Raw genomic sequence first — 67,128 nt, 5'->3', positions numbered from 1 at the left:
GTCAAATGGCGAGAAGATGAATGGCATTGTTCGTTTTGCTGCCTTTAAGCCGAACATTTGTCATATAATACGCCTTGATGTGAGTTGTTCTCTTTTCGTTCCAGTCTTTTTACAAAATGATTTCAAATTTGTTTTGCGATATTTTCTGACTCAATTTCTATGTCTGGATCAGGACGGTTCTGGTATAGCTTCCACCATGTATGAGGTCAGTATTACTATTCTGAAACATATATGCTTGCTATCTCACTGTCTCCTTAGGTTGGTTTGTGATGGTTCACACTTGTTTTTGCAGAACTTGTGGGACCTGACACCTGATACTGATCTGCTTAAAGAACTACCTGAAAATTATAGCTTTGAGACAGCTCTCGCGGATCTGATAGTAAGTGTTTTAGTAAAATTACCTAAATGGAAAAGTGGATATTGTGCGTTATTGTAAACCGATGCACATTACTTTATCCTTATTGTGTAGACTGGCACACATTGTTTGACTTCGATTTTAGTTCTTTTGGATGTGGTCTAGCTCTTTGGATAGTGCCCAAAGAAACAAAAAATATAATTATTTCCTCCTCTTCCTGTTTGCAACCAAAATTTATGGTTTCTAGGGATTCACATTGTGTTTCCAAATAGATTAACTTATTCTCAATTACTCACATGATTTTGACATTAATTCTCTGGATCTGTTGATGAGATTGGGGTTTGTATCTGTTAAGTTTCTCCTTTATTTCAGATATGGAATCCTAATTTTTCTGTTGCTAAATTAACAGGACAACTCCTTGCAAGCTGTGTGGCCTTATCGTGAAGGAGCTCGGAAACTGATTAGGTATGTTCTTATATTAGGAAGTTTGATGACAACCATTGAGTGTAATCCTTCAACTCATGTGATTATTTTCCAGTGTGGATATTTCTGCTGACCGGATTACAGTCTTTGATACCGGGAAAGGAATGGACAGTAGTGAGGAAAATTCTATTGACAAATGGTGAGATTGTTTCTTCAATTATATTCAAATGCTCACAGAACGTGGATTATGATTATGAACTGAGAAAATTGTTCTATAGAACAGACAACTTAACATATTTTACGTATTAAGCTTGATATTGCAGTCAAATGTTCTTTACTCAAATTTGTTTCAAATTGTGCAGGGGTAAGATTGGGGCGTCATTACATAGATCTCAAAAAACCGATGCTATTGGAGGCGACCCACCATACCTTAAGGTAATTCATTAGTCGCATAGATTCATTTTTTCCTCTTTTATGTTTCTCTTTGGACTGTTCATTCTGTATCAACACCTGTCTGTTATTTTACTGTTTTTGAAGAGAGATTCATTCTTTTTCTATGTAGCCATACTTTGGGATGTTCGGATATGGAGGTCCTTATGCTTCTATGTTCTTGGGAAGGTGCGATTTCAGCTTCTATTTACCCAAAACTGTTAAGGTCAACCTATGGTTGTCTGCAATCTCTTGTTGTGTCTAACTCTCTTCTCTGTCAGGCGTACTTTGGTGTCTTCTAAGACAAAAGAGTCCAAGAAAGTATTCACTTTTCAGTTTAAGAAAGAAGCCTTGATTGACAATCGGTCTATTTTGGGAAAAAACTGGAAGGTAATATAATTCATCATCTTTCTGTTTAGCTCATAATTCTTTTTCTTGTTGTCATCAATGTTTCATAAACAATGAATTCTGAATTTCTTGTATAGACTGATGGTGGCATGAGGGACCCATCGGAGGAGGAAATTAAGTTATCGCCTCATGGAAGCTTTACAAAGGTACCCCCTTGTTCAACAATTTCTTCCTTTGTTCCCCCATATGACGTGAAAAATAATCTCCTATGTACTGTCAGAGATGCAGAACAAAGTATAGTTGAACATATTTTCTATTGTCAGAAATGCTGTGAAAATTGAGTATCTTTTGTTTTCCTGTGAGGAGTTAACTTTCTGTGGGAAAACTTTCTTGTTTCTGAACGAGTTTGATATCTTGAGTTTTATCGCTTTAAATTGAGGTGGTGTTGTTAATTTGTTTACTCATCTAGTTCAATGGTAGTCATTTATCAAATTATAATGTTCATCGTGGATTATAGTGGAAGACTGGAAGTATTATGTGTGTTCTAGAATCTAGAGATTGTGCGGAAACCGCATGGTGTTGTTCTCAACTCCAATGACAGTTTGAACTTCATAATTTCAAATTTCTTCTCATAAACCTTAGCTATGATATGTTATCAACTGTTTATCTGAGACTGCTGGTCTTTGTTCTTTCTAGGTTGAGATATTTGAATCAGAATTTGACATCTCCAAAATATATCAACTCCAGTGCAGGCTTAAGGATATCTACTTTCCTTACATCCAGGTATTCTTTGTCTATTGATTATACAATAGGTCATAATCCATGTTTATTGCTCGGAGTTTTGTTGATGGCTTTAATAGTTCTTAAAGCATGCTAACCTTCACCAGAGTACGTTATTGTCTACTAGGGTCAAGTGATGCCTGAAAATGGGATATAAATATGGAAAAATGCATGAGTTTCTGATTGCTAATATATGTTTTCTGTTAGTTCTGCCTATTGACTGTTTTTTTGTTGAGTCTTTTTTTAGCTCTGATAAAATGTGACTGTTTTAATTTTCTTTATCAACCTGTAGTGTGATGAACTCTCCAAAACTGGGAGAACTGAAAGGCCTGTAGAGTTTCAGGTTTGTTATTATCATCATTAGCTAATCAGTTTTTGAATCTCGTTTAATGTTTACTAAGATTATCATTTGTAGCTGAACTATGTTTCAGGTTTGTTATTACTATTCCAATTTCCAAGATATATTACTGAAAGTGTTCTTGGCTATACTCTTTTCCGGGTCCTCTATGATTTTTTCAGGTCAATGGGGAAGATTTAGCTGAGATAACAGGTGGAGAGGTTGCCATTACCAACCTACACTCCACGGGTCAAGTATATTCATTTGAGATTCGATTCACTCTCTCCGGTGGGAAAAGAAAAGGTAAAAAACCCCTCTTCTGATCACGATGTTTCCTATGAGTTAAGCTCCTGGCTGCTTTTGCCTCAGTATCTGGTAGCAAGTTATTTGAAAGTAATGTCATGAAAATGAAGATGTATTTTTGTTTTGGGTGAATTTGAGAAATTGCTCAAGCTCCCTATATTAAAAATGCAGTGATGGTTGTTTTGTGGTTAGCCAACACATATTTAATCTTCTTAAACTGGAATTCTTAGAGAGTCCAAATCATTTTTGTATGGAGAACGTTGAAATAGCAATAGCAATCCCAAGAATTATCTCTTTATTTGGCTTCTGACTGTATATTTGTTTTTCCAGGGACAACCCAAAAGGCAAACGCTCGCCTGAAGTTTGTTTATTTTCCAATCGTCCAGGTATAACATTCCTTCCTAAAGAAGCAAACATTACCTTTGGTTACCGTCCAGAACTGAACACTTTAGAAGTTTTGCAGGGAAAAGAAAGCTTTGAGAAAATTTTGGAGAGTTTAGAAGAGGAAGGATGCAAAGTTTCTGAAAGCTTCCAAACTTTTGGTCGTGTTTCAGTAAGAAGGCTTGGTCGTCTACTTCCAGAAGTCCGTTGGGTTAGTCTTATCTTGTCACCATTATCATACAAATTATGGTGTGCAGTACTTTGAAAGTTCGCTGAATATGCTTGTAAACAAGAATTTAACTTTTTGTTTTATCAATAAATACGTGTAGGATTCAATACCGTTTATGGTGAGAGGAAATAGAGCGTCTACTTTGCAGAAAGGCTCCCGAAGAGTAAAATGCTTTGTTGGTATAAAGTGCTTACATTTTCAGTTGTGTTATTTTTCTTTTAATTTATTTATTTATTTATGAATGTGCACTCTTTGTGGTTGCAGATTTGGATGCTGGTTTTAGCCCTACGCCGTCCAAAGTGAGTAAACACTAATTTATAGTATTATTTTAACATATCTATTATCATCTGATCACTGAATAAGCTTTGTACAGACCGACCTTGCGAGCCAAAATCCTTTCTCAGTAGCTCTAAGAAACTTTGGTAATAAACCGACGGAGAAAGAGAAGGATGATGGTCAGTTTAAAATCCTTTTGCAATCATGGATTTCCCCTCATATTTTGTGGTTATATCATAACGAATTCTTGTTTTTACAGATGTCAGCTTTGAGATTTTTAAAGAAGGAAAGAATGTCAGCTACGCGCAAGTTGACGATAATTTTAGAGATTGGGTTCTGAAGATGCATGATACCCATGATGAAGAAGCTGCATCGGGTGAAGATGAAGCTGTCCTCATTGTTGGATCACTGGATAAAAAGGCCCTTGTCATTTCGCGTGATGGTATGTATTAGCTTTTCATGGAAGTTAAATGAACTTTGTTTGAAAAGCTATTGCCTTACAATGCATGTTTTCTATTTTTTCCATATATCCAAATATTTTTACTAACGTTGATGTTGTAGTAGAAAGACACTAGAGGATTTCGCTAGATGCATTTTTCCATATATTTCATCTTTATCTCCTTCTATGAATTGGGTGCTCATACCTCCAATGCTTTTGAGCTGTAGCTGTGAGGGTGCACAAGGTAGTTACGAGAAAAGGAATGTCATGGAAACGTGGTCAGAATATAAAGATTCTGAGAGGAGCTTGTGCTGGGGTTCACAATAACAATGTGTATGCCACCATTGACTATTTTCTAATAGAAGGGTTTGAGGACGAAGCAGGCGGTTAGTACCCATCTACACCATCTTTTAAACTACAAACTGAATAGTCTTCTGTAGTCGCTGCAGCTGAGCTGTCGTTTTTATGTGTCTTCTGCGCAGGGGATACTCGGATTTTATGCAGGTGATTTGTTTTTATCATTTGACTAGTTCTGTATATTCAAGGCTAGTTCTGTATCATATAGCGTTAATGTTAGGCTTATCGATCGCCCTGAGAGTGAGGGATGCAAGCTGTCAATCATCGATGGAATTTCGAAACTGGAAATTGGGAGGTCTTTATCTTTACCAGTCACTATAATCGACTCTGGAAAGGTAAAATCACTAAACTATTACCCATGTTCTTAACTTTTTAATGTGTATATTTTTATTCTCCTCTTCTGCATACAGCAAATAATTTTCAATCTGAATGTTTTTGTACAGTGCCTACCTGTAGATGCAAACGAATGGAATAGAAAACTTGAGAAGCAACAGGAAAAGGCACCGTCAAAAATTGATTTGCTGGATGAGAGAGATTGCAGAGAATTGGGCATTGATGGGGTATGAACGTTTCATTATTTAGTATAAACTAAAGTCAGTTCTAGTAATAGAGTTTGATGCCAACTGCCTTAGCGTGCAAAAATGTATAAATGAGAAATAAGCACTTTTGTCTCCATTTTTTTTTCCCACAAAACTAAGCACCTTTTCCTTTCGTACAAGCTTATCACGTAGAGTAACATTTTATGTATCAATATGTTACAGGAATTACCAGTTGGTGATTCCGTGCGTGCTGGGCGAGCTCCCCCAAAACAGATTGTAGCAGTTGTCCGACCTGCATGCTTCACGTCTTCAACACCGTCCAAGAAGTTGGACCAGTTGAAGTTGGAACAGAAACATATTGTTAAGATGGATGAAGAAATGGTCATGGTAGTAAAATTGCTAGACACAAATATGAAACCGAGTGATAAGAATGTCAAACCTGTGTATTCGCAGCGCTTGTGTCCTACATCTCGTAAAGGGATTAGTGGTCTCTACATTTTTTCACTTGGGTCCAAGTTACCGAACCTTTTCAAGAAAGCTGGCACTTACAAATTTTCTTTCTCCATTGTAAGTAACTTTTGACACTCTTCTTTTTGTATCTGAAATTATATATAAAAGGATTGTTTGATAAATTTAAACTGATAGACTTCTACCTTGCAGTTTTATCTGCCAGTTTATTTTCAAGTAATCATATAATGTAATTGCCCAAACGCTTTACCTTCAGGGAAATTCGATTAAGTGCAACAAAACGGTGGTTGTTAGGCCTTCTTCAAAGGTAGCAAGGTGGGAACTTGACGATAATTTGGAATCCCTTCCATGCAATGTTCAGTAAGACTCCTAATCATTTAAAAAAAAGGCATATATATATATATATATATATATATATATATATATCTCAAACCGTTCTCATTTTCCCTCACTTTAAATCTTGGATTGTCAAATTTCATCAATATAATGGTGTTTCTACAGGGTGGGTTCTTCTCTTCCACCATTCCGTATCACTTGCTTTGATGAGTACAAAAACCGGATCCCGTTCACTACTGTTCCAAGCCTGGAAGTTGAACTGGAAGCTAACCCTAGATTCCTACTCAAGATTGATCAAATTGAGGCCGACCTGATAGATAGTGGATCAATTCTTAAAATTGAGGTATCTTGCTTCTTCCATGCTTTAAGCACTGATGGTATGATCATAGTTTGGTTAATGTTAACTGAGGACACAGATAATAATGAAATACAGTCCATAGTGTAGGCAGTTTAGCGTTTCACAGTGGTTATCTTTGTGGGTAGTCTAGATCATTTCGTGATTTTCTGAGTCTAATGCAGAATATGCTCGTTGAGACTGGTGAGTTAGACCAGATCAGGCCAACTTACGAAGCAACCTTAGAGATACGCGCAATGGACAAGCCTTTTTCTGTCTCGGTTGCTTGTAAAGGTAAGCTTTAGTATTGGTCTATCTATATGTGTCTATTTGCAGAAGCTCATATCTAAAATTACAAAAGGCTCGTCGAAGTTGTACTTGCGCACCCAAAACAAACTCAGAGCCGGAGCCTGAGTGTATCGTTCAGTTGTTACTTTAAGTTAGGGAGCTTTCTGTAATTTCTTCACTCTTTATAGAACTCCAAAAAATTGAAGATCTCTGATGGTTATGTAATTAGGGAGTATACTCGATGATTTGTATCTATTTATCAAACTGACATTATAAGGACATGCAAAATGAACCAATAGTATTTCTAATATGTATAAATTGTTTTCCTTAACGAAACTTTCTTATTTCAGTTAATCCCGGGCCTCCGGAACGAGTTGCTGTGAATAATTCCAAGGCTTTGGATAATTTGCTTCCCGGTTCTACTGTTGAAGATTTTATCCTTGAGGTATATAATATAGGCCTATGCACGTTGTTCTGCAGTAATTAGTTTTTCCTTCTAATCAAGTTGACCATAATTTTCATGCAGATGTTCGATGGATATAATAACCATGTTGCAGAGGGGACCGATGTTCTGATACATATTGATGGGTACCGTATCGAAGACTGGATGGGCGTCAACCGTAAGGTGTGAGAAGTTTATTCTAGTAAAGCAAAGGAGTCTTTGTATGACTTGTTGAGTGAATTTTTGTAGTATACCATGCTCTCACCATTGTAACACTATATGGATGACGCAGTTTGGTTTGCGTTTTGGTTTTAATTTACTCTTCTTTGATCATCTGATAGGTTGATGGCCGTGGCTGCATTGATCTCTCTGGCCTTCTTAAAGTCACAGAAGGCTATGGGAAATCTGGTTACGTGGTCTCTTCAAGTTAATATTTTTCTGGTGTCATTCTTTTCTTTTGATGATTTGCTGATTGTCAAGTGTCTTTGTTTCTCTACAGTATCACTGTCCGTAATATATGGTAATGAAGTTATCTTCAGGAAAGAGTCTCAAATTGAGGAACGAGAGCTAAGACTTGTAAAAGAGGTAAATATTCTTTTGGCACAATTTGGTTTTGTTCCTTGCCAACAAGCTTTTGTCTCTTTACTAACTCTATTCCTGAAATTGTTTGTTTTGATCAGCTGCCCGAATGCTGTGCTGCTGGTTCAAATCTCGTGAACCTCATCTTCCAAGTGACGGATTCAGAGGGTTCTTTGGATGCTAGCATCCATCATGACGAAAAATCTGGGTGGTTCCATACAATGAGCATTGAATCTGATTCAAGTAGCGTTGAGAGCGAAATCAGATATGCCTTTGTCCATGGATCCTGCAGAGTTCCTTCTCTTTCCCTCCCAGAGAACGAGGGTGTCTTTGCTTTCAGGGTGTTCCATTCGCGATACCCTGAGCTGCATTTGAGCTTAAAGGTACTAACTAGTAACTGGTGAATTTTGTATATATTGCAATATGTTTCTACTATGGGTATAATTTTCAGTTCATGTTTATGTTAAATCGCTTTTTCATATTGATTTTCCTGTATTTGATTTTCAGACTCAGGTAACATCTGCTTCCTCATATGAAAGAGAAGGGACTGGGTATTCAACACCTTATCCAAGGACGACTACACCACCTGAATCAGGAATCCCTTTAATCACAAATCCAGGGCTGACTCCATGTTCACAGATTGGAGTGTTGGCCATTAGGTCATCTTCATTGGCTCTCAGTAGCCAAACTAGCCTGATGGATATGGCACAGTACGCTGAGGTATGGTCATCACTATTTAAGTGGGAAAATATTGATATTTCTCTTTCATTTATGCCTTAGTGAAAGACAAACAATATCTAGAATGATCTAGCTTTTGTATTCCTAGTTTATCTCAGCCACATTGAAAATATTCCTTTCTTCCTGTAGAGCTTAAAAGAAAAAATCAATACATACGAAGAATACCGATTTGAAGTAGATAAGCACCTAGAAAGTTTGCAGGCTGAACATGAACATGCTGAGCAAGAGTTGAGTGCGCTGCAAGGTAACTAGTATCTTGATTTGCCGATGTTTTGATAACTCTGACGGGGTTTAAAGCTGCATTGCTGCTATTTTATTTTATTTTGCATTCTTTTTATGAACTATCCATGTTCATGTGAATTTCTTCTCAGCTTCTCTGGAACCTCTTGGTGCATCGTTCCCAGAATGCCTATCCACAAAAGAATCTATGATGAAACAAATCGAAGAGAAGCATCATGACACTGCAGCATCGGTTTTCTGCTGTCTGTACAGAGAGGCTCCACCTCCACAGTCTTTTTTTCTGTCAAACAAAGGAATGTTTGGCGTTGTAGCGCTTCTCGGTTCAGTTGCCTCCACCTCCCTTAGCAGGTACAGATTTTTTCTGATCATATTCATAGTGTCTACGCTTGGGGAAAATCTTCAATTTCGTAACTTATTTGGTATGACTGACAGGGTTTTGTCTGAATATTTGGGGAAAGACACAATGCTTTCATTGGTGTGCAAATCATCACAATTTGGACAGAAAAGCGATGAGTATCGCAAGCTTCAATCTGAAGCAGCTAGCCACGGACGAACTATCACCAATCGGTTTCTTGTTATTTGTCTTGATGCAACCAGGTACATATTTTTGTACTCTCCGTTTGAATTTTGGATTTCTTGTTAATCTATAGCTTAGTCAAATGTTTTCCGGCTCAAAACATGCAGACCTTGGAGGAATGGAGTTGTGAAGAATGATCCTCAGAAGAGATTAGCCATGGATAGCCCTTACCTGCCGAATGGAGATCCTATTCCCGGTTTCAAAGGCTACGGTGTGAACATGATACACTTAAATTCAGAGGAGCTGGATATACAATCAAACTCGGGTCATGGGCTTAGGGAGACGCTATTCTATGGGATTTTTGGAGAGTTGCAGGTATATGAGACCGCAGAGGATCTTGAAGCAGCTCTTCCTCACATCAATGGAGACGCTGTGTCTCTAGATGGTGTGATCGCCAGAGAAAACGGTTTCATATACTCTGGTTGCTGGTACATGCACTTTCTTTTTTATCCTTTAAACCTTGCAGATCTTTGCTTTCTTTTGTTATTTGTCTTTGGTTATTGGGAGTGTTGGTGATCTTTGGTTTATTTTGTGTCTTGTGCTGTGTCAGTACACCGGAAGTTCATTTTCCAATAACCGTAACGGAGAAGCAAGAGAAGGCATTGGTGCGAATGGAAATAGCAAGAGGCAAAAAGAGAAAGGCTGAGAAGGAGATCGCCGAGGAGAATAGTAAGAAGCGTAGGTTGGTGAAAAAGTTGAAGAAGGCAACGGAGAAGTACGAATGTTTAACAGCTACGGCAGACTCTTAGGGTTTTTTTTACTTTTAAAAAGTTTTCTTAATGTCGTACTTTTGTAAATACTAGCAAATGACTGGAACAATTCGGTAGTTTACTTAAACGTTCTTGATATTTTGGTAATATAAAAAAGGTTTGATGTTTTTTGCCGAAAATATCAAAAGCTATGCGTACTTCTGTGAGTAGAGAAAAGTATAAATCCCCTAATGATGATGATAAAGTACCTAAACACGTATATAATTCATCTTCCGTCTTGGGTAATGGAGCCCCAAATAAAATAACCAATAGTATTTTATTGTAAACATATTCATTATAAAATTTGCCGACTCTTCATTTCTCATCTCACTCCTTGACTCTTCCCCTTCCCAACACTCTTCTTCTTCTTCTTCGTCTTCTCATCTGTCTCTCTCTAGCGTTTGGAGGGTTACTCAAAGCTAATTCAGTCTGCAAAATCTAAGGTATCTGAAGTTGATTTCACTGCCAAAACTTAAGAGTTGTTCATCTCAAGGTTGTAATAAAGTCTATAAACAGTTGTCTCTCCGGTTTTGGCTTGTTATATGCAAATCGATCTACATAGATTTTTTTACTAAGTGTGGTGTTTACATGCACTTGTATTAGTAGATGTATATGTTGTAGCTTTAGGTACTTGCTTTCTAAAGTTACCAAACCACAAAACTTTTTTAAAAAATTTACAATAAAATGTAAAAAAAACCTCGAATCCATGCATGCTTCGTATCCATGTTTTTTTTTTTTTAATGGGTATCTTCTCTTCTGAATCATGTGCTTTGAATTTCAGATGAGTAAGAAGAGACCGACCGAGAGAAGATTGTTTCCAGATGATGATGATGGTGGAGGAGATAAGTTTTACAGGCTCAAGGTTCTTTTGCCAAACAGCACTAGTGTGACACTCACACTTACTAACCCTGAGCCTAAAAAGAATTTTGTTAACCTGGTGAAAGATGAATATGACAAAACCCGGAAAAACTGTGTTTTGTCCGGTAAGAAGAGGAAGCGGGTTGATTGGAATATGGCTGCTAAATCTTATCTCGAGTTTAACGGTGAAAAGATTAAAGAGACCGTTCGATTTTCAAAGTTTAAGCCCGATTTGTGCAATATCATACGTCTAGATGTGGGTTACTTTTTAATATTTTCATTATGCTACTTTCTCTGTTTTTTTAGTGTGTTGATTTTGCTAATTATGATATAACTATGTGCCTTGATTGATCTCTGGATCAGGATGGGTCTGGAGAGGGGTCTAATATGTATGAGGTTAGTTTTTACTACATAGTTTTTGCTATGTATAATTGTCTCCTTAAGCTTTGTTTAGTGATGTTCCTGTTCTTTGTTTTTTTGCAGAACATGTGGGATTTAACACCTGATACTGATTTGCTTAAAGAACTACCACAAACTTATAGCTTTGAGACAGCTCTTGCGGATCTAATTGTAAGTTTCTCAGTCAAATTGCATGTAATATATTGTTACAATTTTATGTGTTCTGTGAAAAAATTTGCTCTTATTGACTTAATACAAAGTTCTTTAAAGACTTTTTTAAGTGAGTCTTTTATAGGTCTAGTGCAGGATCACTGTAGTTAGGGTAAAGGGTTTTGTAGTAGATTGTAGCTAGTTTGACAACTCAGCAACAATCTGGTAAGTTCGTTAGATGAGAGCTGACGGTTTAATAGGAAATTACCGTAATTTGGTATTCTAGACGTGGTTTAGCGTTATTCTTTCGTTAACCGGCTTGGGGTCTTTCTAAAATCGGTCTTGGAGTTCGTCTTTCTCCGTCAAGGATCTCGGAGGAGTTGGTGCGTACTGATTCGGAGTTTCAAAAGAAGATTTCGAATCTCAGCACGAGAAATGGAGCAGTCTTTGAAACTCGTGTGGGAAGATAGTGCCTGAGAAGGTTGAAAACTTGAAGACATGTGTCAAGATGAAAGACACCCTCCAGGTGCTCGATGAAATGACTCTCAAAATAGCCTTTTTGAGTTACTATGTGTTCGAGAATGGATGAGAATAAGCCAAGAGGTGAAGACTTATTCCGTTGTCATTAGCGGCAGCTTTTAATGCACTTAGGAGGTACTGATTACTAATTGGCAGGGGAGGGTTTGTTACAAGTATAAATTTGTATACTGTGGCTGCTCCAAAGACGAATCTCAAGAAGCCACCTCATTCTCAGCATGAGGACAATCTCATATTCAGGCTGGCAGTATTGTATGAGTCTTTCTTGTGTTAGTCTGGTGCAGGATCACTCCTATGGAGTTTGTAGTAGTCTGAAGTTGTGTTAACAGCTTGGGTTTAGATCTGAGATTCTCTCGTTAATCAAATTCTCTTTATGGTGTAGTTGTTTGGTGAACTGAATAAAAGTAGTTTGCTGGTTTAGTTATTTCATTGTTGTGATCTTTGCTTGGCTTCTTTGTGAAATGTAACTCCACGTCGTCTGGATCATCCTGTGATATAAGAGTTTGATTGACATTTTTAGGATCATATGATTGGGTTTGACTGTGTTAGTTTTCTTGTTTATGAACTCCAATTTTCATGTTGCTGGCTTATATCACAGGATAATTCTCTGCAAGCTGTGTGGTCTTGTTCGCCCGGAGATCGAAGACTGATTAGGTTTGTTCTTGTCGTAAAAGGTCATATACTTCAAATGAACTTTATCTTTTGATTTCATGTAATTGCTTTTGCAGTGTCGATGTTCTCGGTGATCGAATTTCAATCTTTGATTCTGGTCCTGGAATGGACAGTAGCGACGCAAATTCTATTGATAAATGGTGAGAACATCGAGTTCAATATAAGTAACTTCACAGTTCAATCAAATTTTCCTTACTCAAGTTCATACCGCGAGTTTGATCTTTAAGTAGTCTTCATTTTCTTAACACTGCGCAGGGGGAAAATAGGGGCTTCATTACATAGGTCACAAAAATCCAAAGCTGTTGGAGGCAAACCACCATACCTTATGGTACTTAACACCGCCTCAAGAATCTTAGAAGAGTTTTTGCTCGCAGTTTATAAATTATCATGAGTCTTTCTATTTTGCTATGTAGCCATTCTTTGGGATGTTTGGATATGGAGGTCCTTATGCTTGTATGCATTTAGGAAGGTGAGTATTTTACTAATCTGAGGAATGATTGTCTGCCTTCCTTGGGTGCATTTAACTCTCTTCTATGGTTAGGCGTACTTTGGTGTCTTCAAAGACGAAACAGTCTAAGAAAGTATTCACCTTGCAACTCAATCGAGAAGCTTTGATTGACAATCGTTCTATCTTGGGAAAAAACTGGAAGGTGATAATACATTCATAATATATCATCATTTACTGCTTGTCATAGTCTATGTCATTAAATGGTGGATTTTAAAAATGTGAAAGGTTGATGGTGGAATGAGGGATCCTCTAGAGGAGGAATTCAAGTTATCACCTCATGGAAGCTTCACAAAGGTACACGACTTATGTTATGTTGCTACTTGGATTTCTTGAGTTTATCTCTGTTCACAAATATATTCTCCATGTTTGTTTATTCATATCCTGCAGTGATACCTTTTTATTAAAGAATTATGCTGTAATGACAAGATTGTGCATAAGTTAAAGTTTTTTGTGCTGTTCTAGAATCCTATAACAATCTGTCCACTTTGTGACCTTAATCTATGCTCCTCTGGTTTCATGAATCAGCAAGTTGTATTATGTATCTGTTTATCTAAAACTGCTATTCTGTTTTATTTACAGGTTGAGATATTTGAATCCGAATGTAAAATGCCAGAAATAGATCAACTTCAGTGCAGACTTAAGGATATATACTTTCCTTACATTCAGGTTTTCGTTGGCTAATATTAATACAAGATGTGGTGATCCTTTTATGGTGTTTCTTTGTCGGAAGTTTCATTTTTTTTTGTCAACCTGTAGTGTGATGAAATCTCTAAAACTGGGAGGACTGAAAGGCCTGTAGAGTTTCAGGTGTGTCATTATTTCTAAAGATGTTTGGGGTTAGGCAGTATTAGTGCTCTTAGTTTCAACCTTTTTCTAATTTCCTTGGTCGTTGTCCAGGTCAATGGATATGATTTAGCTGAGACAGTAGGTGGAGAGGTTGCCACTACCAACCTAAACTCCAAGGGTCGAGAATTTTGGTTTCAGATTCGATTCGTTCACGGTGAAAAAACAAAAGGTATCAACCCTTTAACAGTTCAAGATGCTTCATTTCAGTTAAGGGTCTGGCTGCTTTTGCTCCAGTATTTGGTAGCAAACAGCCAGAGCTATCTATCTGAAAATATGATTAGATATTTTCAAAAGAACAGATATGATTGGATTTACAAAAGTTTATGCCCTCGTAAACAAAATTGCAGTTGTGAGTCTAACTTACATAGAGATATAGAAACAGATGAGTAACATACTTTATATCGGAATTCTCAAAGCTAATGTAACTTACATGGAGATATTGAAACTAGGGTTCAATATACTTTTCTGTAGAACGCTGAATTAGAATCCAGAATATTGATCATATCGTTTGGAGTCTTGACAATATTTTTTTTCATACAGGGTCATTCCAGGAGGCAAACGCTCGCCTCAAGTTTGCTTATCTTCCAATCATACGGGTATGACGATCCTTTCCTAAGAAGCGAACTTGACCATCGGTTTACCTTTCTTGAAACTGAACACTTCAAGTTCTGAACTATGTATGTGACAGGAAAAAGAGAGTATTTACAAAGAGAGCAGTACTATTATTCTGGAAAGCTTCAAAACTTTAAGTCGTCTTTATGTACGAAGACTTGGTCGTCTACTCCCAGAAGTATCTTGGGTTGGTCTTCTTTGTTCACCATTAGTTTTTCTTCCTGGAGTATTCACAGTTCTGTTACCAGAGAATGTTTTGAATGATGTTTGACTATTTTTAGTGCGTCAAGGATTTAAAAAGGTTATGACTGTGGGTGAATCCTTGCTTCTGTTTCCAATAACTATGTAGGCATCAATTCCGTTTATGGAAAAGGGGGACAGAGCCACTACTTTGCAGAAATCGTGTCAAAGAGTGATATGCTTCGTCGGTATGATGCCTCGCACTAGTCAATTGTATATTTATCTGTTTGAAATTGTTCTATCCGAGCATGTTTCATGTGCACTCTTTGGTGGTTACAGATTTGGATGCTGCTTTTAGCCCAACGCCTTCAAAAGTGAGCTAACATTAACCTTGATTCGTTAATCTTATTAGTACAATTTTACATGATTATTAAACATGTTTTTGCAGACCGATCTTGCAAGTCAAAGCCCCTTCACTTTGGCTCTGAAAAACTTTGGTAGTAAATCAAAGGAGAAGGATAACGGTTAGTTTAAACCCATTTGAAATCTTAGTTTGCTCTTTTTCTTGTATCTCAAATACATTTAATTCTATGTTTTTACAGATGTCAGTTTTGTGCTACATAGAGAAGGAAAATCTTTAGTACTTGGGCAAGTGGACCAGGATTATAAGACTTGGGTTCTTGAGATGCATAAGACTTATGATGAAGAAGAGGCGTCAGGGGAAGACGACGCAGTCGTTATTTTTGATTCCTTGAATAACAAAGCTCTTCGCATTTCGCCTGATTGTGAAGGTATGCAGCTGCAAACGACCATGCATGCCTAATGCCTTCATTAAGATAAAAAATAATTGTTTGGTATAACCATTTTCAAATATTTCCAATGAATAGCCAGAAATCTGCTGTAAAAGCTTCATGATATCTGTAGTGATAATATTGTCATCTTTTCTTTATTCCTTATATAAAATTATTTGTAACTGCAATGCTTTTGAATTCTAGCTGTGAGGGTGCACAGTATTATGAAGAGAAAAGGGATGTCATGGAAGCGTGGACAGAAGATCAGGATTCTGAAAGGTGCATGTGGAGGGGTTCACAAGAATGATGTCTATGCGACAATTGACTATTTTCTCGTTGAAGGTTTCGACGACGAAGCAGGCGGTAAGTACCTTCTCAACTATAATTTTAACTACATACTAGAACAATGTTGAATTGATCTGTCTCTATGTGGTTTATGAGCAGGTGATGCCCGGATTATATGCAGGTGATTTTTTTTTTTTTCAATTTAACTAGTTCTGAATACTAGAAGAGTTCACTATCTCCAATTCTTGTATTCTGAATCTGAATATTTGATCTAGGCAAATCAATTACTCTGAAGATGAGGGATGCATTCTTTCAATGACTAAAGAAGTTTCAAGATTGGAACTACGAAGTTCTTCATCTTTTCCAATCAGTATTATTGACTCTGGAATGGTCAAACTGCTGAACCCTTAAATCATATTCTTTTTCTTTGCATACTCTCTTAACTTCACTCTAAAGGATGTTTTTGAACAGTGTCTACCTTTAGATGAAATTGAGTGGAATAGGAAAATTGGGAAGCAACGGGAAAAGGATCCATCGAGAATTGATTTGCTGGATGAGAAAGATTGCAGAGCATTGAACATTGATGGGGTAGGAACGTTTCTTTTCTTACTAAAAATGAGTCTGATATAGTAATAGGGTTTGCTGTTATAGTATCATTAACTTCCAGATAACGTTTTATTTATGAACATGCCATAGGAATCATCATTTGGTGATTCAGTGCGTGCTGGAGAAACTCCCCCGAAACAGATTGTTGCAGTTGTTCGACCTGCTAGCTTCACATCTTCAAAAGTGTCGAAAAGGTTGGATCAGAAACATATTGTGAAGATGGATGGAGACATGCTCATGGAAGTAGAATTTCAAGATACGAATATAAAATCAAGGGATATGAATACCAAAATTTTGTATTCAGATCACTGTTTTCCTACATCCTTTAAGGGGTTTCAAGGTCTCTACATCTTTCCACTTGAGTCAAAGCACCCCGACATGTTCAATAAAGCTGGCATTTACAACTTTTGTTTCTCTATTGTAAGTGATGCTATAATCTTTATCTGCCATTTAAGTTTCTCGAACCAAATTTTCGAACACTTTCCTTTCAGGGAAAATCGATTACTGCTAAGAAAAAGGTGGTTGTTGAACCGTCTTCGAAGGTGGGAAGTTGGAAACTTGCTTCTAATCTTGAGTTCACGGAGCAGTATAATGTTCAGTAAGACTTTTATATTCTTCAGAACGGAACACACATGTGACCTTTCTCTTATTCCTGCACTTACGATCTCAAATTTAATCAATATAATGGTGTGTCTACAGGGTGGGTTCTTCACTTCCTCCTTGCTCTATCGCTTGCTTTGATGAATATGAAAATCAGATACCATTCACTTCTGTTCCAACTCTGGAAGTTGAACTGAAAGCCAGCCCCGGATTCGAAAGAAAGATTGAAATGATTGAGGCCAACCTGGTAGATGATGGAATTCTCAAAGTCGAGGTATTTAACATCTTCAAGCACTAATGTTATGACTATTTTTGTTATCGAGAGAGGGTTAGATACCAAATTAGGCTCCTAGTGGCTGCTGAAGAAGACCTTTGATGGCTGTTGAATTTCTGGCAAAGTCTAATTTTCTGAAACTAATGCAGAATATGCTCGTTGAGACTAATGGGTTAGATCAGATCAGGCCAGATTATGATGCAACCTTAATGATATGCTCAAAGGACGAACCATTTTCCGTCTCAGTTGCTTGTAAAAGTAAGCCTAATGCTCTAATTTTGTATTGTAGCAGTCTTTATATGTCTGTGCTACAAAATCTTGTAGTAAGATACGGGAAGGAGTATCAATATACACTTAAACGTGGAACAAAATGAGATCTGGGAGTGTATCGATCAGTAATGTTACTCCAACTAAATGACCTTTTTGTAAATTTGACTTTGTTTATGGAACTGAGAAAATTGACAACAGTAGGAAGTGTTTTGAGATACAAACTAACCTGATTTAGTAAGAGTACTTTTGTGTAGAATGATTATTTAGTTCACAATCTTTTCATATTCCAGTTAAACCTGGGCCTATGAAGCGTGTTGTTGAGATGTATCCAGAGGCTTTGGAAAATTTGCTTCCAGATTCTACTGTTCAAAATTATATCTTGGAGGTATATGTAATAAAAGTTCTATACATTTTAAGTGTTACGTAGTGAATCATTCCACTGAGTACAATTATTTTTCATGCAGGTGTTTGATGGATACAATAACCATGTTGCAGAAGGGACTAATGTTCAGATTTGTACTGAGGGCTATTGCATCAAAGACTCGATGGGCTTAAACCAAAAGGTGCGAGTAGCTTATTTTCTTAGAATAACCAACACTCTAGGATACCATATTATAAGCGTAGTTTCTAGTTCATTGGTCTGTTTGGTGACTGTGTATTGACAAATGTTCTATTCACTCTTTAAGCTCATTGATCATGTCATAGGTTGATAGTTTTGGCTGCGTTGATCTGTCAGGAATTCTCCAAGTAACGGCCGGCTATGGGAAATCTAGTAACATCTGCCCACCATTCTTTTGTAAGATGTAACAAAAAATATCTTCTAATTGTCTAATGTATTTTTTTTGCTTTTTCTGTGTAGTATCACTCTCGGTTATGTCTGGTATTGATGAGATCTTCAAGAAAGAGTCTATAATTGAGAAACGAGAGCTCAGGCTCTTAACAAAGGTAAGTATCCGTAAAATAGGTTGATTGTTTCAATGCGTTTCTCCTGTTCTGAGTTCTGTCTTTCATCTTCAGTCCCTACACATTTCTCATGTTTTTTAATCCTTTCTCATTCTGAAATTGATTGTTTTGATCAGCTGCCCGACTGCTGTACTGCTGGTACAAATCTTACAAACCTCAAGTTCAAAGTGACGGATTCAGATGGTGTTATTGATACTAGTATCCATCATGATGAAAATTCTGGATATTTTCATACCATGAGCACTGAATCTGATTCAAGCAGTGTTGAGAGTGAAGTCAAATATGCATTTGTTCACGGGTTCTGCAAAGTTCCTACACTTCCCCTACCTGAGAGCGAGGGTGACTTTTCTCTTAGGGTTTTCCATTCTCGATTTCGCGAGATTCATATGAGCTTAAAGGTAGAAATTTGTGGACTGGGTTATCTTACAATATGTTTTTACCATGAGTAGAAAATGCAGGTTGTTGAGAACATGTCCTCTTAATTTACAGATTCAGCTAACGCCTGCTCAAACATTTGAAAGAGATGAGATTGGGTGTTCTACACCTTATCCAAGGATGAGTTTCACACCTCAATCAAAGATGGCTTCAACCACAAATTCATCGGTGGCTCCAACTGCACAAACTCCATGTTCACAGTTTAGAGTTTTGAACATTAAGGCATCGTCATCGACTCTCGGTAGCCAAACTGGCCTGATGGATATGGCACAGTTCACTGAGGTATGGCCATCACCATTTGAGCCACAAATATTGATCTTTACGTTTCATTTATGCCTTAGTAAAAGCAAAAAAAAATCTAGAATGATCTAACTTTTGTATTCCGAGTTAACATCTCAATTTGAAAATACTCCCCTTTTCCTGCAGAGCTTAAAAGAAAAACTCATTAGATACAGTGAACACAGAGTGGAAGTAGATGAGCGTCTAAAATGTTTGGAAGCTGAAGTAAACCAGGCTAAGGAAGAGTTTAATACCTTGCAAGGTAACTATTATCTTGGTTTAGATCAGACTGAAGTTGCAAAAGTTTGATAACTATGATCGGGGGATTCAAGTTGCATTGATGTTTACTGAACTGCCCTCATCTTTTTATTCTGAAAACACTTAAAGCTTAATTTAAGAGTTTCACAAAATCGTTATTAGAATTTCAATAATTTTCTGAGACAAAAGAATGGCAAATGGTAGCACAAACCGACAATTCTTACCTGTTCATGTTGCCTTTATCACAGCTTCTCTGGAACATCTCGGTGCTACGTTCCCAGAATGCCTATCCACAAAAGAATCAATGATGAAACAAATCGAAGAGAAGCATCCTGACACTGCAGCATCGGTTTTCTGTTATTTGTACAGAAAGGGTGCCCCTCCGCAGTCACTGCTTCTGTCAAAGAAAGGATTGTTTGGCCTTGTAGCTATTCTTGGTTCAGTTGCCTCCACCTCCCTTAGCAGGTGAAATCAATTTATCGCCATAGTTTACTGATCATAGTGTCTACACTCTACACTTGGGTCAAAACTTTTGTATCTGAAGTTATATGGTATGACAGGGTGTTGTCTGAATATTTGGGAGAAGACTTGATGCTCTCTTTGGTATGCAAATCGGCACAATGTGGCTCGAGTAGTGCTGAGTATCGCAGGCTTCAATCTGAAGCTGTTAGACTTGGAAGATCTATAACCAATCATCGGTTTCATGTTCTATGTCTTGATGCAATTAGGTATTCTTTCAACTTTTGGATAGCTGCTTAAAATCGTTTCTGAATGAATCATAAAAGTTTTTTGGTGATCTTTTCAACTTTTGGATACCAACCATGCAGACCTTGGAAGGATGGGCTTTTGGAAAACGATCCTCAGAAGAAATTAGCCATGGATGACCCGAAGCTGTCCGATGGAGATCCCATACCGGGTTTCAAAGGCTATGCCGTGAACATGATTGATTTGGATCCAGTGGAGCTCTGTATACAAACATACTCAGGATACGGGCTTAGAGAGACGTTGTTCTACCATCTCTTTGGGAATTTACAGGTATATGAGACTCAAAAGCAAGTTGAAGCAGCTCTTCCACACATCAATGGTGGTGGTGCAGTTTCTTTAGATGGTTTTATCGCAAAAGGAAACGGATTCATATATTCCGGGTGCAGGTACATGACTTTCTCTTGATCCTTATATCCATTTCAGTTTTTGCATTTAAACTGTAATGCTCAAAACTTGACAGGGAGCTTATAAATTTCCAAATTTATCTTCGTTTCTTCTTTTTGTCTAGCTTTTGAGTTTTATTCTAAGCCTTGATATGTAACTGCTGTTGATATGATCTTTGGTTTTTGGATCAGCAAACCGGAAATTCATTTCCCGATCACAGTAACAGAGAATGAAGAAGAGAAGCTGAGAAAATTGGAAGCAGCAAGAGACAGAGTGAGAATGGCAGCGAAGAAGATAGAGGAGGAGAAGTGCTCATTGAGTAAGTTAGACAAAAAAATGAAGAAAACAAATGAAGCTTATCACAATGCAACGAACTCTTTAGAGCTAATCCAGACTCTGCCCCATGAGTTATGAGTTAAACTGAACCTAAAACGATTCAAACAGTGATGTTACCTGTTGGTTAATCGGTTTTTTTTTTGGTGATTATAATAAGTAGTCACTTTTGTTCTGAAGATTTATTTATGTTCACCAATTCTTTTTCAAAATTATTTTCTGATTTTGTTTTATAATATTTTGCTGCTATGATCTTTTTAATATACAGATATTCAGAACCGAAACAAACGTATGTATAAGAAAATAGCCACATAGATAGAATATTTCTTTTATAACCATGATGATAGCAAAACCATGTTAAAAAAAGAAACGATCATTATAGCAAACCCAACTTTGTATTGCTCGGTTTTACATCATAACAAACCCATCAATCCAACCGACAAGAAAAGAAAGATTGATGGTAAATAAAAAAGGGAAGAGACGTATATATGAAATAGGGGACGATTTATCAATTTTACAACGTGATTTTTTCTTTTTTTGATTAGTGAAAAGATGGGTCGACTTTAAATGATATATATAGGATGAATGGTGATATTGGTTAGGACGGACAAATCTGTATGTAGATTAGACTATTTTTTATTTACCACATCAAGTACAATTTGCAATGGTACAGTCCAAAGAAAATAAAAAAAAACTACCGTGAATCAACTGCTAATCGTTTTATGTATAAATAAAGTTATTCTGCACGATTTATTGTTCGCCTTATTTTTAAGGTAGATAGATTAAACCTCTGACGGATTTTGTTCGTTCTGACCGGCACCATTCAAACAATATTCTCTACTTAAACTGAGACAAAAAATAAAACTATATGGTTAAGAAAAACAAAGAAAAGTCGACCATGAAAAAAGCTATAAAGGTTAGGCACATGTAGTTTAATCAGAAATGTTAGGCAAGAGTAGGGATGTGAATTCGAGCCAAAGCTCTCATTGTAGGACGGGTATGAGTTGACAAGTTTATAAAAGCTGTGTCTATTGTAGAATGTGGTTACTATAAGTCTATAATAGTAGACTCATAGCAAATTCAAAATCCTCTAAATTATTTTATTGATGTTTTGATTGTTATGAAACGATTTAAGTCGAAGAATGTAAGACATCTGAATTTACATATTATAGTTCACAAAGTTATTTTAATTTTCCTACCATTGGTTACATAAACATATTAGTTATTTTCTATAATTCAAAAACATAATAACTATTACAAAAAGACATGTATAAAGTAATTATCAATCATTTGTAAAGCTTTTTGATATTATATATATATATATATATCTTATTATATAAAGTTGGGTTTTGAAAATTAGTCATTAAAAGGATTTTGACATGTGTCAAGTTATCCATCTCAGATTTTGACATGTGTAAAAGTTAATATTTAATAAGAAGAATTTAATTATCATAAAAATAAAATATTTTGTTTAAAAAATATTAATAATGTAAAAAGATAATTATCTTACAGAATTTATAAAAAAATACAAAGTTTTATTAAATAATTATAAGAAGATTATATAAATATATATTATAATATTATTTAATTATTTTTAGTTTTAAGTTATTCAAAAACACTGCTTTCAACTTTGTTTAGTTGAGATTTTTTTTAATGAGAAGGTAAATTTTTGTTATATTTTTAAACCAAAATTTTCTCTTACTTTCTCCTTTTTCAGTTGGAAATAAGTAAGATTAATATGCTGACCCAAAAAATAGGCTAATCAAACACAAGCTTACAACAAATAGATAAATAGATTGAAAAAACATAAATCATTGTTGATAGATCCATAGGAGCTCAAAGACTGTGACACCCTGATTTGTGGAAAGGTTTATAAGAAATTGATTTTGGCTACATATGTCACCAAAATGCACTTATTTTTTTGGTCAAGGGTCCTGAGAAAATTTCATGATAGGTGACCTTCCTGGAAATGATTGTCGGAACTGTGCAAGTGAGGACAAACCACATGAATAAATGGATGACCTCCCAGACGTAACAAACCGGCCATCAAATATGGGTGGGTCCACGAGCCAGAAATAGGTGTAGGGCTCACTTAGGAAGGTGAGCCCATAGACTAAGAGTGGACATGGGCTCACTAAGCAAGGTGGCGGTTGAGGCGTTACAGAGACAGAGACTACATCATAGTGTGTTAAAGACACTTCCACGAATACATTGGGAAATTTAACATTAGTTACTATCAAAAAAATTTTGTCACGTTAGAAAAAGATTTTTACTTTCATTGGTTGTCGGAGCAAGCCATTTTGAGATAACAAAAAGACGTGAACATGTTCTCTTCACACAGGAGGAGGGCAGAGCCGAGGTTCTATCTATGGTGTAGAAGGTTGAAAACAAGGTTATCTCCCCAATGGAGGAAGGTGGAGGAGGTTTGACGCAAGGTTATCTCCCCAGGTGAGGAAGGCAGAGCCAAGGTTCTCTCCATGGTGGAGGAGGTTGGATGTAAGGTTCTCTACATAAAAGATAGGGGCAGAGTCGAAGTTTTCTCTGTAGTGGTCATATACTATTGTGATAATACATAATTGATTAGTATATTATGTAATATATTTTTTTTTCAAAACATTTTTTGAGCTAACAATTTTAGTAATTAAAAAACTATGCAGAAGTGAAAATAAAATAGTTGGCTTAATGTGTTCATACAGACATTTTATAGGTATGTGAATATATTTGAAACATAGAGTATATTTAGCTGTAAAAAAAATATACTTTTAATGGTAACATATAAAAAAAATTTGTAAATGGATATAAATCAGTTTATTGTAACAAAAATAAAATTTATAAATAACGTACAACAAATTTTAATATAATTTATTAAATTTTAAGCCCGCACATCGGGCGGCTCCTCATCTAGTATATTATAATAACAATATATAATAACAATATAATAACAATATGGTGCTTCAGAAAATTATTAAAACTTCAGATGACATATTTTAAAATAACAACATTTCTGTTTATGTTATAAAAAAAATTGTTTCTGTAAAATAAGAAAATTGTTTCTGTCATCTGATTATCTGTCAATAAGAAAATAAAAAGTGTGGTAAGGAGGACTCGTGGGGCTTCAAAAATAGTTAAATTTTTTGTCATAAACGGAAAGGTTGAGGAAACAATAATTTATAATTCACAACAACAATAATTTATATTCGTACTACAACAATAACAACATTATACTATACTAGTTATAGAAAAAAAAATTACTAAAAAAACAAAATATAGAGAAACCGACATAACATCGCGATCCATCTGCGTATCAGCGCATGGATGGACACAAAACCAAACCGATGTTGGGAAGCTCGTCTTCTCTATTTAATAAGCTCTCATTTTGCCCCTTTTCAATTTCATCATCCTTCCTACCCCCACACACATAACTATTATTATTATTATTCAAGATTTGAGAGAAGTGAAGAGGCGTATACAATCAAGAACAGAGACAGAGACCGAGAGATTCACACATTTCTCAGGTTAGTCCTGCTTTTTTTTTATTTATTCTATTTTTATCTTTGTTTCTTCGATCCCCACCCTCTGCCCAAATGCAGCTTTCTTGCTATATCTTGCCAAATTGCTGGGACAATCTTTCTTATCTTTCCAATGGCTTTTTGTTTGGTGACATAATAAAAGATTATCCCCTCTTGAGTTTTTCTTCAATAAAAGGTTCAAAATATGTCCTGTTCTTAAGGAATCTAGTTACAACAACTTACAAGATTTAGCGTAATTCGGTTAAATGTTTTTTTTATTTAAAAAACAACCAAACCAAACCGGCTATATTGAGTGTCTAGTTTCCATTTATATTCCAAATGGAAGTGGTTTTATTTTGGTTTCAGTTCGTTTCAGATTACCAAATTGGGATCATATTCGGTTTAGTTAGTACAATCATTTTAAAGAGGGTAGAACTATGCGGTCAAGCTTTTGTACCACAGGATATCTTCTTATTAGCTTTGGTGGGTGGGTGTATAAAACTAGTCGGAAGATTTTTGCCATTTTAACATGCTTTGAGTTTTGCGTTTGGGATTTGATAAACACTTTTGTGTTTTACGGTCAAAGGAGTTAAGGAGATGACAAAATTGGTTTTCAAGTCAATACTTGCAAGTTGCAAGTTGTTTATCATTGACTATTTAAAATACTTGAGAATCCTATAATTAATTAATCCCCAAATGTCATTTTTTTTGTTGCATGGCCGGTTTGGTTTAAGCAATAAAATCTTGAACCTTTTTGTAAACAACGAGATGAAAACCGGTCATGATCATTTGGTGGCTCCACAGCAAGGAAAACAAAATTTGGCCCACAAAATTGTCCGAATTTTTTCTTTTTAATTAATTATTTACATTAAAAAAATTGTGATAGAAAATCTCTTACACAGTCTACAGTCTACACCACCACCTCCATTTAGGCATATATAGTTATATACTGTATGTTACTAATGGATGGTTCTTTTGTTATTTTAGCCTTGAAAATAATTACTAGATTTGAGGTTCCAGGTCCAAGCTTTGCTTGCATATGGATCGCGGACCGGCTTTTGTGTATATGGTTATATATAAAAAAAACGACTTCACTTGGATAAATCATAAATCTACTCTAAAAAGAAAAAAAAATCATAAATATACTTTAAAAAGAAAAAAAAATCATAAATATACTCTAAACCTCTGTTTTAGTCGGGTGGTTGAGGTAGGCCTAGCGCATAGCAAGAAAATCGAAGATTAAATAGGGATTAATCGGGAACCAGTTTTAAGATTATTTTATATAATTAATTAAATATATATATAAGACTAAATATATATATAATTCTATTTACGTTAAAAGAAAAAATCAAATAAAATATAAAACTATAGTATTATCTTTAATATTACGGTAAACACATAAAAACATAATTTTAAAATAAAATTTTATGATTTTTATTAAAAATTTGTGCATTGGTTATTGTAAAACATCACAAATTCTTAATTTAAATGTCTCAATAACAGAAAAAAGGTTGATCTATATTTGGCTCCAAAACTAATTAGTATATTCATCAAGTGGGAAGTATTCGGAGTAGACGGATTATAATCAAATTACATAAGTATAATTAGATAATCAATGATAGGTGTGAATTAGTCATTAATCGAAACGGTAAGGATGACCTAGCGATTTTTAAAACAAGGCTCTAAGCCACTTTCGTTTTAACATTTTGATGAAACGCATACAATTTCCTACAATTATTGAATAAAGCAACAAAAAGTTGTCTCATACTCGTGATTTTCAATAAAGTATCACTTTGTATTATTGCATAAACGGGGTCCGCTCAGATTGGAACTCTTCTCTATTCATATTCGTCAAAAATCCATTTTGCTACCTCTAGAGATCTTTAAACGCTTTTGGTCGCTTGAATGTGTTCTTGTGATCGTGTTGGACAAATATAGGTGCAGATTTATTTAAAAAATAGCTATTTACTAGAACAACATTGACTGATTCATGCACACGTATACGTGGAGCAACATCGATTAAGATTTGATCCGGTATTTGGATTTATGCGTTATCTATACATATACATATATCATAGTAGACTTTGATAAGTTATCTCTGTTATTAGGAATATAATAAGTAGGACTAAACAAATCTCTCTCTTATCTGTACACCTTAGACATACGTCATTGATTATCTTGGCTATTACGGCGAGTTGCCTAGCATCTTCTACGACTTATATAGTTATATGACTTTTGGTTATCATTTTGTTTATTTGAATCATTACTAAATTATAGATTAAACAAGGCAAAGGCTGTTTTCGTTCTAGTTTTTGGCTATTTCGGTGAATGAATAATGTATGGGGAGAGCCTAATGTAGCTGTTGTGAAAGCTACAGTACAACTATCTTTATTATAATGGGTAACTTGGCCAACTACATCTTGTGCATTTTATTACTTTTTAAACTATAAACCAATGACATAATCGTCCGTATATAGCCGTCGACTTCTTTTGTATATTACTAAAATAAATTTGCACAAACGTCTTTATCAAACCTTTAAATATCAGTTTTTTTTGTCAGACTCTAAAAAGTTTTCAGATTTGATAAATTCTGCTAGAGATTATCACGAATTCACGATGGTTTTAATGATATTCTAATAATACATATACACAGACATACATAAACTTGGGCATACGCTAGTGTTTACTATGGCGTGTACATGTAAACCCCGTGATATATTCTTTATTTCGTTTTCGACGTAAATTCTGAATTTCGTTACGAACGGTAACCTCGTGTTGAGTTTGTCAAAAAAAAAAAAAAAAAAAAAAAAAAAGAACCAATTCGTGTAGAGTCTGCCAAGAAAAGTCAATAACGTGGCAAAATAAGCCATTTACACTATAGTTAATTGCACTCAGTTTTAATTGGTTTGTTCTTGGACTTTTTGTTTTTGTTTTTTTTTTTTTTGGTAGAAGAACCAGCGAAAATGAAAGTATAACTATATCGATTATTTATGTGTGGCTGTAGAGTGAGAAAAGCAAAGACTACTATACTAACAGTTGAGAGAAGGAAGGTGTGGTTGTATGGGCTGCTCTGTCTCGAAGAAGAAGAAGAAGAATGCAATGCGCCCGCCGGGATATGAGGATCCCGACCTTCTTGCCTCCGTTACACCATGTCAGTTTTTTTAATCTTTAAAGCTTCTTAGTATCATAATTTCAAAAATGTTATAAAAAGTGTTCTAGAATTTGGAAAAACAAAACTCTAATTGTATTTTACTTTTAATATTGGGAGGGACAATAGTTACGGTAGCAGAAGTGGAAGCTTTGTATGAACTGTTCAAGAAGCTAAGCAGCTCAATTATCGATGACGGTCTTATTCATAAGGTTTAATTATTCTTTCGTTCTAAAAGTGATCATACATAAACTGCAATTAGGCAATCTATATGGCTTAATTAAAGTTTAAAAGTGTGATGTTGCAGGAAGAGTTTCAGCTGGCTTTGTTCAGAAATAGGAACCGGAGGAATCTCTTCGCTGATCGGGTATGTTGTACATTACGTTATTTATCTACCTAGACTATAGAAAACATATGTGTATATTTTATATAAAGTTCTGTTTTACAATATGTTATATATACGCAGATATTTGATGTATTTGATGTGAAGCGAAATGGAGTGATCGAGTTCGGGGAATTTGTCCGGTCTTTAGGTGTTTTTCATCCAAGCGCACCGGTCCATGAAAAAATCAAATGTAATTCTTCTAACCCCAAGAATAGTTCTTCACATTCATTCTATGTTTTAAGTACTCTATTATTTTCTTATTAAGTTATCTGAAACTGAATTTTATCATGAATTTTCAGTTGCTTTTAAATTATACGATTTACGACAAACTGGATTCATCGAGCGAGAAGAAGTGAGTCCATTTATTTTTCGGTACCCGCCAGCTTAAACAGTTTTGACCCCATACTAACTTTGTGTGTCGTCTTGATCTAACATGTATACCATAATGACCAAAATTGTGTTTTGTTTAGTTGAAAGAGATGGTTATTGCGCTACTTCATGAATCTGAGCTAGTTGTTTCCGAAGATATGATCGAAGTAATGGTGGATAAGGTAACCCATCACTTCCACACCGTTGCAAATATGTTTATAATCATCTTAGATTCTAAATATAATATTGAAAAATATAATCTTGAATGATAAATAATCTATAAGGAAATGGTGGTATATGTTTTGCAGGCTTTTGTTCAAGCAGACAGTAAAAACGACGGAAGAATTGATATAGATGAATGGACAGATTTTGTATCCTTGAATCCGTCGCTCATCAAGAACATGACTTTGCCATATCTAAAGTGAGTTTATATTAACTCTTACTAATTTATAATGGTTAAGAGTCTAATCTCATATGTTTCAACGATCATGACCAACGTTGAACCAAACCGACCTATTTGATGAAAATCAAAATGATTGATCATATACAATTCTTGGTAAAAACTGTAGGGACATAAAGGGAACTTTTCCAAGTTTTGTTTCATCTTGTGAAGACGAAGAATTGGAGTTGCAAAACCTATATTTCTAAGATAATCCATGCAAGGAAGATAAAAGGCCATCCTTGTCTCCTTCGTCACTGTTTTTTCATTTTACATTTCACATTTTTGTACAAAATCTTAGATAAGATGATAAGATATATATAAGCTAGAATTTGAAAATGGCTGTTTAGGCAGGTCTTGGTAAGGATCTTGGACTTGCCTTGTGTATATGCATACTATGCTAGATTTAGTACTACCGACTACGTTTTATGTGGAACAAGTGATTCTTCCAATTCACATATAGAATTGCTCCAAGTGATTCTTCCAGTTCACATTTGAAGTAAAGTTTTATACATTTAGTATAAAATACTCTTCAAAACCCCCGACATACCGATCTAAGCCAAAGGCAAACCGGTTAGGTAAATTGGGAATTCGCTTAGAACAGCGAGATGGGCCTTCGAGTGAGGGCCTGATGAAGTCGACCGGCCCAACAAGAGCAATCAGCCGACTTCCAGGTCGTCTTGCGAGACCGACCTGACATCAGAAAAATAAATTTTCCTAATTTCAATTTAAATCATTAAGAAAGTAGATATATTTTGTAATCTAGGCCAGCATATAAATAGAGGGGTATCCCCCTCCTTGTAAGGCATCCATCAATTAATACAATAACATTAGTTTTTCATAGCTCTTGAGTAAAATCGTAACTTGTTTCCCAAGAGATTTCAATTCCCTTTTCCTTTCCAGATTTAATCCGATTTTGAGAGAGAGTTCTTTATTAAATTTGTTTCCCCCTTCAAACAAATTCATTGTGAGAAACCTAATTTCTACACCACCCCAACTTCAACTCTCTAATCTACTTCTTCCTCCTTCACCTCTCACTTATCTCTATCTCAAATTGTCAATTGGAAAGATTATATTCTCCGTTCATTCGGCATGTATTTGATCGTTTGGTGCTGAATGATCAAGATGGAGTTTGACTCTTTGATTTATTTCAATTTGATTTATAGAACCATATATTATCATTGCGTAGGTTTATTATGTGACGGTAAACCTTGAAGATGGTTTGGGGAATATGAGAGATTACAAATTCTGGAGGATGATATTCATGAGTCCAGAACTTCTTTACGTCCTATTTTTGTGTGTTTTTTTTAAAGACACTTATTTTCTTTATCTTTATACAACTGTAACTCTTGAAAGTAATTTTTGTTATATTAAATATATAATAGCCTTAGTTTTTTTTTTCCTATTTCTAGTCTTTTACAAATATTTACTCAATTATTATATGTTATGATATAAATATCTAATTCTATATTATGTAATGTCTATTCATATTTTATTTTGATATTATTATTGGTTGTATTTTTTTCATTTAGTTTTTGGTTTATATTTAGTTTAAATTATTCGTTCTTAATAATAATAAAAATATTATAAAAACGAGTGAATTAATTGATGCATTAACTTTAGATTTTATTTTACTTTGATGATGTGGATTCATTTGTTAAAATTGAAAATAAGAAGTGATGAGGTGGAGGAATGAGAAGAGAAAAAAACCAATTTTACATATATAGATTCTATTACTTGCATCGCCAAAAAAATATCATTCTCCGCAAACTTTAAGTTTTTCTTGTTTGATTCTGTTCTCATGTAAAGGTCAAAAGTCAAAACCAAACCAATGGAGTCGCATGCGGACCATGCGATTAGTTAAAGAGGTCAGTACAGGTTAAACTTTTTGACTTTAAATACCAAGTGGATTTTTTTGCGAGCAAAAAACCAGAGTCACAAAAAAAAAAACCAAAAGTCAGTTTTGCGCCTACTTAAAAAAAACTAAGAGTCTGTTCTGGGCCTACTTAAAAAAAAAAAACCAAGAGTCAGTTTTGGGCCTATATTGGTCAGCACACTACACAACAAACAGTGTTGCTCGTTTTGTTCACGCTAAAATCTCATTCTTTGATTGATCTCTCTTCTGAGCGATTCTCTTTTCAAGGTAGATTACTTTTTCTTCTACAGGTTCATTTGTTTTGGTTTTTGGATGGACCATGTGACGCACAAGTAATTGGAGTGTATGTCTGTAACACCCATACCGTCATAGAAGACGGGACAACGTGTAATCCATCCGGTTTGGCCAAAAATGTTTCTTTCTTTAAAATTCACCAACGAACAAACTTCAGACTGCAACACCCTTGAACTTACTAACCTGGGAAAAAGGGAAATAAGGGGGTGAGTAAATAAGTTTACTCAGTGAGGAGATCAAACTCTGCCCATTGGACATACAATAAACACGTTCCGAATATAATCATCAACCATTACGTAGCATAGATTCAGAATGTTTATCAAACAAACAACAAACAAACATCTTATTTCTCCTCAATAATTTTTATCTTATTTTATGCACTTTTGTGGCAACTACCACATTTAAACATTTATATTTCTTTACATTACTTAATAAGTTTTACTTTCCTTATAGGTTTGGCCATTATCACTTTTTCTGGCTTACAAACCCCATTCCTGGAAAATCACGGCCCATAGCTCGATTCTTGCCGTACTGCTCGTCAGCGGTTTATGAGCTGCAATGAACCCATCGGTCCATTACAGTCCAACATCCTCAAGTATCTTTTCCTTTCTCATTCTCATGTATGTTCATAATTGTATTTATAATATAATATATAAGTTAATCCATAACACCATATCATGTAGCTAATGTGCTTCACATATATCATGTTACTAACAACCTACTTTATCATGCATACAAATCCACACAAACACATTCAATTAACAAACAATTCTTGAGTCTATATTCAGCAACTATCAAAGAGTACATAAGGAAAGAGGTTACTGCATATCCGCAAATACCACCCTCACCTTAGCCATTGAATTTAATCCTTGGTTTAGAAATAGCAACAACAGGATCCTGCTTTAGCAACACTCTCGCTCTGCAATGATTCAGATGACAACAATCCATTAAATAACCCATGATTATTCAATTAAACCAAATACAAACACATACCCCGGTATAACATTTCTATGCTTGACTTTGTGCTCCTTAATTAAATCGATCAACCGCAGTTTAATAATTAAACCAAACCAATATAATTATCCCCAATTATACATGATCGCACAACACCACGCTTTCCACGTACTCACATAATTGAGTTCGGTAATGGACCTTAGTTACACAAACTATTTCCGGTTTAGTTGGTTTATGCTCCCGGTTCAATAATCAACACAACAACATGCACGAGTGTTAGCTTAGCCGCTTACCTCTCATGCCGTTCACTCTCAGCAATTCTCCTCGACGGTTCGACGTGACAGTTCAAGCTCACTGTGATGTGCAATCCTCATGGCTCAATAATATTCAACAAAACCAAGCAACAATCATAAGATAAAGCCAGCAATCTTCTTGCACAAGTTACAAAGGAGATCTAGGTTTCCCTACCTCTAATGGCTTCGGCAATGGCTGCCACTGCTCCGATAATAGTGACTGACGTCTCCAGTGACAGCGGCTAATACATGGTAACAAATCCAGTGATATACGATGGCTTGCTCCCCAACGGTGGTGATGGACGGTGGCTAACGACAAGTCTATCGTGACCTCTTCCTCTCTCTCTCAACAATGACAACAAACCTGAGGGGTGTTTTTTTGGGGAGGTTTAGAGGAACATTATTTTGCTCTGCTGACGTGGCAAGGGCGAAAAAACAGGCGATTAGGGTTTTATTGCTTTTTGGCCAAGAATGCTGCCGTCGGCGGCTTCTCCAGGCCGTGATGAGGTGGTTCTGGTGAGGATCAAGGGATCTGATGTAGGGGAGAAGGGGATAACGGAGAAGGGAGGATCTGGGGAGGTTTTGGGAGAGGTTTCGTCGGGGGAAAGTCCTTCTCAGGAGGGTTTAAAAGAGGTTTCATCGTCGGTCCCTGCATTGATGGTGAAGCGATCATTCCTGCAAGTTGCTCAGAAAAGGGTTTTTACACAACATAAGTTCCTGGTCTCGGAGGTGGATGGTCAAGCGAAATTCATTGTCCCGAGAGAGGTTTTTGAGGGTGCTAAACCTCTTTGGGAAGATTTTGCTATTGGGAAGTTTCTCAATTTGAAGGCTTCGCATGTTGGAAAGATTCACATGATGTGAATAAGATTTGGCGTTTGGGGGACCGGTCGAATTTGATTGATGTTTTCGCGGTTAACGAATCCACTGTCAAGTTTCGTATTCGCCATGGAGGTATGCGGCAAAGGGTTCTCAACAGAGGGATGTGGAATATCATGGATATTCCCATGATGGTATCTCAGTGGACTCCATTTGCAGAGCAGGCTCAGCCGGCTCTGAAGTCTGTACCCCTGTGGGTTAAGATGACTAACATTCCGCCTACTATGTTCACAGACAAGGGATTGGAGTTCTTGTCCAATACAGTAGGTAAGCCTGTTCGGTTGCACCCGGCCACAGAAGCGTGCGATAGCTTTGTCAAAGCTCAGATGTTGATCAAAGTGGACCTGACAAAGGATTTGCCAAAGGAGTTTCGGTTGGCAGGGGAGGAAGATGGGGAGTTGGATACTGTGGTTAGGTACAGCTATCCGCGGCTTCCTCCAAGGTGTGGTTGCTGTCTAAAATGGGGTCACCTTAGTGCAACATGCTTATCAGCTGAGAAGGCGACGGTGGGTGAGGAAGCACCAGTCGCTACTGTTTTGAACGTGGACCAACGTAGTGAGCCTCCTGTTACTGATCCAGGGGTTGATGTGGAGTAGAAACATCGATGCAGGTTCAGGAAGGGCGTGTCTCTCAGGGAGATGCTGCTTCGGAGGAGGTTTTGAAACAGGGGGAAGCCTGGATCACTCCTAAGTCGACTCGTGGAAGTCCTGGCAAGTCAAACGCAGCTCCCATGTCAGGGGGAGGCTCACTTCTAAAAAGTTATTTCTCGGCTTTAGGGGCTGTTCAGGAGGAAAATTCTGAGCTACCTGTGGTTGATGACATTGTGTCGAATTGTTCGGGGGATCCACCTCCTCCAGTGATTCGGGGGAACGTTGCTAAGCAACAAGGCTCGCAGGAGGAGGTTCCTTTGCGCACTTACCTTCCTCGAGGCACCAAATCGACTCATAAAATAGTTTCTACTCGTCCTGCTCCTTCGACTAAAGATCCGCCTAGGAATCAGAGTCGGAAGAACTCATCAAGAAATTAATGCCCGGGTTCTCATGGTTAGTTCGTGGTTTAAATAAGAAGTCTAAACATTCCGTTATCAAAGAGTGGGTTGCAGTGAGTCAGTTTCAGTTTGGTTGTCTCTTGGAGACAAGAGTTAGGGAGGTTAATGCGAGGAGGTTAGGGAGAAGGTTGTTCCCAGGTTGGTCAGTTATGACGAATTATGAATATAATAGTAGGGGGCGCATTTGGGTGCTCTGGAGGGATAATGTCAGGGTTGATCCTTTTTTTAAAAGCGAGCAGCTCATTACATGTTCTGTTAAGTTGGAAAACCAGGAGGAGGAGTTTTTCTGTTCCTTTGTATATGCTTTGCACACGGTGGAGGCTCGTAAACAGCTATGGCAGGAGATACGTGACCATTATGCATCCCCTTTGTTTCGTAATAAACCGTGGGTTCTGCTGGGGGATTTTAATGAAACACTAGATATTGCTGAACATTCTCGTGTGGATGATAGTCCAATGGTTACGGTGGGGATGCGGGATTTCCAGGCAGTGGTTAATTCTTGTTCGTTAGTTGATCTGACTTCTCACGGGCCTCTTTTTACCTGGTGTAATAACAGGGAAAATAATCTCATACTTAAAACATTGGATCGAGTGATGGTGAACGTTGCGTGGGGAAATGTTTTCTCGTAGAGTTATAATGTATTTGAAGCCGGGGGATGTTCGGATCACCTGCACTGTCGGCTTATGGTACATGGTGATGCTCGGCCTGTCCCTAAGCGTCGCCCTTTTAAATTTGTGAATGTGTTGACAGAAATGGAGGAGTTTATGCCATCAGTGGGGGACTATTGGGCTGAAACAGAACCTATGTTTTTATCTACTTCCACTTTATTCAGATTTTCTAAGAAACTCAAAGGGCTTAAGCCTCGCCTCCGCAGCCTGGCTAAGTCGCGTATGGGGAATCTCGTTTGGAAGACTAAAGAGGCGTTGAGTGTATTATGCCAAAAGCAGCAAGCAAACCTATTACAGCCTTCGTCACAAGCCATGGAGGAGGAGCATGTGGCTTATAGAAGATGGGATTTCTTGGCAAGTCTGGAGGAAAAGTTTCTTAAGCAAACATCAAAACTGCATTGGTTGCAGGTGGGGGATAGGAATAATAAAACTTTTCATAAAGCTGCCAAAGTGAGGGAAGCGCAGAACAATATTAGAGAAATACAATGTCCCGATGGTCAGGTAGTGATGGGGGACGACATTAAAGCAGAGGCTGAGCGTCACTTTCGGGAGTTTTTACAGTTTATTCCTCATGACTTTGAGGGCGTCATGGTGGATGAGTTGGAGCGTCTGATGCCTTACCGTTGCTCTGTTTCAGAACAAACTGCTCTCACTCGCGAAGTCTCGCGGGAGGAAATCATGAAAGTTTTGTTTTCTATGCCTTCTGTTGAGTCTCCTGGTCCGGATGGATACACAATGGAATTCTACAAGGCTACATGGTCGATAATTGGCAGGGAATTTGTCTTAGCGGTTCAATCTTTTTTTGCAAAAGGATTCTTACCAAAGGGCATTAATGCTACAATTCTTGCTCTCATTCCCAAATATTTGGATGCAAGGCAAATGAAGGATTACAGGCCCATCTCTTGTTGTAATGTCATTTATAAGGTGATCTCCAAAGTTCTCGCTAATAGGCTGAAGCGTATCCTTCCAAATTTTATCTCTGGTAACCAGTCTGCGTTTGTTCAAGATCGATTGCTGATTGAAAATGTGTTGTTGGCCACGGAATTGGTTAAGGATTATCATAAGGAGTCCATCTCAAGTCGTTGTGCAATAAAAATTGACATCTCCAAAGCCTTTGATTCTGTTCAGTGGTCCTTCTTGTCGAAAGTCCTCTCAGCTATGCAGTTCCCGCCGTTATTCATTCACTGGTTACTGTTATGTGTCACTACAACTTCTTTTTCAGTGCAAGTAAATTGTGAACTGGCTGGTTTTTTCCAAAGCTCTCGAGGTCTTCGCCAAGGTTGCTCCTTGTCGCCATACCTCTTTGTTATTTGTATGGATGTCCTATACAAAATGCTTGATAAGGCTGCGGGGGAGAGGTTGTTTGGTTACCACCCATGGTGTCGACAACTTGGGCTTACTCACTTGAGTTTTGCGGATGATCTCATGGTGCTTACGGATGGTAAGGTGAGGTCTATCAAGGGCATTATTGATGTGTTTACCGACTTTGCTAAGATTTCAGGCCTGAAGATAAGTATGGAGAAGTCCACAGTTTATTTGGCTGGAGTTTTGGTTCCACAACCACATACTCTCCCGTTTGAGGTTGGTCGCTTACCGGTTTGATATTTGGGTCTACCTCTCGTTACAAAGCAGCTTTCACTCGCAGACTGTTCTCCTCTTATTGAGCAACTTCGCAAGCGCATAGGGTCCTGGACAGCACGTCATCTCTCCTATGCAGGTCGTTTCAACATGATTTCCTCTGTTCTTTGGAGTGTGTGCAACTTTTGGTTAGGCGCCTTTTGTCAGCCTAAAAAATGCCTTGAGGTGATTGATTCAATGTGTTCGGGATTTCTCTGGTCGGGACCAGACATGAATCCTCAAAGGGCTAAAGTTTCGTGGGATGCGGTTTGTAAACCTAAGACAGAAGGGGGTCTCGGGCTATGATCTCTCCATGAAACAAATGTTGTAAGCTATCTGAAGTTAATATGGAGAGTGGTCTCTAAAGGCAACTCTTTGTGGGTGCTTTGGGTGCAGAATAACTTGTTGAAGCAAAACTCCTTTTGGTTGGTTCAAGAGACTACGAGTGTGGGGTCGTGGGTCTGGAAAAAGTTGCTGAAATATCGTGGGTGGCGAGAGATTTCTGTAAGGTGGAAGTGGGCAATGGCGAAACCACATATTTCTGGTATGATCGGTGGTCGAATATTGGTCGACTCTTGGAGGTTGTGGGTGAAAGAGGGATAATTGATATGGGGATACCTCGGCAGTGTACTTTGGCGTTCGCATGGGATCAACTAGCCCTGGGCATATTACCCGGACCCGAAACCCGAACCCGAACCCGACCCGAAGTGGATGGTTCGGTTCGGGTTCGGGTATTGTATAAAACCCGATCGGGTTCAATACCTCTGAGGTTCGGATACCCGATCGGGTTCGGGTATTACCCGAACCCGAATGCCCACCCGAACTAACTCGAATTAAATGTAAAAATATGTATTTTAGGGGATTTGAACCCACAACCTTGAACATTTACAGGTACATCATTAACCATTTTGCCACTTCAGTTTCTCTGTCTCAAAAAGAAATGTTAAATATTTATATATATACAAGTTTTCTAAAATTTATAAAAAAGTAAAATTTAGTTTTTTTTTTTTTTTTTTTTTTTTGTTCATGGTTCGATTGAGTTCGGGTATACCCGAATAACCCGAACCCGAACAGGTATTACCCGAACCCGAAAGTATAGAAAACCCGAACGGGTTCTATATGTCTAAACCCAAAAACCCGAAAACCCGAAAACCCGAACCCGAATGCCCAGGGCTAGGATCAACGTCGTCGAAGGCGGCACCGTGGAGACCAGCTAAACGAAGTGGAACATGCCCTGTTCTCAATGCGAGAGGGTCGTTCGGGAGTGGGAGATAAGAGCTTATGGAGAGGGAAGCATGATGAATTTCGAGCAAAGTTTTCCACTAAGGATACATGGAACCACATTCGAACCATAGCTAGTACGGTAACATGGCATAAGGGGGTTTGGTTTCCTCATTGCACACTAAAATTCTCCTTTTGTGTATGGCTCGCTGTCCAAGATCGTCTTTCAACGGGTGCTCGCATGGTGGTGTGGAATGTGGGTGCTGCAGGGACATGTCTGTTCTGCAGCTCTGCACTAGAAACTCGTGATCATCTATTTTTCTCCTGTTCTTTCGTATCGGCTGTGTGGTCTGATCTGGCGAAGGGGGTGTTCAAGTCTGCCTACACTACTGTCTGGTCTGATTTAATTGCTCATATCTCTCAATCTCATCTCTCTCGTGGCGAGGGGTTCCTTGTTCGCTATGTGTTTCAAGCTATGGTGTATACGATCTGGTGAGAACGAAATGGGAGGAGGCATGGCGATCCACCAAAAACTGTGACAAACTTGGTTGGCTGGATGGACAGACAGATTCGTGATCAGTTCTTAGCCATTGGTCGACTGAGTGATAGAAGATACGAGGAGGCTTTTCAAATTTGGCTGCAGTCTCGTCTTTAATTTTTTTTTAAAGTTGGTTTTTGATCTACTATCTAATTTCAATCAAGAATTTTTTGCAAACGATGCACTAGTTATAACAAAGTATTTTTTTTTTTTTAATATAATTTAACATTAAATTCAAAAAAAAAAAAGATAACAACCTAGAGGAAGACGGTGATGATGGTGAGCTCTGACGTTGAGAGAGGCTTAGGGTTTACAAATTCCCTTCTCTCGCCAAACAAAGACGGTGATGCATGTGAGTATACACATGTACACAAACATATCAACGTGATGCGAAACCCTTGTCGTTTTGTCAGTTTGCTCTTTTTGGGCCTTAATTGGCTGAAATTTTAAAATGGCCTACACTCTAATATTGGGGTGTTACAATGTCAATGAACGAGGATGTGCAAATGGTGTTCAAAATCTTGATATGGTGGATTGGGGGGGGAGCTGTTTATTGATACAGATTCTGATGGCGGATCTCGAATGATTGCAGAGGTTTATTCTCGAATAATTGGAGTGTATTTCTAGTCTTTTACAAATATTTACATAATTATTATATGTTATGATATAAATATCTAATTCTATATTTATGTAATCTCTATTTATATTTTATTTTGATATTCTTATTGGTTGTATTTGTTTTCATTTAGTTTTTGGTTTATTTTTAGTTTAAATTATTATTTCTAATAATAATAAAATATTACATAAATGAGTAAATTAATTGATGCATTAATAAATAATACTTTTTAAAATATATAGATGAAGCGACATTTTTGAAAAGAAATATATCAAAAGAGATTTCTCGAAAATTCTCAGTAAAAACTTTTCATTCTATATATGAGAAAATACCTTATCTTATTTGGAACTAGATTAGAATTCACACTATGTGAAAGTTTTAGTAGTAACATATATGCAAATTTACCTGGATCCTGGATTGCAATGTGTTGGAAGTTAACCATTTTCGAACGCCTGAGCAGAGAGAGCGAGATCGGAAGTTGATGTCGGAGAAGACGAGCCGAAGAAGATGAGCCGAAGGTTGTAAAGCGTAGCGTTTTAAGGTTTGTGATTTTTACAACATTTCTTTTCCTTTTATAGTAGGCTATTTTCTTTTTTTGGGCCTTGTGAGCTCATTTATCTTTATTTTTGCATATTAAACTCTTTACTTAGCACCAAACCTTAATGACCATTGTAACAACAAAACATTATTTGAAAAAAAATAATGCATTGTAACAACAAAGCATTGTAAAAATTATGGTTCTGTATAAATATATATATATATATATATATATATATGCAAATTTACATAAATTTGTGGTCATAGTTAATATTCAAATGTTAGATAGTTTTTTGTTTTTAGATTTTGGATTTTGGTTTTTAGTTTTTAGATTTTGTAGGTGGAAAAAAAACTAAAAAAAAAATGCTTGAGAAAAGGAAAAAAACTCAAAATTTTGGTTATGGATTCTTAGAGAAAATTGATTAGAAACTCCAAAAACCAGATTCTCTATTTTTAAGGGAATCTAATTTCTCAAAAATCTTGATTGGGTAAAATATGAGTTTTTGAAAAACTAAATCAAAAATCTAATTTTAAAAACTGGAACAATCAAGGCCTAAATCTTAAAATGTAAAATCTACACCTGATGATTAATAATTAGTTTTTTTTCATCGATCTATAATTAGCAACTGAATAAACTAATAAAAATAAACTTTATTAAATTTTTATTGAATAACAACAAGTAATAATCGTAGGGAAAAAAAAAAAAAAATACAAATCAAAACCTTGCTGAATTTGTGAGTCATCCATCCTCCCTCACCGAACATAAAACCTTCTCTCTATGACACGGCCAGATAGCTGAATCAGTTCCTTTCGATTTGTCTAAGTTTATACCCTTATCCGCACTCACTTCATCATCTCTCGCAATCTCTCTGAGAATGTAAGCCCACCTCAACTTCAACTCTCTAATCTCCTTCTTCCTCCTTCAGCTTTCACTTATCTCTATCTCAAATTGTCAATCGAAGATTATATATTTATATTCTCCGTTCATGCGGCATGTATTTGATCGTTTGGTGCAGATTGATCATTATAGTACCCATTGATGTCTTTGTGTATTTCGATTTGATTTGCAGAACCATATATTAGCATCGGTATACAGTTGACTCTTTTTTTGTTTGTTTGTTTGTTTATGTATCAAAATGTAGTGCAACGGTTTGGTATACATTGTCAGATTTTGTTTTGTGATTCAAGAAAGCTCTTGAAGCTTTGTGTTTTGAAATTTCTCAATCTGTTCTGAAGATTTTTCATGGTTATATTTTGCAGACTGTTGACGTAGATCGAATCAAAAGATTCTCCCTTTATGGCGGATATGTCTGATAAGGACGTTCCTTTCGCGGTTGAAGATATTGTTCAGTCACCTTTACCTGGCTATGTAGCACCAACTGGTGTCAGCTTTAGTCCTGATGACTCTTTGATCACTTACTTGTTTAGCCCTGAAGAGAATTTGAATAGGAGGCTGTATGGTTTTGATGTGAGTAGGGGTGAATCTTGTTTGGTGTTTAGTCCTCCTGATGGTGGTGTTGATGAGAGCAATATTTCACCGGAAGAGAAACTCAGAAGGGAGAGGTTAAGGGAGCGTGGATTAGGTGTAACTCGGTATGAATGGGTCAAGACTAACTCAAAGATGAGATTCATTATGGTTCCTTTACCTGCTGGGGTTTGTTCTGTTCATCCCTTGCTTCTGTAATCAATCTTACCTTTTTTCGTTAGGAATCCTGAAACATTTCAATAATTTTATTGGAATTGTGTGTCACTTTTTAGTAAAGAGATGGATTTAGCTAGCTTTAGATAGGCAGTAGAATGTGATGGAAGATATAATAGGTGGGGATGGGATGGAGAACATATTAGAGGTCTCTGGCCCTTTGGCTTTTAGGAGAGTTAGAAAATCTTTTCAACAAATCTCTAAACTATGTGGGGCTCTTGGTTAGGCTTTAGTCATTGATTCTTGATTGCAATCTGTTAGAAAATCTTTTCAACAAATCTCCAAACTATGTGGGGCTCTTGGTTAAGCTTAAGTCATTGATTCTTGGTTGCAATCGTTGATACAAAGATATGCAAGAGGGTTTGTTCCTGATCTTCATAACTCATAGTCTGAATCTTATCAGCTGCATTAGTGATCTTTCTTACGTGTAACATTCTCTTTTGTAAAATCTTGAGATAACCTAACTCAGTTTGCTTTACTTTTGCTGTTTTGTTTTGTGTTGTAATCATGGTTAGGTGTATATGAAGGACCTTTCTTCATCACCAGACCCGGAGCTCATAGTTCCAAGCTCTCCCAGTTCTCCAGTCATCGATCCTCGTCTATCTCCCAATGGCTTATTTCTTGCATATGTAAGAGACTCAGAGTTGCATGTCCTCAGTCTGTTAAAAAACCAGACACAACAGCTAACAAATGGTGCCAATGGAAGTACTCTGGTAAGTAAATTTTTGTTTCATGACTGCTATGGTTGGTCTTATTATTAACATTCTCGGGAGAATAACTGTGATTTCTTTTGTTGCTGCAGACTCATGGTCTTGCTGAGTACATAGCTCAGGTGAGTTAAATTTCTCTTCAAACTGCTCATTTTGTTTGTATTCCAGAAGAAATCGGCAGTTTATGTTGCAAATTGTGTGTTATCTCTGAAACTTTTCCTATTACAGGAGGAGATGGATCGGAGGAATGGGTATTGGTGGTCATTAGATAGCCAGTTTATCGCATATACAGAAGTTGACTCCTCACAGATTCCTTTGTTCAGAATAATGCATCAGGGAAAAGGCTCGGTTGGTTTAGAGGCGCAAGAAGATCATGCTTATCCTTTTGCAGGAGCTCTCAATTCCACTGTCCGTCTCGGGGTAGTTTCTTCAGCTGGCGGCGGGAAGACGACTTGGATGGATCTTGTGTGTGGAGGAAAAGCAAACACTGAGGAAGAGTATCTTGGTAGAGTCAGTTGGATGCCTGGAAACGTTCTCACAGCTCAGGTTCTGAATAGGTCCCAGAGTAGACTTAAAATCATCAGGTTTGACATAAACACTGGTCAAGGAAATATACTGTTGGTTGAAGAATCTGACGCATGGGTGACTTTACACGACTGTTTTACCCCTTTGGAGAATGTCCCTTCGTTGAGAGGTTCAGGAGGATTCATTTGGGCCAGCGAGAGGACTGGTTTCAGACATTTTTATCTTTATGATTCTGATGGGACATGCCTTGGAGCTATTACTAGTGGTGAATGGATGGTTGAGCAAATCGCAGGTGTAAATGAGCCGATGAGTCTGCTGTATTTCACAGGGACCCTTGATGGACCACATGAGACTAATCTTTACTGCACAAAACTGGAAGCTGGAGATGCATCTCAGTGTCAACCGACGAGGCTTACACATGGGAAAGGAAAACATATAGTTGTGCTCGATCATCAGATGAAGAACTTCGTTGACATTCATGATTCAGTTGATTCGCCTCCGCGGGTTACTCTTTGCTCTTTGAGCGACGGCACCGTACTCAAGATTCTCTACGAGCAGACATCTCCTAAACTACTGAAAAACCTTAAACTTGAGCCTCCAGAGTTTGTTCAAATACAAGCGAATGATGGAAAGACAATGCTGTACGGTGCGGTTTACAAACCGGACAGTTCGAAATTTGGTCCTCCTCCATATAAAACAATGATCAGCGTTTACGGAGGTCCTAGCGTTCAGCTGGTCCATGATTCTTGGATTAATACAGTCGACATGAGGACACAGTACCTGAGAAGCAGAGGCATCTTAGTTTGGAAGGTTCTTAAAATTCTTGTATCTTGAATAAGAAGGTTCGCTCTAAAGATTGAGGCTTTAGAATTGATATATTTATCTCTAATCTTTGCAGCTTGATAACAGAGGAACTGCAAGACGTGGGCTAAAGTTTGAATCTTGGATCAAGAATAACTGCGGATATGTTGATGCAGAAGATCAAGTAACCGGAGCCAAATGGCTAATCGACCAAGGCCTAGCTAAACCAGACCACATTGGGGTGTACGGTTGGAGTTACGGTGGTTACCTATCAGCTACACTCTTGACACGATACCCTGAGATCTTCAACTGCGCTGTCTCGGGTGCTCCTGTTACATCATGGGATGGCTATGACTCGTTCTACACCGAAAAGTACATGGGACTTCCCACGGAGGAGGAAGAGGGATACCTGAAAAGCGCGGTAATGCATCATGTCGAGAACCTGACTGATAAGCAGAAGCTGATGTTAGTACATGGAATGATCGATGAGAATGTGCATTTCAGACACACTGCTAGGCTTGTAAACGCGCTTGTTGAAGCTGGTAAGCGGTATGAGTTGTTAATATTTCCTGATGAACGGCATATGCCACGGAGGAGAAAGGACCGGGTATATATGGAACAGAGGATTTGGGAGTTTATAGAGAGGAACTTGTGAAAAGATACTTTCACAAACATTGTTGCTTTAATTTATTTTTTTCACATTCTTTTTTTTTTTTTAAATTCTTTATTACGTGAATAAATGGTATTATCTCCCCATGAATAAGGTTATAACTAAAATTTAATTTGTTTCTAATTTGGGTTAATGTTTCTTGTTGAATTTGTTTGGACATTTTTGAAATTTTGTGACATTTTTGAGGATGAACATTTAAATCGTATACCTTTTTATTTTTTTTGAGAACTCTACCAATTTATTTCATATTCAAAAGATAATGAAAATATATTTTAATGTTCTTTTCGATAAATTGATATATATATATATATATATATATATATATATATATATATATGTTAATTATCTTTTCAATAAATTGAAAATCGCCTAATTCTTTACTTCCTTAATCTTTTGGATAGGAGATTGATGTCACTCATACATTTTTTAATCAACTTTGTATGATACTTTTTCTTTTAACTTTTTAGGAATTATATAAATATTTTGTTCTTCAGAATTTAATTTGATAAATAATTTTTCTCTTTAAATGTTGGAAGAAATAAAGTAGAAACAAATACACCCCAAAGGCAAAAAGAGAGTCTTTGATTGAAAATCTGTAGAGTCGGTCTGAAACGGTAAACATATGCGTCCGTTACGGAAACGGTATTCTGCCTTGGGGAAGAGTTCACGGCGTTAATAGTCGGATAAAAACCTCCGTTAAAAGTCAGCGAGGTCAAACCCTATAAATAGATCCCCACAAACTTCGCCGCTGTTCAAAGAAGACTTACCACTGTTTCTCTCTCTCTCTCTCTCTTCTTCGTCCTTTCTTTTTCTGGGAAACGCTAAAAAAAATTCTCGGGAAAAAAAAATATATATTGGAGAGAGGGTTTTTGGATTCGCAGAAACTTGGCGAGTAAGTTTAATTGCACACCAGTTCCGATTTCACCGAGAAGAATCGCTCAGTTGATTCATCGCTTCGCGGATTTTGATTCCTTTAGGTATGACAACTTTTTTTTTTTTTTTTTTGGAATTTTCGATCTCTCTGTAGAATAGGTTGATTTCGATTTATATTTCCGATATCTTCTCCGATCATGAGTAATCGTGAAATGTAAGTTAAGAATTCGAAATCTGTTGTGAGTTATAGAGATTTCTGTAGCGGTTCAAAATTGGAGATGCTCGTTAAGATGATCTGAGGCTTCTCTTTAGTGTTTATGGATTGAAACTGTAGGTTTTGAGTATTGTGCTGGATTTAGTGTTTAGATTCAATTTTTAGTTCCTTTTTTATCAGACCTAAAAATAAGATTAGTCAAATCGGATAAAGTTTGAAAACTTAGGCAACCAGCATTGTTTTTTGGGTTTTAGATGATAAAAATCCGATTAAGACGTTGACTTGAAACTAAATTTGTGGCCGTTGTTTGGTTATGCTTTCAAAAGCTATATTTAGATATCAAGATTTTCTAATTTTATTTATAGATGAGAATGTAAGGTTTTAGAGTTTATATAGTTCGCTTAGATCAAACTTTGAGGTATGTTCATCATCACAAATCATCATCCATTCAAAGAGGTTGGCGTTTTTTTATTGTTTTTTTTTTATAAATGTTTTTGTGTTTGATCTGAATATTTGACATCTGTGATAATCTCTTGTGAATTAGAAAATGGTGATTGATGTTCTTGAATTACTGAATTATGAATTCCCCTTAGGATATCAATTAAGTTATTGCTGTTCCATGTCTAATCCTTGTGATCATTGTTCTTATTCAGGTTCGTTGCAATTGATGCGAGTAGAAAGATACTTTTCAGCTTCCACGAGTTGAATGAGAGCCTAATCCTAGGTGGTTTTGGGATTGTTTTAGCTTCAATATGAATACTTGGAAAATATTGCTCGGCAAGATGTGAGTTACAAGGCCTTTCTGTTCCAGAGTTCCTGAATCCGTGCAGGAACTTGGTCTTTTCAAAAGCTCACGGGAGAAGATAAGGGTTGATTCCTGGGATTTCACCCTTTATTCCTGTTGAGCTCTCTTCATTCCCAGGAATCCGGTTCTTCAGGATTTAGGAATAGTAGTGTACAGTTGGAATGTCAGTTGCTAGTGTAGCGTTGAGTCCAGCCCTGGAGGAACTTATCAACTTTCCAGGTATTATTGGACGGTTTGGTTCGAACTTAGACGACCCAATCTTGGTTTTCCTGACTATTGCTGGATCTGTGATCCCGAAGCGGGTCATGGAGTCAGATTCAATAGCATCTGTGAAGCTAAGGATTCAGAGTATCAAGGGGTTTTTCGTGAAGAAGCAGAGGCTTCTGTATGATGGTAGAGAGCTATCTCGAAATGATTCCCAAATTCGAGATTATAGTCTTGCTGATGGGAAGTTGTTGCATTTGGTTGTTAAAATTTCAGATCTCCAAGCCATTTCTGTAAGAACTGTTGGTGGGAAGGAGTTTGAGCTCGTTGTTGAGAGGAGTAGAAATGTTGGTTATGTGAAGCAGCAAATTGCTTTAAAAGAAAACGATCTCGGAATCCCCAGGGATCATGAACTCACATTAGATGGTGAGGAGCTAGATGACCAGAGACTCATCACTGATCTCTGTAAAAAGGGAGAGAATGTGATTCACTTGCTAATTAGAAAATCTGTTAAAGTCAGAGCAAAACCAGTCGGGAAGGATTTTGAGGTGTTTATTGAAGATGTAAATCAAAAGCACAATGTGGATGGTAGCAGAGGAAACATATCACCACAAGCAAAGCCTAAAGAGTTCTTCGTGGAGCCTGTTATTGTTAATCCTGAAATTAAGCTGCCTCTATTGCTCAAAGAGCTTATCAGCTCCACTTTAGAAGGCTTGGAGAAGGGAAATGGCCCGATTCAATCATCTGATGGATCCGGAGGAGCTTATTTTATGCAAGATCCATCTGGCCACAAGTATGTCTCTGTCTTCAAGCCCATTGATGAGGAACCAATGGCTGTGAACAATCCGCACGGACAGCCTGTTTCAGTTGATGGCGAGGGACTAAAGAAAGGCACACAGGTCGGTGAAGGAGCTATCAGAGAAGTAGCAGCCTACATTTTGGACTATCCCATGAATGGACCACGAACTTTTCCTCATGACGAAACTGGTTTCGCTGGAGTTCCGCCGACAGCAATGGTCAAATGTTTGCACAAAGATTTCAACCATCCCAATGGTTACAATTTCTCTCCCGAGAACACGAAGATTGGTTCACTGCAGATGTTTGTGAGCAATGTGGGAAGTTGTGAAGATATGGGATACGGAGTATTTCCTGTCGATCAGGTTCACAAGATATCGGTTCTAGACATAAGGCTGGCTAATGCAGATCGCCACGCTGGCAACATTTTGGTTAGCCGAGACGAAAATGATGGACAGATGGTGCTTACTCCAATCGACCATGGTTATTGCTTTCCCAATAAGGTAAACAATTCTACTTTACTCAAACAAGGATATTGATATTCACTCTTTGTTTTCCAAATTTTTAAACTAAACAAGCTGTGAATATTTCAGCTAAAAACATCTTATTTGTCCTTGTGCAGTTTGAAGATTGCACATTCGAATGGCTATACTGGCCTCAAGCAAAACAGCCATACTCTTCACAAACATTGGAATACATCAAATCTTTGGACTCTGAGCAAGACATTGAACTTCTGAGATTCCATGGTTGGGAGATTCCGCCTTCATGCGCTCGTGTCCTTCGCATTTCAACCATGCTTCTCAAGAAAGGTTCTGCAAAAGGTCTCACCCCTTTTACCATCGGAAGCATAATGTGCAGAGAAACACTCAAGAAAGAATCTGTGATCGAACAAATCATACACGATGCAGAAGCCATAGGTTCCCCAGAGACAACAGAAGAGGAGTTTATCAGCACCGTCTCTGCCATTATGGACAACCGGCTCGAGCAGTATTAGTGGAACTGAAGCTATCTCTATCGCTCCTTTGCTCCAATCTATGTTTTGTGATTGTTCAACAGGTGTATATCCAGTGTCCATAACAATAAATAAGTGCCACTGTCTTTGAACTAATCTAACCCTTAGCTTTTGGAAACAGTGGGTTTGGTAATGAATATGATGATTTGGTTATTATATAGAATCCTAGTCTTGTTGAGTTAGGGAACGTTATGATTCTGAAATCTCTGTTCTGTACGAAGGCAAGTCAGGGAAATCTAAATATGATAATAGTTGCATACTCGCATGATTAAAGTGATCATCATCGAGACTATTATTGACGTGGTAAAATACTTGATTCGACAAAAACATGCAAGCTATAAAATAAATGTATATAGTTCTGACTCTGGTTACAAAAGCATTTGTAGAAGTCAGTGATTAAAATTGATGCAAAACATATTCACCATTAAACATCGGATCCCACCATTGATGAATCCCATGAGCTCTCTTAAAATTAGGCGAGTGGCTAGTGTTTATAGTCATATACGCCGATGGTAAAAGATGAAGAGGCTCTGATGAACAAGAATCCGAAGACGAACCTCCTCCTCCGCCTGACAACAGACTCCTAAGTGAGTTCCTGGTAGCAATTCTTTCGATTTTACCGGCTCCAATCTCAAACATTTTGTTTCTATGCTTGAAGTAACTAATGTATTCTGAGCATATTGGATCTGACGGGTTCACATACAAATATGGTATCCATGATGCTAACTTCATAAACGAATCATCTTCTTGACCCTGTAAATAATACACATCATTAATTATCTATTGATAGAGATTAGAACCTCAAAAGATAAAGTAAAGAAACAGTTAATCTTTTCATTTCATTTTAATTGTGTCGTTTTTGTATTTTTTTTTTAATAGTAATTTATAGTTATGCACGATGCTTTGGAAGTTTATTTTGCTTCATTTTATGTTTATATTCGAAATGTTATACCAATTTGAATTTATTAAAAATGTGATCATATATAATTTCTACTGTAATACTTATTGTTAGTTGAATTGATTTTTTTTTTATGTAGATCCACTATTAGATACTATATTTTTTTAGATACAAAATCTAAAAGTCAATTATATATTTTCCAGATTTTTTACCAAAAACATCATACCAAAAAAGCAGACATGTATGATGGATATTATACCAAAAAGTTTTTAATATGAGTGTAGAACTAATAATCTTATTAGTCTAGACCCAAAAATATTGTTTAAAAATCTTAGTTAATAGTTTTACAAAATAAAATCTTTGTGAAACTACTAAAAAGAGAAATATACGTTACCTTGTTATGGTGGCGACCCTTGACGGCGATTGCTACTCCGGCTTTGACAAGACTTCCGGCGAATCGAACTCCATGTTTAAGCTTCTCACTCTTCACTAGCTTCTCAATCGGAATCGACGAGAACGGAGGATTAAATAAGTAACTCTCAAGAGGGAAACCAGACCTAGTCATGATCTTCCCGGCAAGCAACGCCACAGCTGCTCCAAGAGAATGTCCGGCTAGCCACACGGCTGCATTACCAGTTTTTGCCACCGCACTTTGAATCACCTGAATCGCATGCACGAACCTAGTGCTGTCTTGGAGGCAGTCCCGGACGCAGCGCAGGTCAAGCTTAAGGTCACGTGACCGAGAGTGCCGTTTCATGATCGTGCCACGGAATGCGATCACGTGACGAGGAGGTGGTTTCGAATGATGGGTGTTATGGTAATTGTAAGAGAAGAAGTGTTTGTATTCGAAAACGGCCCCGTATATGGATCCATCTGAGTCGTCGATTAGGGTTTCGGCTAAAGTGAAGTTGAAAAACTCCCACCAGTGGTTGGCTTGTGACTTTAGACCAATCCTGTTTTGTTGTCTGTCTCGTTCCAGTGTGTACACTGCTTGTACCAAACATGATGCCACCGAGGTTCTATGGTAAGAATTATTCCTATCAAAATACACACGTTGACTTTTTTTTGGGTTTGAATGTAATATTTTAATACAACTTGTTCTAGAAGAAATGAAAAATTAGAGAATTATAATAGAGTTGACTATGGCTAAACCGTTGAATTAGCAAAAAAAAAAGCTGATTAGTGATGATGAGTTTGTTGAGGAAGATGATTATGTGGTTGGAAATGAAAGAGATGAAAAAGAAAATATAATACCAATCAATGGAAGTTAAATGGATTGGACCAGAAATGCTGAAGATCTCTCTTTGAGAAGCCATTAGCCCCTCTTTCACCATAACCTCGTCTTCTTCTTCTTCCATGTTTTATCTAAAACAAATTGTGAAGATTTATCAATTGTTCTTGAATTGATCATCATCAATCATTTTCTTTGACGAATGCAAGAAAAAATAGGACCAACAATAATGGTAAAAATTGGTGTAGCAATGCTAAAAAGGAATTAGACAACGGAAAATCAATTAAGAGAGAAAAAATACCCGTTTTTTTGTATTCTCAGAAGGATCTATCAGAATAAAGAAGATATGAATTTGATGAAAGAAGTACTATAATTATAAAGGTTTTGTAGAGAAGAGATGGCCATCTTCTAATTTGTGGGTATTATTTATTGTTTTTTTTTGAGGATCTGAAGACATTAATGGGACCATCTCTTAAACATTGAAACGTGCAAAAGTGTATCAACAATTACTTTATTTACATATTCTCAATTACCGCTAAATGATATTTTTTTCTTTAAAAATATTATTATTATATTTATTTTCTAAAACTATAAGATATTTTTCTAAAATAATACAAAATCTCCTGTATATTAATAGAGAAACACACTCTTGAAAAATTAAAAGCTGATGTGTCGCCGAGATACATTTAGCTATTTAGTCTCATTTAAATTTATTATTTATAACTATATTTCATTAGTGGAAGCCTCCTTGACCCAGTGGTTGGTCTAGGATTCATTAATGCTTCTATACCAGGAAGTCTGAGTTCGAGTCTCGGATAATGCGATTTATTAATTATGCAGATTAATAGAGGCAAATTTACAAACAATCTCCAGTGATGCGCAATTATTGCCGTTTGCTGTGAATCTAATAGAGTCGGAAGGAATTTGCCCATGGTAGAATCATATGTAATTGTTCTCATAATTTGCAATCAATAATAAATGTAGACAATAAAAAAAACTATATTCCATTATGTTTTTGAAAAAAAAGCCAAATGTGTTATTCTTAAATATTTCATTTTATTTATTTCAATCGAATCCCATTAAACCGAAACGTTGGGGGCATTTATATAAATACCCTTAACGAAATTGGGAAATAACAAAGCCATTCAAACCCCTAACCACTGCTCTTTCACCAAACCTCTCTCCGTCTCTATTTCTCTGCTTCTCTCTCAACGCCGTTGATTCGCCATCGTCGCTACCGGTGAGTTTTCTCTTCTGTTTTCTTCCGTAAATTCTTATCCTTTACATATGGGTTTGTTCTTATTCTTTATTAAGTTATCTACTTCTTCTGGAGTCAGAATTGTTCAAGACTAAGGTTATGATGAATCCTTAAATTGATATGCTTATTGAAACTTGAACTTGTATTTGTTTCTACGATTCAGAATCAGGAATAGACTTATTATGTTGTTTGTGTTCACTCGCAATGATTAATATCTACTGTGTTATTGCTGCAGTTTGTCTTGAGGTTTACGACTTTTTGGCTAATCTCCTCTGTGGAGAGCAATGACTAATACTCGTGGGACTGATGTAAGTTTTGATCCCCACCCAACTGTTGTCATTTTTCTTAAAGGGCATTTAAAAAAAAAAAATCTGATTGTGATTGATCTTGGCAATTGTTATAGATGGCAAAGAAAAAGGAGAATCTTGATTGTGAAACGGATTTCAAGACTCATGAATATACTAGATTTTTTGATAAGCTGATAGAGTTCATCCCTGCAAGATTCTACTTAGCAGATGAGACAGAAAGGAAATGGTTTCCAGGTCTTAGCAAGGGTCAAAAAGCTAGAGCGAAGAAAATAACAAACTCCAACCTAAAGAAGGCGAGGAGAGATAGGTTGGACCCATACAAGTCTGCTTTGACCACTGTCGATCTGCTGAAGCGAAAGCTAGAGAAGGAAAAAAAGGATTTCATTAAAGCAGAAGCTAAAGAAGAAAAAAGATGATTTACGAAGGCAGAAGCTAGAGATGGAAAAAGCAGGTATTGAGGTTCCTGAAGATGACAGTGAGGAGGAAAAAACAAATGTGTTATTCTTAAATACTTTATCACATAAATTTATTAATATTCATTAAATCGACATTCTCAAAAATGCCCCTTTTTCCATACCTTTTTTTAAAATACCCTTCTATGTTGACCATTTTAAAAGAGAAATTACTTAGAATATTACATAAAAGTAGGTTTATTACTATACTAACACGTTGAGATTGTTGATTTACTAAAATAACACATAAAAGTTTGCAAATTACTTCTAAGCCAGAGTTGTGTATTTTATTACGGTTTATGCCATTTACATTTAAAACTGTCTTTGATTTTTAAGAATAAAAAACACAAAAATCTTGAAGGATCCATTCCTAATTTTTTTTGGATTCTTTTAAATTTGGATTGGCAAAAGAATATGAGATTGATTCCTTCTAATTTGATTCATCTTTTTCGACTAAAATCATGGCAAAAGAAAGAAATTTATCAGAGCTAGACAATTATTCTCTGAGCTCAATGTTCACTTTCTCTCTAAAGAACAAATTTGTAGATCTAGTTTTTATTTGGCGTGAATTTCGTTTTCTTATGGTTGATTGTTACTGTTTTCTTATGGTTGATCGTTTTCTTCTAAAGTTGCTCTTATTTTTATTTTTATTTTTTTGGTTTAGATCCACCGGCAAAATCACTGAGAACAAAAAAAAAAAAGCTTCTATTTGTTATTCTCTCAATTGTTTCTATTTTTCATTTCTCTTCTTTCTTCTTCTTCTTCTTCTTCATCAGCTCTTTGATTTTTTTGAATCTTGATCTGTGAGGAAAGACTCTTTGAATCTCTCTATCTCTCTGCTCAAGACGTGAATTTGAGGCAAACCCATTACGAATGGATCAACTCCTTCTACTTCATTGGCTATCACAAGACCAGCATCCTCAGCTGCTGATCAGGGTTTGATGATTCTCCAATCTCCAAAAGTAAGAGACCCACACAACATAAACGCAATATATCAGAGCTTTCATTGGAAGCTATTTCTCCGTTAAAAATGAAAAAAGGAGATGTGAGTTTCAATCAGAAAGTTGTCCCCAATCTAAATGGTGTGGTAATGCGCAGGTAGCGTTCTACAGGAGATCCAAAACTATAAAGGGTAAACGCATGCCTTCGTCATGTAAAGAGGTACCAATCTTCTTGAACAAAAGAGAGTGTTTTGATTTTATGGGGTAAAAAAAACCACTGATTACTACTCTCTTGTTTGCTTTTGTTTAATCTGACAGAAAGACCAAGTGAAAGAAGGTCAAATTCTGTGCTACATTGAACAACTCGGTGGCCAATTCCAAGTCTTCTTCGTGTAATGATTTTTTATTTTCTCGTTTACTCATATGGAACAGAGCCTGTAGGATACAATGATGCTCTCATCTCGATCCTTCCCTCTTTCCCTGGGATTAAGAAGCTTCAGTAAAAACCAAAATTCGAGCTGGTTTTTGAGTTATGATGATACTGTGCCTTGTGTATGCTTTTTTAGACAAATAAATTTCATTCATAATTTGTGTTCTGTTTTTCTTTTGCTTGTATGGCTCCTCGGAAGAGAAGAAAAAAATGGTCATCTGAGGAGGATGAGGAGATCATTACTGCTGTGAAGCGACATGGTGAAGGCAGCTGGGCCCTTATTGCTAAGGAAGAATTTGAAGGAGAGCGAACACCCTCACAACTCTCACAGGTTTTAATTTCACTGGGCTGATCTTGTTTCCTCGTTTTCCTCATATCTTTGAATTATCTTTTCAAGAACATTATGCAATCTTTCCTGTTTATTGCTTTGTGTCACATGCACGGTCTTTCTTTGCCATCACACGCAGAGAGCTATTTTCGTAGTCACAGAATTATGGTAAATGAATTTGAGCTTCAAAGTAGTGTCTCGATCATCTTCTTCTTCTTCTTCTTCAGTTGCTTCAGTTGCTTCCAATTTAATTAATTTTAATAAATTTTCCCAACCAGTAGGTATGGTAGCGAGATTGTTGCTATCAAAGTTGTCCACCGCGGCACCAAACCTGATGAGAAATCTTCCCTCGACAGCCATTTCATCCGCGAAGTCAATATGATGTCCCGAGTTCAACACCCTAATCTTGTCAAGGTCTCTCTCTCTGTTTCTTCTATTTCTTTCTTTCTTTCTAAACGCAAAAAGAAATGGGAATTTCTGGCAGTTTATTGGAGCCTGCAAAGACCCTCTCATGGTGATAGTGACTGAGCTGCTCCCAAGGTTGTCCCTCCGTAAATATCTTGCCACCATCCGTCCTCAGGTGCTCCATCTCCCTCTTGCTTTTGTCCTTTGCCCTTGACATTTCCCGCGCCTTGGACTGCTTACACGCCAATGGTATCATTAACCGAGGACATTCGAAGCTCGACTAGGTGTCCAAGAAATTCGTTGGCTTGAAAAGCATTGTACCCCTCTTTTTTTTACCATATTGTGAATTAACATGGTATGTACTCTTTATGAGAATAAATATGGTTATATCCTTTTGCAGATTTAATAATTTTATATTTCTTAGTATACAGAGTTTGTGTACCCCTTAATATTTTTCATAAATATATATTAAAAAGCTTTATATATTAAAAAAAAAATAAAGAAAAACAAAACTATGTACACTGAATATCGTAAGGATGCCTTCGTCTTTTGTGGTTTCGGAATCCTCGATTTCGTAAACCTCGTCGCCTTCCTTTGAATAGCTGAAGAAAGGTTCATTACTGGACACACACGAAGCTCTCGTTACACGGTATTCATTTCGCTTGCTATTGGTAAATGAGACACCGCTTTGGTGGTTGTAATTAATACTCCCTCTGTATCATAATACTTGATGTTCTAGAATTTTACATGAATGTAATTTTTACATGTTTAGCAATAAATGTATTCTTCATTTATAATAACATATTTTTATAATTATTAACTAATAGTATTTTATCAAATTTTTAAATTCTCATTTAATGATTTTTGAAATTTATTAATTTTCTTAATATTAATTGATAAAAGTATACAGAAAATCATCCTTTGTGATACAAGAAAAAAATTCTAGAACATCAAGTATTCTGATACAGAGGGAGTAGAATTTTAGGGTAAATGTACAACTAGATCACTTAGGTACAACTGAGAAAATTTGAGTTGAACTACTTGGTGCAACTGTACTAGAGCTATTAAAATAAGTTTAAAATATGGATCATGTGAAAACAAAAAAAATAGATTTTTTGGCGGCGGATATTCATTTAAAATCATCACATGTGTGGTAAAATGAACCAAAGACAACAGAATATTAGTAAAAAATTATTTTGGTATACACATAATTATACATATTTGTCCAGTTGTACTCTCATATTCATAGTTGAACTTTTGCATTTTTTCGTATTTCCATTTGGACTATAATATAAATTATTAATTAGCAGTTGGCCACAAAATTTATCAGTATTAATTAGCATATACAAGGCTTTCATAACACAATGTTCATAAAAACTTGGGTTTCACCTCTTTTGCTTCATTTGAGATGATCACTTACTAATTTCCTTCCTTATACTATAAAGAGTGTTTTTATGTGAAAACGATAGTATGTATTAGAAAGTGATTAATTCTTGTATTGTTGATTAAACATAGTTCTTTAATAGTTTCAATATGTAAAGAAATTCGTATAAACCTTAATTATCATTTTCATATTTTTAAATATAAATGCAAATCTAAATATATATTTAGTTGTACCTAGTTGAACTGAGTATTATGTATTTATGTTATCTAAATATTACCCTCTATAGTTAAAATGTAAATTTTGTGTGGTTTATTGTTTATTACCTCTCGAAAATATAATAAATAAATAAACAATTACGAATTACATAGGTTGTTCTAGTAACATCTATTACTTTTTCTAGTAACATCTCTTACTTGTTCCATTTCCGGTGAACAACAACGACAATATTAGCTAGGGTTGTAGAAGAAGATATGTTGAAGATGACTACAAAAATTACAATAATATCGTTCATTAAAACGGATTTATGGACACTAAGCAAAAGAACGTTATGTATGTACACTAATCTCAAGAACGTTATGTACGTATGCGTTCATATGTACGTACACGTTTATATGTACGTACACGTTCGATTTTAGGTTTAATGAACCCGAAATTACCAGAATATCCTCGTCTTCTATCTCTAACATACGACTGAAAACCCTAATTTTCCCTGCCTCACTTTATTTTTTCACGACTTATGTCTATTTTTTTTGTTTCACTTGTGGGTTTTTAACTCAACTATTATAGATTTTCATCTCAACATCTGATTTCTAAATTAAAAACCTATAAAAAGTGAGTTATATAGATTTCCGAAACGATATATAGCTCTTCCATGGATGAACCCAGAGGAAAGATTAACGAAACAGAGTAGGAAAAAGACGTTTGCTCCGGCCGACAAACAGAATACGATTGATGAATCTGCTACAAACGTTATTACATGAACACCATAGATCGGAAGAACAGCAAACATGTTTAGATCTACCTCCAATAAGTCTATCGCAACGCTAGACTGTCTTTGACAGCTCAAAACAAATTCGTGTTATTCTGGTAAGACTTTACAGCTGTCAAAAATGCTTACTAAATCTACCACGGACAAGAAACCTACCATCACACTCTGAAAACTATTTCAAAAAAAACAAACAAGTATACCAAAAATATCTGAAACGAGAGAAGGCTGTCGAATAAATCTGTCGCAACAGGCCATTAGTCTATCATAAATATCTTTTGGGTCATATTGACTGTTGAAGGTGTACGTCAGATATTTTTGGTACACTTAGTTTTTGATACACATATACGTCCACCGATAAGTGTACCAATACTACAACTAAGTGTACCATCTACGTCGACGGCAAAGTGTACCAGCACTACAACTAAGTGTACCAAAAATATCTGACGTACACCTTTAATCAGGTCCACGTGTATAAATCTACCATCAAAGGATCGGTATACTTAGTCCCAACTTCCAATGTTTTTTTTTTTTCTAATGGCAATTAGCCGTAATTACGTTTTTTCCCAACACTAGTTTCAGGGGTAGTATAGGTACAATGTGTTAGTCTAGTAATTACAAACAATTGTATGTTACTTTTGTAATAAGGAAGCTTTTATGCATTATTCTAGTAACTCACCCTTTTTAAAACTACCCCTCTTTATATACAAAATGACCAAATTACTCTTTTTTGAGTGACAGCAAGAATGTACAGTCATCAAAATCAAAAATATTTTCCCGCCAAAAAAATTTCCCGCCAAAATTTTTTTTTTTTCCCGCCAAAATCGAAAATTTTCCCGCCAAAAATATGAAATTTATACATTTTAAAAACATCGTAAACGCTTTTAAAAAACCTTGTAAATATTTTTAAAAAGCTTGTAAATGCTTTTAAAAGGTTTTTAAACATCTTGTAAACGCTTTTAAAAAAGGTTTTTAAAAGGTTTTTCAAATGGTTTTTTAAAAGGTTTTTAAACATCTTGTAAACGCTTTTACAATGTTTTTAAAAACTTTGTAAAAGTTTTTATAAGATTTTTAAAAGGATTTTAAAAGGTTTTTAAACATCTTGTAAACGCTTTTAAAAACTTTTTAAAAGCGTTTACAAGATGTTTAAAAACCTTTTAAAATCCTTTTAAAAATCTAATAAAAACTTTTACAAAGTTTTTTAAAAACATTGTAAAAGCGTTTACAAGATGTTTAAAAACCTTTTAAAAACCATTTGAAAACCTTTTAAAAACCTTTTAAAAACCTTTTAAAATTTTTAAAAATCTTGTAAAAGCGTTTACAAGTTGTTTAAAAAACCTTTTTAAAACTCTTTAAAAAAATCTTGTAAAAGCCTTTACAAGGTGTTTATAAGGCTTTTATAAGGTAGAAACCTTATAAAACCTTTAAAAACCTTGTAAATTGTTTTTGGCGGGAAAATTTTTTTGTCGAATTTTTTTATCAAAATTTTTTTGTCAAAAAAATTTTTGGCCGGAAAATTTTTGGCGGGAAAATTTTGTTTTTCTTTTTATTGAATAAAATAATTTTCATCTAAGGGTAAAATGGTCATTAAAAATTAAAAGAGGACAAAAATTAAAATGGCCAGAAAAGAGGGTATTTTGAAAAGAGGTATATCAAAAGGGTCATTTTTTAACAAATTCTCTTTATTGAAATGCATATGTAATTCATGTGAATCTCACAAATTCAAGCGAGACGGATGTAAAGGACATTTTGCGGCTCAAAATATTTAAACTTGTTGCGGGATGGCTTAGCGGACGGGTTTGACCCGGGTTAACAATTTTATTTAAATGATCCGGTTCATGTAATTTTAGTTTTTTGCGATTTTTATCTGATTTGATAGTTCAAACATTTTGATAAAAATCTAACGATCACTAATTCGGTTCACATTCTATCTAGATCCGCCATCATGTCAATCTAAAATTTATGGTGAAAACGATTACTATTTTTAAACTTTCATAAACTTGATGAATTTAAACCAATATAAGTTTTAAATTTTAGACTAAATAAATATATTTACAAATGTAATAACTCAAACAAATATTTCACTCCGTGCAACCGCACGGTTTATTACCTAGTTTAACCTAAACTTTAAACCTCCAAAACTAAACATTAAACCTTATACTTTTAAAACTATATCTTAAATTTTAAAAAACAAAAGAACAAAAGAAAAATGAGGTGAACCAACAACGTATTCAAAAATAGGAGTATGAAAATGGGTAATCCGATCCGATGCGACTCATATCCACATGGGTTCAAAATTTCATGGACGGGTTCAACCTGAATTATTTATTATATTAAAATAGAAAAAGCATCCAAAAATTCTAAAGCCAAAAAATCCATAAAACCAAAATAATAAGCCATTCTTAATTTAAAAATAAAATCTATTATTAATTTAAAATTTAAAATACATGAATCTTGTTTAGATGATCCAGTTCGATTTTTTTTTTTTTTTTTTTTAATGATTGTAAAATTTATTCAACGCAAGAAAAACCTGTTTACATTAAATGCATCCTCCTCTTAGACATTTGAAAAAAAAAAATCAGAAAAAAACAGAGGTATTGGAAAACAGAGCAGTTGTCCGCTTAAGAGCATGAACCAAAACCACAGACACAAACCGTCAGGGTGCTTTGAGCCATGTAGCTGCAGCAGGAGTAACTTGCTTCGCACAGTTCCATCGATGTCTTTGATGAGTTTTAGCTGGAGGGGGTTGCAAGCTCACCATGTCGTCGTCGGTTGCGTTCTTGCCAGAGAGTACGGATTGCAGCCTAGAAAGCATATTTCAGAATGAATCAAAGCGTATTGGATAGAGTTGGCTAGTGAGAAGAGTGAGAAGATCACTAAATTTTGTCGTGTAGGAAGTCTGCTATAGTCCCCCCAACCAGCTTCTTCCATAACTGGAGATGTTGCAGTCAAAAAACAAATGATTTCTGGTTTCCATTGGGTCATTACAGAGAGCACAAGAAGAGTCTATTCCCGCATTCCATGAGAGCATTATGTCCCCCGTGGCCAAACGATCCAACGTTGCTAACCAAACCATAAATGAGTATTTTGGAGTGGGCGTTTGAAAACGGTACTCCTTTATACAATTCTTTGATTCCGAATTTGATTCCATGTATCGTTTGTTGAGAACTTCTCCTTGAATTTAAGACCCTTGCTCCTCCACAAAGCTACATCAGCTGTTGCTACTTGCTCTCTTCCTCGTAATTTGTCCAGTTTATCTACGATTTGGTTAAGAACAGCCAAACGATGTCGACGTCGTCTGTAGGAACCAACTGGCTCAGCAACAGACGCCGTGGAGGAAATTCCCATGTCAATAAATCCTCTATCGCCTACAATCTGGTGAATACATCCAAGAGAACACATGGTGTTCCGATTCTTTAACTTCATAGTTTTCATTTTACATATTAGTATATACATATATATTAGATTAGATATATATTATTTTACATATTAGTTATTTTACACTAATTAGGGATAACCATAACCCTAATGAGTTTACCCTGATAAACTCACGAAACCCATTGACGAACCCATTGACGAACCCATCAAAACTTATTATTTATATGAATTTAAAAACATAACCATCTCCATTATAATAATAGACAAACAGAATAAACTCATGGGTTTCTATCCATTTTAACACCCCTATTCAAAGATATGTTGTGTACAATCAGCTTGCTTTAATTCTTAACCTATTCGTATCAATCCTTGACAAGGTTATTTTCAGAGATTATCTTAAATTTGATTATATTTGCAGGTATCACAACAACAGAGGTATGAGGGGAAGATCGTACGAGATGGAAATTGCCAGTTTCGGGCAATATCTCACCAAATGTATAGACATAGAATGATCATGCGAAATAGGAAACAAGTTAGTTAAGAGGTTAGATACCATTTATAATGAAATTATTGACTCATTTTTTGAAAAAGATTAAAATCAGTCTCTTGTCGTTTCTTGTTGCAGCTTGTAGCTCACAGGGCTAGTTACATTTGGTTTGTTCCAGGTGATTACGACCATTATGTGACGAATATGTTAAAGTATGATACTACATATTCATTTTTTAATTAGTGTTGTTAAATTATACCTAAAAATATATGGGAAGGACGCAAATAAGGACTATTCGACCAGCGAGGGAAATAAAACCGAGGAGAGGAAGATTGGTTAAAAACCAAAGGAATAACGATGACTAAAGCTCAGTAGAGGGATCCAGAAAACTTGTCTCAGGATATTATTACTCAGAAAAATAATCCGAAGACAAAAGAATGCAATAAGATAGCCGAACGACCTAGCCGAGAAGAAATCATTGTAAAAGAGAATTTCCAAGAAAGACTAGAGTCAGTCAGTGGCCAAGAGGACTGACAACAAAAAGCTCAGCAAATATTATTTAAGGATCGACGCTAAAGTTCAATAGGAGCCGATAGCTATTTAGCGAGAGATGCTATTTTTGGTAATTAGTCCCAGCAACTAAGAATCAGTTGGGAAGGTAGAAAATGAAGCATTCAGTAGGCTAAGGCATATGATTAAATCAGATAAGAAGCTTGAAAAGGTTTTAGCCAAAAAAAATTGAGTCAGTTTCCAGAGTTTTGAAAGAATTGACCCAGAAGCTACTCAAAAGAGTGCTAAGGAGCAGAATTGGAATTTTGTACTAAGAACAAGCATGAAATAAATTAAGAGGACCTTGAAAAAGTTGAGGATGCCTGTAACAAGAATTAAAAACCAAGTTAAAGCTCAGAATAATTCTCTTATAGAAAATCAAGTCGCGAGAGACTCTTTAAACCGATCACCGTAAGGAAAAGTGATACGGTTAATTTTATTTGAGCTTGAAGATTTTAGGGAGGCTAAAAGAAGATAAGATAGAGAATTTTATCTTGAAAAATCAGATTTTTTCATAGAAGAATTATTTTTGGGACAATGGCACATAAAATTGGTCTAAACGAGATATTTTTGGTGAGAAACAGTTAACGGTTTGTGAGAGTTAGACTTAGAAATCAATTAGAAGAGCTTTGATCGGTCAAGAGGAGACCAAGTGGCTTATTCTTATCCAAGAGAACAGGATAAGGACGTTGGTGAGCTGTAATGCCATGTGTAGGCATAAAAAGTGGATAAGCATGGCTGAGTTAGAATGGCAAGTTGTGATTGGTGGAGAACTGAACGTGAGACACTTGTTTAGGTGACTAATAAAGCTGTAGCACCGACCTTAGAGGGACTATAAATACCCAGCCTTCATTCTTTATCTTTAGTAATCCAAAAATCAACCTTAAACCTTAGTTAAAGTTTTAGTTTGTTATCGGAGATATCGAAAGTCTCCGAGCAGCTCAAGGAAATTTTTGAGGAAGTTAGCAAGTTGGTAGGTAAGTAGCTTAGTCTTAGTTCAGTTTTCCTTCTAGCTTTTTCTTTTAGATCCCAGCCTAAACGGATCTTGATGATGCGAAATCCAGAGCTTTCGAGTTCGCGTGGATCTAGCTAGTCGGAGACGTGAAACCAAGCCGAATTCCAGCCCAAACCTTGTGAGTACCGAACACATGTGAAGTAGCACATGTCTAGGTTTTATTTCTTTATTTTGCGTGTGAGGTTAAGTTTCATAGTTGACTGATTTGTTTGGTTGTTGTGTTTATTATCGTAATTTCTTGTGGTAATCGTTGCATGTTAGGTTCATGTTCTATTTTGTTATAGCTCATGATCATTGTTGTGTGCTTTGTTTGATGTGATTATTATTGTGTGATTTATTTGTTGTGAGTAGTATAGATGTTAGTATAATTGGTTATGCTATCTTTATAGCCGTTATGCTGCCCGTTTATTTGCAAGTAAATAATTGGTAGTTATTGACGTGATTGAGAAGCCTTGTTTGATAATTTGTTTGATTGATTGATTGTTAGTTTATGTTGCAAGTATTCTTAGTCATTAGATGAACTTGTATTTTGGTTGAGTCATTAGTCTGGTTAAGACTTGGTAAAGCGATAACGTAATTGTTCCAATGGCTCGGAGTAGTTAGCTACCAACAAGCACTATTTGAAGAAGTTGTAGATTTGTCATAAAGGAATAGGTCCCTAGCCTATGTGGCTAAGGGTCAAGGAAGCATTTTCTGGTGGGAAATCCATATAGCAGAAGATCAAAGACCTTAAGGTGAAGTTTATTAGTATGTACACGTGGATCTTACCTTTCCTAACACCGTGTATAAAGATCACATCCATGCTCACACTACAACTTGTACGATACTAATAAATTTCACCTTAAGGTCTTTGATCTTCTGCGATACGGATTTCCCACCAGGCAATGCTTCCCCGACCCTTAGCCACAAAGGCTAGAAGGATCACATCCCTTTCCTAAAACCGTTTATAAGGGACCTATTCCCTTACTTCAAATTTACTACATCCTCAAGTAATGCTCGTTGGTAGCTAATCACTCCGAGCCATTGGGACAATCACGTTATCGGCTTATCAAGTCTTAACAACCAATAATGACTCAACCAAAATACAAGTATATTTAATGACTAAGAATACTTGCAACATAAACTAACAATCAATCAATCAAACAAATAATAAACAACATTAAACAAGGCATCTCAAACTCGTCAAAAACTACCAATTATTGACTTACAAATAAACGAGCAGCATAACGGCTATAATGATAGCATAACCAATTATACTAACATCTATACTACTCACAAAAAACAAATCACAATATAATAATCACATCAAACAAACCACACAACAATGATCATGAGCTATAAAAAAATAGAACATAAACCTAACATGCAACAATTACAATAAGAACTTACGATAATAAACACAACAACCAAATAAATCAATCAACTACGAAACTTAACCTCACACACAAATAAAGAAATAAAACCGAAACATGTGTTACTTCACATGTGTTCGGTACTCACAAGGTTTGGCTGGAAGCGTGGAACTTGGCTTGGTTTCATGTCTCCGACTAGCTAGATCCACGGAAACTCGAAAGCTCTGGATTTCGAATCAATAAGATCCACTTAAGCTGGGATCTAAAAAGAAAAAGCTAAAAAGGAAACTGAACTAAGACTAAGCTACTTACCTAACAATTTGCTAACTCCTAGGAAACCTGCTTGAGCTGCTCGGAGACTTCCGCTATCTCCAAGAACAAACTAGGACTTTTAACTAAGGTTTAAGGTTGATTTTTGGTTTACTAAAGCCAATGAACGAAGGCTGGATATTTATAGTCCTCTAAGGTCGGTGCTGAGCTGATTAGTCACCTAAACAAGTGTCTCACGCTCAGTTCTCCACCAACCACAACTTGTCATTCTAAAACAGCCATGCTTATCCACTTTTCATGCCTACACATGGCATTACAGCTCACCAACGTCCTTATCATGTTCTCTTGGCTGAGAATGAGCCACTTGGTCTCTTCTTGATCAATCAAAACTCTCCTAACTGATTCTAAGTCTAACTCTCACAAACAGTTAACCGTTTTTTGCCGGAAAATATCTCGTAGACCAGTTTTATGTGCCATTGCCCCAAAAATAATTCTTCCATGAAAAATATAATTTTTCAAGATAAAATACCCTATTTACTTTAGCCTCCGTAAAATCTTCAAGCTCAAATAAAATTAACCGTCACTTTTACTTTCAATGATTTCGGCTTAAAGAGTCTATGACGACTTGATTTTCAAAAAAAATTATTCTGAGTTTCAACTTGGTTTTTACTTCTTGTTATAGCATCCCTAAATTCCTCAAGGTCTTCTTAATTTATTTCATGCTTGTCTTTGCACAAAATTTCAATTATGCTCCTTAACGCTCTTATGAGTAGCTTTTGGGTCAATTCTCTTAAAACTCTGGAAACAGACTAATTCTTTTTGGCTAAAAACTTTCAAGCGTCTTATCTGATTTAATAATATTCCTTAGCCCACTGAATGCTTCATTTTCTACCTTCCCAACTGATTCTTAGTTGCTGGACTAATTAACGAAAATAGCGTCTCTTGCTAAACGGCTATCGGTTCCTATTGAATCTTAACGTTGATCCATAAATAATCTTTTCAGAGCTTTTTGATGTCAGTCCTCTTGGCTACTGAATAACTCTAGTCTTTCTTAGAAATTCTCTTCTTTAACGATTTCTTCTCGGTTAGGTCGTTCAGCTATCTTACTGCGTCTTTTGTCTTTCGTCTTTGAATTATTTTTCTGAGTAATAATCTCTCAAGACAAGTGCTCTGGATCCCTTCTACTGAGCTTTAGTCGTCGTTGTTCCTTTGGTTTTTAACCAATCTTCCTCTCCTTTGGTTTATTTCCCTCGCTGGTCGAATAGTCTTGTTCGCATCTTTCCCGTATATTTTTAGGTGTAGTACGGGTATTACATAATACGGAATCATATTCATTTTGTATGGTTTTGTTTTTTACCATAAATTCATTCCCTCTCTTTGTCCAGCTTCATGTAGATATATACACGTGATATCACCAAGAACATCATATTTTATCTATCTAATTAATGAAGATGCTCTCATGAAGAAGACGACGACCAATTTTCTCCTCCTCCGAACAATATACGCCTAGCTGAGTTTATCCAGTAGCCAACCTCGCGATCTCACACCTAGTCGACCTCATCAAGGTCTAGGATTTTGGCAATGCTGGCTTTGAAGAAATCCGTGGTGAGTCAAGACACACATTTAAGATTGTTACTCTCAACGAGCTGCTCTAGAGGAATCAAGGGGATAAGTGGGTTGACGATGTAAGCCTAGAAAAATCGAGGAAGTGGTCCGAGTGAGACGAGAATTGCCGGAGGGAACGTCGAAGGTGTCGGATAAAGGATCGAATATTTTGGGAAAATTAGTGTTTCCTCAAAAGCTTGACCAATGAGAATTGAGGAAAGTGGGAGATTAAATTAATCAAGGTGGAGTTAGTGGGAAGAATTAAATATTCAAGGAGATTAAGGGAGATAGTGGAGGATTAACTTAATCAAGAGGATTAAGGGAAGATGGCTGAATTCTATTGGCCAAAGATTAAACACAATTAAGTGTTAATCAACATGCACTAATAGAGAGCCTTACATGCACTAATACAAAGATTGATGGCGAGCAGCTATTGGGGGTGAGATTCACGCCTCACATGCAAGGAGGGAGAGAGCCACTTGTCAAGAAGCACTAAGGGAAGAGAGGAGAGTTTGAGCTTATAAATAGAGGGTGTGGGATCTCATTCTCTCATTTTCTCTCATTTCCCAAATTTTCTTAAGTCCTTAAGCTCTCTTTCTCACCTAAAAATCGAGAGAAACAAGAGAGAAAGTTAAGAGAGAAATCAAGAGAGTTGTCGAAAGAAAGATCAAGAGTGATCGAGAGAGAGATCGAAGAAGAGTTGGTGGTGGTACGAGAACGGTCAAGAAGCGGGAAGCTGTTGACGCAAGGATTGTCTGATCGGGTGGTGCAGTGAAGTCCGGGTAATCATCATCGACGCGTAAAGGTGAGTCTGTGGTAAGGCATGTAGAGTAGATGTATGTCGTTTTGGTTTGAGTTTTTGGTGCATGCAAAGATGGTAGCATTCATGTTTGAATCACCATGCGAAAATGAGTTAGTTGAATGCTAGATAATTTAGACTCACTCAATAACTGGTTAAAGGAGAACTTGGGTGCATTTGGAGTATGAGCGGATCATTTAAAATTTGGATAAAGGGTTGCATGCATGATCGAACCAAGTGGATTTGCGAGTAGTAATTCTTGCTTAAAATCGGTTCTTTGCATGATTAATTGGGTGAAGTATTTTGCATTTTATTGCATAATATTGAGTGAGGTTAGGGCATGCTTAAGTGAGCCTAAGGATTTAAAGAATTAAATCAAATGGCCTTGCATGCATAAATTGGACTTGAGGATTTAAATGTTTAAATCAAATTGGTCGCATGCATAAATAAACTTGTTGCATGATTTGCTTAAGTTGAATGAATTGGTTGCATGCATGTGAGTTTAATCATAAGTACTTGAATTATCATTCTCGCTACTTGTTGATTTATGGCGTGTACTCTTGCTTGAAGTTTCTTGCCTGTGATGCTCGATTTTCTTGCTTGAGTGGTGGTAAGTGTTTAGCAAGGTCTCTTGAATGTGTTTCCTGAGCCTTGGCTAGTGTATGTGTCGATCTTCTATTCCAATTGCGGTTGTCACGCGTGAGTTCCCGACGACCACTCACGCGGGACACTGTCACGGCTAGCTAGCTACTAGTGTGACCGCTACATGACGATGTAGCTTATTTGTGGGTGCATGTTGGTGACCTTTGTGGTCTCAGCATGGGGAGGTGTTGGAACGGAACAGATTATCAAAGGGCCCTAGGTGTAAAGAGTCTAGAGTATTCAAGCGTCCCTTGTTTATGTCTAGTCGTCTTTACATGTTGTGTGTTGTCTAAGAGATTGGTGGATTTCAAGTATCCTTGTATTTGTTTAGACGTCTTAGCAAGTCGTGAAGGAGGTAAGAGTCTAAGGTGTTCAAGTAGTTCCTTGTTCCCTTAGGCCGTCTTTCTCATGGAGTAGCAGGTGTAGATCGTTCGAGCTAAGTCGAAGTGATCTAACCTCTTGTGCGTGTGTGTTGTTTGATTGCTTCCGCTAAGCTTTTGTTGCGTTGCTTTGATGTTATTGCTAGCTTTGTGGCTTGCTAGCTTTCTTTGTTTGCCGGGGTAGTCGGCTTGGGGGGGGGGGGGGGAAATAGTATCCTGTTTAGGATAGAGGGGTACCCAGATTCACTGAGTAATCTTAGATTACTCACGACTCTGTTTTTGGTCTTGCAGGGAAGCTTAAGTGAGTCTAGAGCCGGAGCAAACGTTAGGGTACCGGATAGGGTTTTCTTGTATTTCTTGTAAAACCCTATATTTTCTTAAAC

The 67,128-nt window shown here is 36.4% G+C and overlaps 7 protein-coding genes and 1 long non-coding RNA gene across 26 annotated transcripts in view; 7 read left to right on the top strand and 1 right to left on the bottom strand.

Annotated features, from left to right (window-relative positions):
- LOC104770817 (structural maintenance of chromosomes flexible hinge domain-containing protein GMI1) overlaps positions 1-10,087 on the top strand; it is an 11,677-nt gene extending 1,590 nt beyond the window's left edge. For 2 of the 4 annotated variants that reach the window (XM_087505210.1, XM_087505211.1), the window contains exons 3-39: positions 1-79; positions 173-205; positions 293-379; positions 765-820; positions 894-977; positions 1,141-1,213; positions 1,341-1,396; positions 1,489-1,597; positions 1,693-1,761; positions 2,252-2,338; positions 2,628-2,678; positions 2,855-2,975; positions 3,306-3,361; positions 3,439-3,567; positions 3,686-3,764; positions 3,850-3,884; positions 3,959-4,040; positions 4,121-4,303; positions 4,528-4,686; positions 4,783-4,804; positions 4,878-4,992; positions 5,101-5,217; positions 5,419-5,763; positions 5,921-6,024; positions 6,166-6,343; positions 6,520-6,628; positions 6,973-7,067; positions 7,149-7,247; positions 7,406-7,472; positions 7,564-7,649; positions 7,745-8,026; positions 8,151-8,363; positions 8,511-8,625; positions 8,753-8,969; positions 9,054-9,218; positions 9,306-9,626; positions 9,749-10,087. The exon at positions 1-79 is cut by the window's left edge and continues 257 nt beyond it. In XM_087505210.1, the coding sequence (XP_087361336.1) occupies positions 1-79; positions 173-205; positions 293-379; positions 765-820; positions 894-977; positions 1,141-1,213; positions 1,341-1,396; positions 1,489-1,597; positions 1,693-1,761; positions 2,252-2,338; positions 2,628-2,678; positions 2,855-2,975; positions 3,306-3,361; positions 3,439-3,567; positions 3,686-3,764; positions 3,850-3,884; positions 3,959-4,040; positions 4,121-4,303; positions 4,528-4,686; positions 4,783-4,804; positions 4,878-4,992; positions 5,101-5,217; positions 5,419-5,763; positions 5,921-6,024; positions 6,166-6,343; positions 6,520-6,628; positions 6,973-7,067; positions 7,149-7,247; positions 7,406-7,472; positions 7,564-7,649; positions 7,745-8,026; positions 8,151-8,363; positions 8,511-8,625; positions 8,753-8,969; positions 9,054-9,218; positions 9,306-9,626; positions 9,749-9,947 (4,477 nt within the window). In that variant the 3' untranslated portion in view covers positions 9,948-10,087. Of the gene's footprint in view, positions 80-172; positions 206-292; positions 380-764; positions 821-893; positions 978-1,140; positions 1,214-1,340; positions 1,397-1,488; positions 1,598-1,692; positions 1,762-2,251; positions 2,339-2,627; positions 2,679-2,854; positions 2,976-3,305; positions 3,362-3,438; positions 3,568-3,685; positions 3,765-3,849; positions 3,885-3,958; positions 4,041-4,120; positions 4,304-4,527; positions 4,691-4,782; positions 4,805-4,865; positions 4,993-5,100; positions 5,218-5,418; positions 5,764-5,920; positions 6,025-6,165; positions 6,344-6,519; positions 6,629-6,972; positions 7,068-7,148; positions 7,248-7,405; positions 7,473-7,563; positions 7,650-7,744; positions 8,027-8,150; positions 8,364-8,510; positions 8,626-8,752; positions 8,970-9,053; positions 9,219-9,305; positions 9,627-9,748 lie in introns of all 4 variants that reach the window. The other 2 variants (XM_087505212.1, XM_087505213.1) reach the window with 1 other exon arrangement.
- A 1,025-nt stretch (positions 10,088-11,112) lies between these two features.
- LOC147919036 (structural maintenance of chromosomes flexible hinge domain-containing protein GMI1-like) lies at positions 11,113-21,164 on the top strand. 4 transcript variants are annotated; one of them, XM_087503506.1, is made up of 36 exons: positions 11,113-11,201; positions 11,289-11,375; positions 12,490-12,545; positions 12,620-12,703; positions 12,819-12,891; positions 12,977-13,032; positions 13,105-13,213; positions 13,297-13,365; positions 13,651-13,737; positions 13,828-13,878; positions 13,969-14,086; positions 14,458-14,513; positions 14,606-14,716; positions 14,879-14,957; positions 15,049-15,083; positions 15,158-15,233; positions 15,312-15,500; positions 15,705-15,863; positions 15,945-15,966; positions 16,061-16,175; positions 16,257-16,373; positions 16,482-16,811; positions 16,883-16,989; positions 17,091-17,265; positions 17,415-17,523; positions 17,826-17,920; positions 18,000-18,098; positions 18,241-18,307; positions 18,395-18,480; positions 18,615-18,896; positions 18,988-19,215; positions 19,360-19,474; positions 19,719-19,935; positions 20,031-20,198; positions 20,298-20,621; positions 20,811-21,164. In XM_087503506.1, exons 1-36 carry the CDS (start codon positions 11,193-11,195, stop codon positions 21,031-21,033), a joined length of 4,383 nt encoding a protein of 1,460 aa, XP_087359632.1. In that variant the 5' UTR covers positions 11,113-11,192; the 3' UTR covers positions 21,034-21,164. The 4 variants fall into 4 exon arrangements, 2 of the variants coding, with proteins under 2 accessions (XP_087359632.1, XP_087359633.1); XR_015592148.1 differs by lacking the exons at positions 11,113-11,201; positions 11,289-11,375 and adding an exon at positions 11,487-11,957 and having other exon boundaries at positions 12,030-12,545; positions 18,272-18,307; positions 20,811-20,969; XM_087503507.1 differs by lacking the exons at positions 11,113-11,201; positions 11,289-11,375 and adding an exon at positions 11,487-11,957 and having other exon boundaries at positions 12,030-12,545.
- Positions 21,165-24,124: 2,960 nt separating this feature from the next.
- LOC104770815 (calcineurin B-like protein 4) lies at positions 24,125-29,238 on the top strand. Of its 2 annotated transcripts, none has more exons than XM_010495269.3 (9): positions 24,125-24,467; positions 27,466-27,612; positions 27,739-27,821; positions 27,917-27,976; positions 28,076-28,184; positions 28,294-28,346; positions 28,465-28,545; positions 28,672-28,784; positions 28,933-29,238. In XM_010495269.3, the coding sequence occupies exons 2-9, from the start codon at positions 27,522-27,524 to the stop codon at positions 29,009-29,011; spliced, it is 669 nt and encodes a 222-aa protein (XP_010493571.1). In that variant the 5' UTR covers positions 24,125-24,467; positions 27,466-27,521; the 3' UTR covers positions 29,012-29,238. The 2 variants fall into 2 exon arrangements, with proteins under 2 accessions (XP_010493571.1, XP_087362332.1); XM_087506206.1 differs by having other exon boundaries at positions 24,186-24,467; positions 27,904-27,976.
- Positions 29,239-40,021: 10,783 nt separating this feature from the next.
- Positions 40,022-43,868, top strand: LOC147919035 (uncharacterized). Of its 2 annotated transcripts, none has more exons than XM_087506607.1 (6): positions 40,022-40,217; positions 40,601-40,994; positions 41,555-41,752; positions 41,842-41,871; positions 41,978-43,084; positions 43,173-43,868. In XM_087506607.1, exons 2-6 carry the CDS (start codon positions 40,638-40,640, stop codon positions 43,728-43,730), a joined length of 2,250 nt encoding a protein of 749 aa, XP_087362733.1. In that variant the 5' UTR covers positions 40,022-40,217; positions 40,601-40,637; the 3' UTR covers positions 43,731-43,868. The 2 variants fall into 2 exon arrangements, with proteins under 2 accessions (XP_087362733.1, XP_087362734.1); XM_087506608.1 differs by having other exon boundaries at positions 40,029-40,217; positions 40,601-41,020.
- A 384-nt stretch (positions 43,869-44,252) lies between these two features.
- Positions 44,253-47,806, top strand: LOC147919034 (phosphatidylinositol 4-kinase gamma 3). Of its 2 annotated transcripts, none has more exons than XM_087505680.1 (3): positions 44,253-44,722; positions 45,486-47,139; positions 47,259-47,806. In XM_087505680.1, the coding sequence occupies exons 2-3, from the start codon at positions 45,799-45,801 to the stop codon at positions 47,628-47,630; spliced, it is 1,713 nt and encodes a 570-aa protein (XP_087361806.1). In that variant the 5' UTR covers positions 44,253-44,722; positions 45,486-45,798; the 3' UTR covers positions 47,631-47,806. The 2 variants fall into 2 exon arrangements, with proteins under 2 accessions (XP_087361806.1, XP_087361807.1); XM_087505681.1 differs by lacking the exon at positions 44,253-44,722 and adding an exon at positions 45,216-45,288.
- A 158-nt stretch (positions 47,807-47,964) lies between these two features.
- LOC147919033 (GDSL esterase/lipase At4g10955-like) lies at positions 47,965-50,216 on the bottom strand. The gene is made up of 4 exons (XM_087505682.1): positions 50,079-50,216; positions 49,801-49,911; positions 48,941-49,583; positions 47,965-48,401 (listed from the first exon to the last, which is right to left on the bottom strand). The coding sequence occupies exons 2-4, from the start codon at positions 49,902-49,904 to the stop codon at positions 48,045-48,047; spliced, it is 1,104 nt and encodes a 367-aa protein (XP_087361808.1). The 5' UTR covers positions 49,905-49,911; positions 50,079-50,216; the 3' UTR covers positions 47,965-48,044.
- Positions 50,217-50,886: 670 nt separating this feature from the next.
- On the top strand, positions 50,887-51,903 carry LOC104770811 (uncharacterized). Its single transcript, XR_764639.3, has 3 exons — positions 50,887-51,017; positions 51,271-51,343; positions 51,439-51,903. It is a non-coding gene; the product is annotated as an uncharacterized LOC104770811 (long non-coding RNA).
- Positions 51,904-52,213: 310 nt separating this feature from the next.
- On the top strand, positions 52,214-54,298 carry LOC147919032 (serine/threonine-protein kinase STY13-like). 10 transcript variants are annotated; one of them, XM_087503436.1, is made up of 8 exons: positions 52,214-52,757; positions 52,894-52,956; positions 53,055-53,073; positions 53,169-53,235; positions 53,371-53,497; positions 53,634-53,662; positions 53,776-53,908; positions 53,979-54,298. In XM_087503436.1, exons 1-8 carry the CDS (start codon positions 52,737-52,739, stop codon positions 54,111-54,113), a joined length of 594 nt encoding a protein of 197 aa, XP_087359562.1. In that variant the 5' UTR covers positions 52,214-52,736; the 3' UTR covers positions 54,114-54,298. The 10 variants fall into 10 exon arrangements, with proteins under 10 accessions (XP_087359562.1, XP_087359561.1, XP_087359565.1 ...); XM_087503435.1 differs by having other exon boundaries at positions 53,773-53,908; XM_087503439.1 differs by lacking the exon at positions 53,169-53,235 and having other exon boundaries at positions 53,055-53,128.
- The last annotated feature ends 12,830 nt before the right edge of the window (positions 54,299-67,128 follow it).

The sequence above is a fragment of the Camelina sativa genome, chromosome 20 (assembly GCF_030686135.1).
Source record: "Camelina sativa cultivar CO46 ecotype springtype chromosome 20, ASM3068613v1".
In the NCBI taxonomy this organism is placed as follows: Eukaryota; Viridiplantae; Streptophyta; class Magnoliopsida; order Brassicales; family Brassicaceae; genus Camelina; species Camelina sativa.
The sequence above is the reverse complement of the archived record's forward strand: the minus strand, read 5'-3'. Positions and strand labels throughout refer to the sequence as shown.

Bases quoted from the DNA above. Each gene is read 5' to 3' on its own strand.
- LOC104770815 (XM_010495269.3), top strand. From the start codon at position 27,522: ATGGGCTGCTCTGTCTCGAAGAAGAAGAAGAAGAATGCAATGCGCCCG. The intron at 27,613-27,738 runs GTCAGTTTTTTT...GAGGGACAATAG, and splicing joins TCTTGCCTCCGTTACACCAT to TTACGGTAGCAGAAGTGGAA. The intron at 27,977-28,075 runs GTATGTTGTACA...ATATATACGCAG, and splicing joins GGAATCTCTTCGCTGATCGG to ATATTTGATGTATTTGATGT.
- LOC147919036 (XM_087503506.1), top strand. The intron at 14,958-15,048 runs GTATGATGCCTC...TGGTGGTTACAG, and splicing joins AAGAGTGATATGCTTCGTCG to ATTTGGATGCTGCTTTTAGC. The intron at 15,864-15,944 runs GTAAGTACCTTC...GTTTATGAGCAG, and splicing joins TTTCGACGACGAAGCAGGCG to GTGATGCCCGGATTATATGC.
- LOC147919034 (XM_087505680.1), top strand. From the start codon at position 45,799: ATGTCAGTTGCTAGTGTAGCGTTGAGTCCAGCCCTGGAGGAACTTATC. The intron at 47,140-47,258 runs GTAAACAATTCT...GTCCTTGTGCAG, and splicing joins GTTATTGCTTTCCCAATAAG to TTTGAAGATTGCACATTCGA.
- LOC147919032 (XM_087503435.1), top strand. From the start codon at position 52,737: ATGATTCTCCAATCTCCAAAA. The intron at 52,758-52,893 runs GTAAGAGACCCA...GGTAATGCGCAG, and splicing joins TGATTCTCCAATCTCCAAAA to GTAGCGTTCTACAGGAGATC. The intron at 53,236-53,370 runs GTAAAAACCAAA...TCGGAAGAGAAG, and splicing joins CCTGGGATTAAGAAGCTTCA to AAAAAAATGGTCATCTGAGG.
- LOC147919035 (XM_087506607.1), top strand. From the start codon at position 40,638: ATGGCGGATATGTCTGATAAGGACGTTCCTTTCGCGGTTGAAGATATT. The intron at 40,995-41,554 runs GTTTGTTCTGTT...AATCATGGTTAG, and splicing joins TGGTTCCTTTACCTGCTGGG to GTGTATATGAAGGACCTTTC. The intron at 41,872-41,977 runs GTGAGTTAAATT...TTCCTATTACAG, and splicing joins TTGCTGAGTACATAGCTCAG to GAGGAGATGGATCGGAGGAA.
- LOC147919033 (XM_087505682.1), bottom strand. From the start codon at position 49,904: ATGGAAGAAGAAGAAGACGAGGTTATGGTGAAAGAGGGGCTAATGGCT. The intron at 49,584-49,800 runs GTATTATATTTT...GTATTTTGATAG, and splicing joins CATTTAACTTCCATTGATTG to GAATAATTCTTACCATAGAA. The intron at 48,402-48,940 runs GTAACGTATATT...TATTATTTACAG, and splicing joins AGGGTCGCCACCATAACAAG to GGTCAAGAAGATGATTCGTT.